The following is a 57336-nucleotide window of genomic DNA, read 5'->3' on the forward strand; positions in this document are numbered from 1 at the left end:
TCTTCTCAATAGTATTTCGAAAAACCTATTAGGCGGTGTGCGACATTGTAAATAACTATGTATAATATTCTTCCTAATATGACAAAGTCAGACTCAAAGCTTTTGAATTTGATACAAATTAGTAAAGATAAAAGAACTTTGGTTTTCATGACTATTATAAAGGTGACAACCCTCCCCACGACCACTGACGGATGCCCAAACATGTCATTATCCGTAGGCCTTGTGTGGGATCAATGAAAACACTTCCTTGTTCATTGTTTTAATGTTAATATGTTTTCAGAGGTCGCAGTGCTTTGTAAGGTTTTCTTTTTTCTTTTGAGGTATGAAACCCCGAAAGAAAGGATTATTTTGACCCTTGGCGGCCTTTTTCTTTTAATTCTCTTAAATATTTTTTTTCTTGTTCTCCTTTTTTATATCAGAAAAATCCATATTGTCAAACTGTGACTGTGCAGTTACTATATTCAAAACTGAAGACTTTTAATGACGTTAGGCATTCAGCACGACAAAGTTTAAAACAAAGTCGCTTTCCGCTGTCTGTCCTTATATTGTATGCTGAGATCTTTAGAATAACGCAACGGATTTTGATGCGGTTTTTTCAAATGTAGAGTGACTCAAGAGGGAGGTTTATAAGTGTAAAACATGCATATTATAAAAGAGAAAAGCCGGGAAATTCCATTGCAATTGCAACCGTGCAAAGCCAGGGTGGGCCGTTAGTATTTCTATATTTTAAACAAACTAACCCTTAGGCGATATCTGTAGACAAGTATTATTTCCTTATACTTCGGAGCTTTCTTGCTTAGTAGCAACGACTTCGCTCCGCTGTCGCCCGAATGTTATCGTGATGTGTGTGGCCCAGGCGTAAATAAATAAACTGTATTTTGACAGCTCATAAAAAGTCTTATCTTCCAGTTTCAAGCATGTACTGTACTGATTCATATTGTATTACAGCAGCCGTAAAACCTTTATACGATACCGAATAGCTTGATACTCCATCATCCGTATAACCTTAAAATGTATAATTTACTAGCGGCCGCCCGCGACTTCGTACGCGTGGATCCCGTTTTACCCCCTTCATCTATCTTACGCAGTTCAGATTTTTCATACAAATGTTTATTCCCGCTTACTCCCGTTCCTGTGGGAATTTAGCTATATCCTCTTGTAACTAAAAGCTTTAAGTTTACTAAGGTACCTGCATGCCAAATTTCTAGCGTTTAACTTAAGCGGTTTAGATTTTTCATACAAAAGTATTTTGCTGCTAATTCCCGTTTCCGTGGGAATATCGGATATTTCTTTCTTAGTGCACCTCTACGGTGCCTAAGCTACGTCCCTTCCAAATTTCATGTGCCTACGTTTAGCCGTTTAGGCTGTGCGTTGATATTTCACTAAGTCAGTCAGTTTCTCCTTTTATACATATATTTAGATATAGATTTACCATATTTATTAGATTACCTTAAAATGTATAAGTTACCAAGTCGTGAAAAAACTAGCTTTTTCAATAAGGAAATATCATCTGTATAAGTATTGCAATTTGTTTGATAATTGTTATAATTTACTGTCGTTTAGATAAAGTAATAACTTGAACAGTTATTATGCGAGAGATTATTATATTTATTTAAATTGTGTCGTGTTTGTATTTAAATAACTTTATTAGGTTCGCGACGCGTTCGACGACTACACGCGTTCTGTTTTATACATTACGGCGATTCTTTTAACCAAAATATTTTTTGGGTAAAATATTTTGTTACCTTAGGCGATATTTAATAAGGCGGAGTTGCATCAGCCTACTTTAAAAGTAAATTTAACAAATACTGGTGTTTTTTGTATGGAATTTAACAGATTTTTGACGTTTGTTAAAGTTAAGGTAAGATGGTGCAACTCAGCCTAAGAAACACTTTACGGACAAATGACATGGTGACATAATTCGTGTGGACCATGATTTGTAGAGCAAAATCGCTTTATATCTCAAAAATAGGTACAATTTTAGCAGGCGCGTGCTCTGTTATTGTAACTCTTGAGATGACATAGTTACTATCTAATAAAATATATGACAGTTTATCTCTTTTAATAGGTTTAGCGTACAGTGTAGAAAGATCACTAAAATGATTCACTACAATTACACCGCAGTAGTCACTTACAGGCAGAACAAAAGTTGACGTGGTAGAGCTTAATCAATTACATAAATTTAATCGAAGAGAAGATCCGCAGGAGAAACAAAGTGACTGACATAGCCCGCAGAATCGCTAAAATCTAGTGGCAGTGGGTGGGGCACGTAGCTCGCAGAGCTTATGACCGCTGGGGCAGAAAAGTTCTCGAGTGGCGACTACAAGCCGGAAGACGTAGTGTAGGCTCCCACTAGGTGTACCGATGATCTGGTGAAGGTCGTGGGAAGCGCCTGGATGCGGGCGACTTAGGACCGATCTTTGTGGGAATGTAATTCGCTTGAATCAAACGAACTAAAATTAATTACTTCAGTCTGAATTATGGCCCGCACATGTGATTGAATCGAGATTTGAGTATCTTCTCGTATAACGGTATTTATGTCAAAGACCTCGTTGTTAAGCCAGCACACGAGCAACTGTACCTACTGGTAAACAAAACATTTGTGAACCTTTGCAGACAGATATATCTTACGTCAAACTTTGTAGACTTTGGATGATAATTTGACTGTTTGATAAACACAATCCGCAACAGATTATTGTGAAATTGTAGCGGGTTTCCAAATATTAACATCATGTGTAAGCTTTGTAGACGCTTCGTATGTCTGTGAGTTAAGGAACTCCGTAACAGGAAATTTATGCAAGTATAATATTCTTTATTAGAATATATTCCCAGGACAGTCACTTATTTATTCATTATCTCGTCTGATTTATTAATAACTAGCTGACCCGGCGAACTTTGTTCCGCCTTAATGGCAATAAATAAGCAGACTTTTTTTATTTCGAACGGGATAAAAAGTATCCTATGTCCTTCTCCTGGCTCTAAACTACCTCCCTGACAATTTTCAGCTAAATCGGTTTAGCCGTTCTTGAGTTATAAGTGGAGTAACTAACACGACTTTCCTTTAATATATATAGATTTCCTTCTCTTTATATCCTCATTTCATATTCATAAGAGTAATGGCAGGTTTCAGTATTTTCAATATTCTATATTTTCTAATATTATTGCCATAGCAACCTAACTGTAACGGTTTACACTTAATAGTAGAATTATCTTTCCATTACCACCGAGACTATGTAAAGCTTTAATATAAAATTAATGAATCCTCGGCTTGCCTTTGATCAAGCTCGATAGGCTTTCTTGTCTCTCACCGATTTGGCCCCAAAACTTTCTAATTAAATATTCAGTTGGTGTAACGTTATGCTATTGAATGATTTTCGTTGGGATTCATAAAGTTCAATTAATTCAGACTAGAAGACTGAATTAAACTTGACATTGCCTCAGGACAATGACTCGTTAATTCGATATCGTTAGAAACGGAAATAAAAGTTGAATGTTCTTTAAATAGAGTGAATTAGCGATAGTAACAGAAATAAAATATAGAAAGAAAGAAAAGAAAATCTCTAAATGTCAAAATAAATGTATTGTTAATCTAAATTAAGTTAATGGCTTATTTACAGTACATCTTAAAACTATATCACAGCGACTCCAGCATCGTGATGATGGAGTAAGCGACCCCAGAGACCATGGCCACGATTGAGAAGAAGACAATGGCAGAGTTCTTGAAGAAGACCCAGTGGCAGGGCCCGACGTCTTTGCCCCATCGCCAGACAGTTTCTGTCACGGCTGGGAGGAGTAGACCCATAATGGAGAGACAGACAGCACCGACTAACTCCATGAAGAGCTCTATCCGGGGTATTGCAGTGGCGAATCCGACTGGAAAAGAAATACTTTATAAGAAAGCTGTGTTAGATTGAGCATTTATTTATACAATGATCATTATAAATGATCTGATCCTTATCTGACAAATGATAAAGATCAATTTGAATGACTACATCACCTACAGGCTTGGATATGTTCTCAATGTGTATAGTTGAGAGTGTTTTAAATTACGGACCCAGAAAAAAGTTGAACAGATAGAACAGAGAATTTGTTTCTGCTTTGGATTCAGAACCCTGTGGACTCTCAGTAGCCCTAAAGCCCCAATATAAAAAGAGAACCTACACAGAAATCCCAAACAGTCATTTTTTCAGCAAATTGCTTACCTGTGAGAAATACTCCAGCCAGTCTGATGCCAGCAACCGAACACCAGTGGAACCTGGCGGGAATCTTGTCTTGGACCCTGCGCCAGACTACATCAACCGGGACGTAGTACACCAACGCGTACGATAGGATCATCACACACGCTACCAGGATCTTGGCTGTTTGGGCAAGGCTGGAAATAAAATAGGCCAGTAGAATTAAACACAAAAATTGATTAAATCGGAAATAATTCCTACAAAAGATTTTTTGCTTTAATGGCTTCATTGGTTGCCCATTAAGACTCTCCTAAGTTTTCGACTTCGACGGAGTTGTGCTTAAGTGGTGGGGGCCCCCGAAAGGGGCATTTTTTCGGTTTTCCGGTTATACCGCGTAAAGGACTTACCCTATCGAAAAGTGGTCTTCATGACGGTTAAAGGGCACTTAATCCTGCATTGAATAAGACCAAATTCATATGTTTTGGACAAACCGTTCTCGCGCTAAAGTTCGGCATAGTAGAAAATATACGTATAATTAATGACCCTCTCCACGTCCAATGGCTTGTTCCCACATGCTTCCAAGTCTTGTAAAGGGTCGCCTTAACCAGTGTAACCCTAACAAGGCTCACGAGTTTGATTCGCTTATCCTTGGTTCGTCCCAGCCGTTCCTTAACTGCGGTTGCTGCACCTCTTCCTGGCACTCTCCTGGACGACTCTGTGTTACCTAATGTGGCTGCCCCTCTTCCTTGTACCCTCCTGTACCATTTCATTGCTTAGCCATATGCCTGGTCCAAGGTTTGACGCCACAAAATCAACTTCGTACGAGTGAAAATAGTTTAAATACTATTTCCCGTGCTTGCAACATTTTTCTTTACTGCTTCGCCTCTATTAGTCGTAGAGGTAAGTGCTAATGATCCGATTAATAGCAATTGGCTAGTAACGGATTAAAAGCAGTTATTAGCCATAAATAGCCAATAATAGCCGATTTCAGATGGTAACCCTGCTATTAATGTTATACTAATGATTAAACATATCCCTTCATAGTTTACAAATTTAGCACTTGAAATTTGGAAGGGACGTAGCTTAGGTACATTAAGAAAGGAATACCNGTAATATAAAATATTAGATTTTCTATAATTTTCTACAAAATTTTGTTGCAAACATTAAAATCAGATTTTTCTAAACTCTCTAGAGGTCGTTTATCCATCAAATTAAAATGAAAAATGTAACTATGATGGTTGATAGAGGAAAAGTCATTTAGAAATAATGTAAATTTTGTGATAGCCTTTGTCCTATTTCCACTAATTTAATCAAATTATAACGATCCCCTTGGGCCGATCGTTTGAGATGACCTTTGATATGAAAATTATGTTTTAAAAATATTTTTGTCCTCGACTAATCTTTTCCTTCCGATATTAATTGGCTATCATCGGGCTATCTACAATTTTCTCGACAAAAATGTATTGAAATTACCTCTCCTTTTACAACGAAATTAATTTCTCCTAAAATTTTAAAGATTATAAAGACTATCATCATAGCCTGATGTTAATGAACTTGAACCATATTTAACTTCTTTATAAAATTCTCTTACATTTCATCTGCCGGCAAATTGAGAGTCAGACTGCCTTTGACATCTTCTCCGTAGCTGAGGTAGCCAACGAAGCCGACGAACCCGTACAGCAGGACCACAGCGCTCATGGCGATGTTCAGAACTCCTGGACAGCCCAGGAACTGCTTCGGTTTCGTCATCTCGTTCTCAATGGGCATCACCACGCCGATGCCTTCCATCGCGAACAGGCATGTGCTGGAAGATACAAAGTGATGCTAATACAGTTTTTGTTTTGTTTCCATGAGGTCTTGTACTAAGGACAGAGAAATGATTAGGAAGTAGTATCTAAAGCGATTGTCAAGAGACTCGGAGAAAATGAACTGCTGCCATCAAGATGATTGGAATTGTCAAACATCAAACAAAACCACCTCACAAATGAAATTTCTTGCACTTCGATAGCTGGTCAAGATATTTTTAANTTTTTTCAAATTCTATGTGTTTTTAGCTCAATACAATTTTTAACAACAATGAGAATAGGTAGCGAAAGCTCTCTCGATGTTTTAGTCTTCGGCGACTACAAACGATAGATACTATTACACAACGGCAGATAGAGCCAAGGTAATATAACTCACTAACCTTATAAATGTAGGTATGCTCGTAATAGAAGTGGCAAGATTCCTATCCGAAGCCTTCGGCGGGTCCCTCAAGCAGTAGTAGATGGATATGCAGATGGATCCTAGCCACACGAAGTTGGCTATCGCTGAGAATGGCACCAGGTACTTCAGCTTGGTGATCTGGGTGAGAGGGATTAGAACTACCAGGCAGAGTGCGCAGTAGATCTTGACTGACCACATCGGGCCGCCGTAGACTTCTGAAATCTGAGAAGACGTGAATTAAATAAACGTCACTTTTAATAAATCTATTAAGATCGTCTTTAGTACAAATGACGGTAGTTTCAAACTTCATTAACCTATGTGCATTGTGTTTATGGCTAGTCAGCTGTCATTTTAAACCGCAGTGCAGTATTAACGTAGTAGGCGACAAGATTAAATTAAACCCACTCGGTGGACCGACAACCAAGTTAGGGTTGTAAGAAGCTGTTTTACGCAAACGACATAGAGTCAGTCTTTAGCATTTCATGGGCGAGAAGAACTGCCAGCTTTTAAAGAGTTGATGATGACGATAGCGATGAAGGCAGAAACTTACTTGTTTGAAAGTCTCGGCCACGACAACCACGTAGACGCAGCACGCCCCCAAATGTGTTAATGCCAGCGCCCAATCAGCCAGCTCTCTGTAATAAAAGGTTTAGCAAATTAAATTTTGCAATTACAGCTGTTTCACATTTCCTACGAGTGCCATTCCTTGGCAGTACTTAGACAAAAGTCTGATTATCATAACAGTCCAGATATTTCATATTTGAGTTATTTTACAATTAATTTTTATCATTGATAATGACGAATTGGAACTCAAAGATTTTTTTATCCATTGATTGTTATTATTTCCCATTCACTGAATACACAGAAATAACATTAATTTCCGATTCGATTCGTCGTGTATACCTACTCGTACAACCTTTAAAGTCTCCGGATGGTTTTCGCGCCAGTAAAAATTGGCAATCTTGCACAAAAATAAGCTCGTGTAAAATTGAAGATAGCAAGGTTGACTATGGCACAGTAAAATTTATGCTTTCGAGGATATTTTTTCATTAAAGGTACTTATAAGATTTACATTAGATACCTACAGTCCATAGGTGCCATAGGTCCATAGGATCCATAGGATAGATTGCAATTTGTTATACTCGTACTTTTACCTACTTCTCTGAAATGTTATCGCAATTCAAATTCTGTCGTGGGTTGGTGCTAGTGATAACACAATTTTGTGACTAAATTGTTTTCCGCAAATTGATCTTGCGATTACTTATTTAGATATCCCATTCAATTTCTCCCATTGAAGTGACTGACCGATTGATACAGCACCGGTGGAGTTATTACGTAGCTGTGAACGCGATTGCTCTTACATTAGTCTCTATGATACTTGCAGATGCTTTGAAATACGGACGAATTTGCTTTGATTTGATCGCAATTACTCGTACAAAGGAACAGACACCTGGCTATTCTCTTTTAAAGGGGAGAATAAATGGAAACTGGAAATTTTCTTAGACGGATATCCCGATGAGGATACTGGGAATTAAGTAAATTGGTTTACAGAGTAATTCTGTTTGGAAATTTGAAACCACTAAGCATATTTAAATGGTAAGCAATGAATTCCCTTAGGAATAATTAGATTATATATTAGTAACTTTTTCAGATTTAGAGTAATTATATTTTACTATGTACCTTGTACTTTGTACTCGTATTAGTAAATGTAATCTAGCTAGAATTGACAATATTAATGGCCTTTCAAAATCCTGGTCTAAACTTAAAAGTCGCTTATCTTTATCTAAATTCTTATAAGAGTACATAATATCTGCAAAAACAGTCATTGTTTTGACATTAAGGTCTCCAGGTCAACATGCTTAGGGTCGGGTTGCTGAGACCGTGGGAAGCGATCATCTATTATGACATCATCCTACTACATAACCATGCGAGTTGAACGCACTTTCAACTTTTTGTTGTTTGCTATTGACTGTCATAATCGAAGTTCGTAATTGTTATTATAGGGGTTTTAGTCTTCTTTTTGCTAAAAATATCTCCTTTGGCTTTTTCCCCTCTATTTTAGGATGAAACAATTGAAAACAAGACTCCAGTGCCCCATTGAGTATTGTGGGTTTGACTTAGCTTTACAATGTGTTACATCGAATCACGGTATCATTACAATTTAGTTACTGATTACTAAATATCTAATAACCCTCACCTACATCATAGAGTACAATACAATAAGTATTAATTCGAAGTTAACCCGCCTATTAGTAAAAAACTCAGTAAAACTCAGTAAAACTCATTTTCAAAGCCTTTTCCAAAATCCAAAATGTCGCCACCAAGTTTTCTAATTTATCTCTTTAAATGAACCTTCCTCCGACCTCAAAGAATATTTATTAGAAACTAGCTTTCCGCCCGCGGCTTCGCCCGCGTGGAATTTTGTCTGTCACAGAAAAACTTTATCGCGCGCGTCCCTGTTTCAAAAACCGGGATAAAAACTATCCTATGTTCTTTCCCGGGACTCAAACTATCTCTATGCCAAATTTCATCAAAATCGGTTGCGAGGTTTAAGCGGGAAAGCGTAACAGACAGACAGACAGACAGAGTTACTTTCGCATTTATAATATTAGTTGGGACTAGTTGGGATAATGTTTGCCGTTCTCGACTTTTCTTTTCGATTCGTTTCGAGCAGGAGCGGTAAAAGAGTTAGCGTAAAGTCTTCTCCACAGAAGATTTTTGTAGGTATTGTATTTTGCAAGATTCCATTTAGTATTAGGCTCTTCTCCACAGAGGATTTTTGCAGGTATTGTATTTTGCAGGATTCCATTTAGTATTAGGCTCTTCTCCACGGAATATTTTTGCAGGTATTGTTTTTTTGCAGGATTCCATTTAGTAATGCACACGAATATCCCGTTTGCAGTGCCCCGTAAGAAACCGATCTGTTCTTCGGAAAAGATCCCTTAAAAAATGGGAATAGGTACATACATACCTTGCAAAAGGGGCGAACTTCCTGACAGGTTTGGGACCATTCTGGAAGACCAGGTCACACGTGTCGGCGTAGCCCAGGGCAGGCTTCTTCATTTCCACGCAAAGTTGTTGGGAGGTTTTTACCTGGAATGGGCAAATTGGTTCTGTGTAGTCACTTTCAAAAACTATCTAGAGAACTCTTGTATGTAAATTTTGAGATATTCTTATGTTATTCAAAATAGATTGGAAACGTTAATATGATGATCTTAAGTTCTTAAATGTTCAAAAGTACCTATATTACTTATTACGAGTATATTGTAATCTCAAAGCTTTGAAAATGAATCATTAATAATAATTGTTAAGAGTAGGCGCACACACGGTTGATTATTAGTTTTTTTTTATGTGACAGGAGGCAAACGAGCAGACGGATCACCTGATGTTAGTTGGCCGATAGTTGTGCCAGATTTTAATTTGTATGAAAAATCGGCCAACTCGAATCGGAATAGTGTGCGCACTCCCATACATGCCCATACTGATCAACTGCCCGATTAAACTATCGGCCGATAAAAAATCAACGGTGAGCGCCTACTCTTAATCTTTACATATTATAAAACAAAGTCGCTTCCGCTGTATGTACGAAACATTTGCTGAAAATGCTTTGCTGAAAAGCAATAGATAGAGTCATCCAAGAGCATAGCACTCGTGCGAAGCTGGGTCAGGTAGCTAGTTGTCAATAAACATTTAATTTAGATTATTTTGTCGTCTACAGACAAAGTATTGCAGATTTGAACTTAACACTAAAAACTGTCACTGCCACCTTTCAAAGCAGCATCTTTCAAAAGTACTCCTATACTCGTAGAACCATGTCTCAACCGTGTTGATATTAATTGCTTATGAAGTGTTTCATAATATTAATCAAAATGGTCGAGCATTTAGGCTAAACCTAAAGGTTCTCAAGTGTTTGTTATACTTGAGCTAACACTGATATTGGCTTAGGATACTCTTTGCCTAAATGCCTTGTTTATTCAAGGCCTGTTAATGTGGGCGAATTATTTTCGCAAATCTAGAAGGATCCTTAACGGGCAGTTTCAATTCCTTTGCACAAAAAGTAAGCCAACCTAATTAAAAGATATTCTGGGTTCATGCTTTGATCTAGATCCCAAATAATTAGGTACTAATCTCTATAGGTTTCTAAGTTCTATCAAATGAAATGGGTAGTACTAATTACAGAAATTGCTATCTAATTTTATTAGAATTCTGCCTGAGTATGCCAGACTTGTGGGTCATCATAAACCTTTAACTATAAATTTTGTCATAGGTTAGTCTAATTAGCTGTTAAATTAGATTTGTACCTACTTGCTATAAATTGTTCTATTTACTTGTAAAATCTCATGAACAGTCATGCCCATTAATTAATCAACTAGTTTTATACCTAAATGTCACCATGATAAATAAATAGATGTACCATTTTAATTTCCACTATATCTTATTTCACACAACCTTTAAGCTTTCTAAGCTTAATTACTCATTTCCATTTTTATTGCAAATTAAGGTTCTGAAACAAACCATTTACATAACAGGCTAGTAATGTTTGTTAAATTGACTAAGCTTATCCTTCTGCAAGTTTAATCACTCACTCTGAAAGTTAGAGCTCAGCATTAGGTTTTGTCGCTGTCAACTGCCAAAAGTTGTAGCTTTAATTATGCGATAGTACGACTAAGTCCCTGTGCGATTAAGTTCATATTCGTGCATTAGAAAACAGTACTATTAACTAACTGTAATTTGACTGTCATTTAGGCTTAACCAGCTAGAGCTTGCTAAGTGCTAGGATATAGATACTAGATGGCAGAATTCATATTACCAACTAACGTAAGTTTTTTAAAGAGGAACTGTAGTCTTTTTCCCACTAAAGAGTATTGAAATGTTTATATTTATTTATGTAATCTTTGCTTCAAAATGCATGCGACTTTATCGAAATCTGTTACCAAATAACATGATATAATAAATCCAGTATATTCCTCGCAAATTATTCTATTGTATTTAGAAGATAACAATAGTTTTCTAGCGATGTTGTGGGAACCATTATGCCTTTTAATTGCTGGAACGACTTTTCACGTTAGGTAATTCTTTTCTCTTAATTGTTTTGTTTTCATTATACAACCAAATAGGATGCGGCTAGGCTTTTTGGAAAGACGGCTTGGAGATTATAACTGTTTTTTTAGTAGTTCATTGCAAGACACCATAAAAACATCCTACTAGAAACGTGCATACTCCACTGTACAGGTAACTAACTTAACTTAAAATAGTCCCTTGATGTAGTCGAATGAGGGCTATCGTTTTAGCGCTTACCAGTTAGCGCCACTGTAGAGTAAGGTCCTGTCACTTGCTAGTAGCGAAGACAGTGGCGCCAACTTGTGAGCGCTAAAGTGGTAGGAGGACTATCGCATTTGCACTCATCAAGATGGCGCCACTGTAGAGTACGGTTCTGTCAATCGCCAGGGGAGCCAACTGTTAAGTATAAAAACGATAGCCCTCATTGCTGCCACGGCGGTGGTGTTGATATTAAAGTTGAAAGACAGCTTCTTGTAATTTAATCATGAAAAGTTTATTTCATAATATATTGGATTTATTGAACAAAATTTAAATGAATATTAACTATACTGCTTTGAGTAATAAAATAAATACTTTAAGAATAATTCACTGTTTTACCTGTGTTAAAGAAAGCAGAGAAACGTTTACAAAAATATTAAGATAAATAATAAACGAAAGCGAATTTCTTAATAATATTATTTCTCATTTTCCAAGTTCCAAAAGCTGTGAAATATTTAATCTTATTTGGACTGTGGAATTCGTGTCTTGTCGTTTCGCGGGCTCATTATGTTAATTTATAAGGGGATAATAAGGTAAGTATGTCCACCGAAAGTGGTATCTGAGAAGCAAGGGGAAAGTTGTCAAGAATTATAATTTATTTTAGTGTCCTTAGGGGCCCCCTGACATGACAATTGGGGCATATCCCGTCCCAAAACATATATGGTTTCATATTCATACAAAACGTACCGGAAGTGGGACCCACACTACAATGGGTAGGCCTCCCACTCGGAGGACCGACAATCTGCTGAAGGTCGTGAAATGGACCTACATGCGGGCAGCGCAGGATCGGTCATGTGGAAATGCTTGGAAGAGGCCTTGATTGTTACTTGGCTAAAATTAACGAACGAAGTACGGTTTTCCCTTGAAAAAATTTACTACCTCAGGTGGGATATAAACATACGATCTCACCCTTGTCACGCGACTGCTCTGACCAGCTGAGCTTTAGAAGTTGGTAAACCTGACCTAATTTTCAAGTTTTACGCTAAAACTAGGTCAACAGATAGTAACTTTCGGGATGGGTATAGAAGCGATTAACTTTACGTAACTTTTCAGCAGTTAGAAAGTTGCCGTTGTGTTATTACCTCCTAGGGCCTACAAAACTAAGAACTTTGCCAAGTAAATATTTTAAGGTCTGCTAAATCGTCTAAGTCGTGATATTATATTTGGAACATAACATTTACTTTTTGTTTATTAGGTCTTTCGAACTGTATAACTTCTTATAAGGGCATGTCAACATACAAGGCTAATTAAGTTGGATTAACGGGTTCCAAATATTGAGAAAACTAATACTGAATCTACTGTTTCTAAATTTATGACGTGAGTAAAAATCATTTAAAATAATCACGTTAATATAAGCGTGTCATAAAGTTACATTAGCGATTATGTGATAAGTAGACATGAAACAAACGGCACTTACTGACGTTCTTTTGTCTACATAACTTCACATAAAGTGTAACAGTTTCATTGCAAAAGTAGGTCTTATTTGTGAGAAATAAGACTTGTATCGAGTTCAATTTGTAACATCTTTATTCTGCTATTACATCATTATTATATTAACATAACAATGGACGTAATTATTATATGCCCACGTGCTGTTTTTGCTAACTTGAAATGTATTAAAGTACAATGCCTTTTTGAGGTGCTTACAGACTAATACAGTCGCATATTTATTTAAGGATTTTCCCTGAGGTCCAGTAGAGCGGATTTCCGACCCGGATGACCCAGGTTCTATTTTCAGTTTTGTAACGAATAACGCGTTTACTCAACCTTTTAAGGCGGGTCCAGCTCCAGACGGGTGTAATGTGTAATGTAATGCACCGTGTAAGTGGACGGCACTAACGAGCATTACATGTAAAGTGCTGCCCTTTTGCTGCCTTTACTATTTCTATTACATTACACGATACATTCCATTACGCGTTACACCCGTCTGGAGCCGGCTTTAAGACTCACGTGCCGAATCAAATGTTTTCGAATTTGAATTCATACCTTTGTCCTGCTATTTTATATTTAATTTTGGGAAATAGTAAAATCACGAAACATCTCTATAATATACCTTATTTATTATATTGCCTAGAATCACAATGTTTTGGTTGCCCATAAAGTATTAAACGCAAAGTTGTGATTTGCGAAAGTTATTAATTCTTGAATGTGTTTTCATTGTGGCCTTGTTTCTTGGGAGGTATCGTTAGTCTTTATCTCGGGTGTATAATTAATTACAGAATAATTAGGCTTTGTGAATATAATAGAAGCGCGTTGAATTCACCATTATTAGTAAAATGGTTTAGCACCTTTATGTTGCTGATCATTCATTTATCATAGATTTTTTTGTAGTAACCGGTTAGGATAGCGTGGATTTTAACTGAATGAATGTTGTAAAACTACTCGTAGAACAGTGTCTTTGTAAGTATGTAAGTTTTCTAAATCATACGTTTTTGTCTTACCTAAATAAATGTTGCTTACTTTGGGGCTAGCTGGCGCTGTGTGAAATTGTCCAAAGATTTATAAAAAAAAAAAATGTTTACCCCAGAACTTCACGTGTATTTATTTATTTAATTACACAATACTTTTTATTTCCTACAATACGCGTATATTGTAGGCCAAATAAACAAATGTATGTTCTGTCGTACAAGTTCTTCATTAAATTTCGATGTCATGACTAATTGGAATTGCCGTTAAAATGCTCAGGCATTGTGTTCACACCTGCTAGCCTTCGACGGCAGGCGGCCCGATCCTTGTCACTTTCCCATGATTTATTTCGCCCTAATTTGGTGGAGTAAATTCTGCGGTATTTATAATCAAATGACTCTACAGAAGGCTCTGAAAGGAACCCTTTTTCCGCCGGGAAATTCAAATTCAAAATTCAAATAGTTTATTCAGTACAGGCATTTTCCAGGGCACTTGTACACGTCCATACTTTGCGCATAACCACTCGCTAATGGGGACTGCCTTTCATCGGTTCTGCGAGGGATATTTTGCTTGCTGTCTCTATTTTCCAATCTATTACTATGGTCTTTTGACGAATTGCCTTATGAATTTTGTGAAACGTCATCATTCCTTCTTCATACCAAAATTTGAAAGAAGTTTACTTGAAAATCGCCTTGAAGTGAATTACTCGAATTATATTAAGAAAAGACTTACTCGTAGTTACTTATGAACACCTTTGTGCAGTTCGTGAACCTTAGAGAATAAAAACTGTATGAAGAAAAAGGGTTTCTATTTCAAGATTTTTTGAACCCTCTGATTCGAACTCTATTACGATAATATTTAATGCAAATGACGTTCGCGTTGCAGATAAATTTTGTCTAGCAAACAAGGCTTTATTATTATGAGGGTTTTTGCCGGCCTTATTTGATTTACTTTGGATCATTCTCGATCTTAATTAGAGTCTGTGTTAATGATGATTTTACTTTTTCACGTTCTACGATGAGACGCCTGAGTTTAAGAAATTAGGCTTTGTAGTTTCAGTATTTTGAAAATGCTAATTTAGTCCTAAGTGAATTACAACAAACTCTGTAACAATTATCAAATTAAACATTTGGAGCTGACAAATTCAGGAATAGCGTTTATTGGATTGTGCTGACTGAAATGTCAGTGACACGTTATCAAAGATCTAATATACTAAAAATGGTATCTACTGTCACATACAGGATGCTCATTTTTAGGAATATTATGCTCTTTATTAAGTGAGCATTCAACTGCTGCTATTTTCATTATGTGGGTCATAATAAATAATCTAAATGTATAAAAGGAGAAACTGACTGACTTAGTGACATATCAACGCACATCCTAAACGGCTATACGTAGGCACTTGAAATTTGAAAGGGACGTAGCTTAGGTACCGTGTTGGTGATGTATCTCTACCGAATATATGCTTGCAGCTTTGTCCTCGTCAATATCGAGTATTTATCACGCACAAGGCGAAACACGGTCCTATAGGACTAGCACATTAGTGGAAATAGCAGCCTATTTTGCAACTTTTACCTGTATAGTAGCGCTTTAGGGGTTCAGATAGTGGTTTTAAGTTCTATTATTGCTTCCGTATCAGCTCATAGCTGTAAATATCACTAGAGGTAGCAGAAACTGAACCAAATGCCACTATAGGCTTTATAAGAGTTCATTTTACAATCCATTTTCAGTCTATACCTTTAAACATGTTATAACATGTTAACTTTTCCGAAACATCTTTTTTTCTCACTCTAAAATTTCATATTTTATACATTTCAGGTCCCTAACCAAATTATTGTTTCCCCATACGAGCTTTCTTCTTCTATTTCATCCCCCTAATGATTATTATTGTTTTTCTCTTGTCTCTACTACATCAAAATAAATTATTCAAAGGTTCAATTGAGGCTTGAAAATGTAATTTTTAACAATCCGAGTCAAAAGAAAACTGCTAAAACCATTACACTTTCATAATAATTCAAGTTCCAATTACTATTTTATCAAACAAATACATTTAGGGTGGATTCGACTAAACAAGAGTAAATATTAATCTCAGAATAAATTGTCAGTTTTGACATATTTCCCATACTGAAACTGTCTTATTTTANAAAAAGTTAATTATAATCAGTAACATTTCCGTACAATGGCAGTCCTGTAGGTCTGTCAATGTGTAAGTTATACCAGGAGTTATTATCGAATAAAATCAGGCCTATAGGCACTTAATTTTCACCGAAATAGATCGATCACAAAAATTCAGTAATCAACCGACTTCAAAAAAGGAGGAGGTTCTCAATTCGACCCGTATGTTTTTTTTTTTCTATGTTTGTTACGCGATAACTCCGCCAATTATGAACCGATTTGAACAAATCTTTTTTCGGCGTATAGGTAATACCTCAAGCGTGGTCCCATTTAAATTTAATAATAGAAAAAACAACCCCCAAGGGTGGAAAATTGGGGATGAACTTTTTTATACGCAATATCTCCGCCGATTATAAATCAATTTGACTGATTATTTTTTTGTTGAATAGGTATTATCAAAAGGGTGGTTTCATGCGAATTTGAAGAAAATATTTCACCCCCAAGGGTGGAAAATTGGGGATGAACTTTTTTATACGCAATATTTTTAATTTTTAGTTTTTTTTTGTGTTCACGCATTTGAAGTCGGTTTTTTTTTTAAAGTTAATTATTTTACCAAACATAGACGTAATTTGGCATCGTCAACTAATATTAAAGTGAAATCGATCCAAAAAATTCTGTAATCTTACCAGTATATGTACGACGTGTGCGCAAATGAAGCCAATGACGATGGTGCCCACGGAGCCCACCACGAGCCCCGCGTTCTTGAAGGCCAGCGGCATGGCCAACACCCCCGAACCCAGGGAGGCTTTTAAGAGATGGGCCAACGCGCCGAAACTCCTGGAAAGCAAAGAAATAACAATTTATTAATACACATCTAAGAAAAAAGCCGCCTCTGTGGTCTAGTGGTAAGACCACCTGCTTCAGACGCAGAGGTCCCGGGTTCGATTCCCAGTGGGGGCAGATTTTTCTGTTCGGTTTGGTTGGTGGTAGGGCTTGTTCTAAGTCCGCCTGGCTAGCTACCACCATCTTACCTAAGTCTGTCGCCATAACAACAATGTTAACAGCATTATTGTGTTCCGGCAGTTAGAGGTAAGATAGCCAGTTCCTCCGTGGTTGAGGATTCCGGGTGAAGCTCGCTTCCACCTTCGGCCTGATCGTCACTTACCATCAGGTGAGATACAGGCCAAGAGCTTCCTCGTAGTGCATAAAAAAAAATCACACACAAGCGCACTAGTCAAAATTATCTTTGACTATCTACAACGAATCTACAAGTAGTCTATTATCATTTTAATACTATTTAAAATTAAGACCCTAAATTATTGAAATTTTCAGATTTTAGTCAGAGCATACAATAAGCATTCGTATATGCTTTCATTAATAATTTCTGAATTAGTACTGTAGTACTTATTATTATTCTGTGGTACTGTGTAAAGTGTTTATTACAAAACAATCTAATACGGCAATAGAAAGCAAAAGTAAAGACTAATCGCATTGTTTAAGTCTCGGAACTATCATTCACTCAAAGATTCATTCAATGTCTTTTTAGGAATCAATGAATTCCACTCTTTCACCACGGGCACAATGGATCCATGGAGCATTGTTAATATATTAAGCCACTTCGACATCCTTTACGGAAGGTTTCGAAGCAGCTTCCAAAAATAATTTATGCAGGTACGATTAATCAATTATGCATTGAAATTGCGTCACTTATAAAGATAAAAGCCTACTCTTAAGATAAAGCCTACTCTTAAGACTAAAATCCTACCCTAAGACTAAAAACCCTACCTAAAGATCAAAAAGCCTACATGTTTATAAGTAACTACCAAGCATTATCGAAAAACCACTACCTCTTATTCTAAGTGACGTTAAAATATGAGGTACTCCAATTCAAGATCCCAAAAAATTCTTCGATATCGCGAGCTAAGTCAGCACAACGCCATCTATCGGTGAATGCGAATTTCACTAGACACCCCTCCGCAACGTGCTTGTAGGGGTTCTCACCCCACAGATACTTCAATGGACGACGCGGCGCCGCACAGTGGTCCCGATTTAATAAAACATGGACATTGATGCTAGAGGCACGAAAATTTTTTTGATGGTTACTGCTATGATAACTAATAAGGCAAAAAAATATTACAATCCTACGACGTCTATTTCGTAGTAAAAAAAAATATATACATATTTTTTGTATGGAAGAAATTACGTTTCTGTCAATTTTTCGAAATTCTTTAACGATGTCAAAATGCCGATCACACATGTTATAAAACAAGTGATTCTGAGTATTTCATGCGAAGATACTTGTCACTTATCTCTGCGTACTTTTGAGTTATCGAGGGTTGAAAAATCGATTTTTTTATATTAAATATTTCCACGAAAAATTGCCAAAATTACAATATGGTGTATAAGGGACACCTTTGATGACACATAACAACGACTCGCACTCGCGCGCGCTCGTATGCATCAGCTTTTAATAAAATAAAATAAAAAATTAAGGGAAATACTTAATACAACGTTGTATGTATAGGTCCGCTGGCCGTCAAAAAGTAGCTTATACGAGAGGTTGCCCAATTTACAATATGTCCATCATTGATAACTCACACAAATATCGTCTCTCTCTGAAGGATAACAAGTTTTTTTTGTTTCCAGAAGCTCTTGATAGGATGGAAGCCCATAAATACTCTCTGAAGCGAGAATGAATCTCAAATTGCGATATTGCCATTTTGACAAATTACATGATGTAACTAGCGCTAACGTTTATCTTCAGGTAGACACAGTTTTAAGTTAAAAGATTGTCTACTATTTCACACTGTTCTTCGTTTTGGAACAGTTCTTTGATTATAGGTAGTCGCTAATTTCGTTTTGTTAGACTCTTTCAGTTTAGCACATAAAGCGTAAACTAATTCCTCCTCAGAATGATCTAAAAGTGTTAGAGAGCGCCTCTTCTTCTGCAGAAGAAGAATTTTGCATAAATCTTCAAAAGGTTTTTTATTTATACCAGAAGTCGATGGTTGCACATCTACTTCCGCAGTCTCATCAACTGGAGCGTCTTCCTCGGTGTTAACGTTGTCTATGCGTTGTGTTAACTCGGTAAAAAACATTTTTTAAATCTATATTTTTACATTTCGGCCAGACCATTTCAGACTAAAATGACGAACGTATTGGCATTGAATTGTCTTCCGAAGATTTGAGTAATTATCAAATCATTAAGTCGTAATTTTACAAGAAATATATCAAAGAAGATATGGTCTGCTTCCAGCAGAGCCCAAAAGACATTTTTGCACCAGAATTCGCATTGGCTAGACTCTGAAATTGTCTGGCCGAATTGTAAAAATATAGATTTAAACAATGTTTTTTACCGAGTTAACACAACGCATAGACAACGTTAACACCGAGGAAGACGCTCCAGTTGATGAGACTGCGGAAGTAGATGTGCAACCATCGACTTCTGGTATAAATAAAAAACCTTTTGAAGATTTATGCAAAATTCTTCTTCTGCAGAAGAAGAGGCGCTCTCTAACACTTTTAGATCATTCTGAGGAGGAATTAGTTTACGCTTTATGTGCTAAACTGAAAGAGTCTAACAAAACGAAATTAGCGACTACCTATAATCAAAGAACTGTTCCAAAACGAAAAACAGTGTGAAATAGTAGACAATCTTTTAACTTAAAACTGTGTCTACCTGAAGATAAACGTTAGCGCTAGTTACATCATGTAATTTGTCAAAATGGCAATATCGCAATTTGAGATTCATTCTCGCTTCAGAGAGTATTTATGGGCTTCCATCCTATCAAAAGCTTCTGGAAACAAAAAAAACTTGTTATCCTTCAGAGAGAGATGATATTTGTGTGAGTTATCAATGATGGACATATTGTAAATTGGGCAACCTCTCGTATAAGCTACTTTTTGACGGCCAGCGGACCTATACATACAACGTTGTATTAAATATTTCCCTTAATGTTTTTTTTTATTTTAGTAAAAGTTGATGCATACGAGCGCGCGCGAGTGCGAGTCGTTGTTATGTGTCATCAAAGGTGTCCCTTATACACCATATTGTAATTCTGGCAATTTTTCGTGGAAATATTTAATATAAAAAAATCGATTTTTCAACCCTCGATAACTCAAAAGTACGCAGAGATAAGTGACAAGTATCTTCGCATGAAATACTCAGAATCACTTATTTTATAACATGTGTGATCGGCATTTTGACATCGTTAAAGAATTTCGAAAAATTGACAGAAACGTAATTTCTTCCATACAAAAAATATGTATATATTTTTTTTTACTACGAAATAGACGTCGTAGGATTGTAATATTTTTTTGCCTTATTAGTTATCATAGCAGTAACCATCAAAAAAAAATTCGTGCTTCTAGCATCAATGTCCATGTTTTATTAAATCGGGACCACCGTGCGCCGTGACTTTAAGGGAACGAACTCGAAGTATATTTAGCTATAGCCTTTCCTTTTACACACTCTGAAATGATCGCATGGACAAATAAAATGATGAAAGTATGTACATAGAACAGATTGTCCACATCCTTTATAAAATGATACGATAGTAAAATATGAAATGAATGTTGCGAGATTGAAGCCCATTATAAAACATACTCTATAAAAATTGTCACAAACAGGAATCAAAATATACCACATAGAGTGAGCATGTGTTACTTGAATTGAAATTATTAATAGACTACACGAGTACACGAGTCATTGTACCGTATACGTAATAAAATTTTCATTGACATGAAATTAATTTTCTGTTCTTAGTAAATTAACAAAATATTAGTAGATAATTTGACAAGGTTAGTTAAGTTTTATGACCCTAAGAATAAGGTCTTTGTGCTTGAACCAAGATTTTGCTGGTGATACCATGTTGATTTTAACTTTATCGAATTCGATTCGGGCAATCACTTTCAAACAATTATTTTCAATCGAGCAATCTTGGATCAATCGAACTCAATTCTACGTTTAGACTTCTGACTTCGTTAAGAACACTTTTTAAACTTTAGGCTGAGTTCCACCACCTAATTTTGACCGTAACTTTAACGATAACCGGTGTTTTGTGTATGAAGTTTGACAGATTTTTGACGTTTGTCAAAGTTAAAGTAAAATGGTGCAACCCAGCCTACGTTTTCTAATTTGTTTTAAAGATCTCTGATGAATCACTGAAAAAGAGTACATTTTTGTATTGTATTTTGTTACTTGTGTGTTAAATCCAATGGGGTCAATTTCAAAATCATTTCGGAAAAGATTTAGCATCCACTTTATTGTCTTGTTTTAATGAATACTTTCATTGGAAGAAAAAATGTACAGACTGTTTTCGCCTGTGTTCAATTTGGCGTAAGGTAATCGGTGTGATAATTACAATAACTGGCTCCACACTTAATTAAGACACATTACGCAGTGTTAATGTAAGTAAATATAATTAATGTTTTATTTATTTATTTAGTCACGGGACTATTCCCACCTCTCGTTCCCATCGCTGCAACTCCTGTGTAGCCAGAATCAACAGCTTGACCGCCAATGAAAACCCTACCAGTGAAGGTCAAGTTTGTCCCGGGGGAGAGTTAAACTGTCATTGGACCCACAAAGAAATTAGAAGAACATAGGAGTACGAAGTTGAAGGATTAAAGAATTAACTTTATCAAGTTTGCATCGATTGAAGTCTGTGATTTGCTTAAAAATTAAATCCTACTGATCTATTCATCTCAATCCAATGAATGTGCTTAAGGTTTCCAATTTTGGGTGCTATTTTTAAATAAAAGTTAAATTGAAACTTACGATGTACTCGAGCTGAGGGGTCTGTGGTCGGAGGGTACATATGGGTCCAAGTCTTCTCTCGATCCATTGTACGCCAATTCTACCCTGAAACGGAATATTCAATTAGTGCGAAAATACATTGTTAAACTTATATCTAGACAAGACAGGCCCGTCGTGTAATCCCGCTAACACGTTACCAGATTCAGATTATGTCAATTTTGTGATAACATGTGCATTAAAATAAAAGGTTTTGGTATCTACAAAGTGGATTTACGTAATATTATCATGTGTCTGAGCTGTATTAAAGAGTGCAAGAAAATGTTTAGTTAAGATCATAAGCAAATCCTGCTTATCACTCAGACTGTCTGTAAAAAGTTTGTTAAATAATTTAGATGGCTAGACGACTGCAGGAAACTAATACTTTGGCCTCTTTTACGTATTTTAAGTATGAATAGAATTTACTGGGCAGACGCTAAGCTTTATCTACACTTATCATCGTTCGTTCGTTCGTTTCAGCCGAAAGACGTCCACTGCTGGACAAAGGCCTCCCCCAAGGATTTCCACAAAGACCTTATCACTTATCATGTCAAGTGTGATTGCGGTCCTATTGTTTGCTATAATACTTTAAACTTATCGTCGCCGTAAATAATCTCTGATTCTGGGCTGTTTTATTAAATTTTAAGGGTAAGGACGACTCTACTTTTCAAAAACTTTACGTCTTTACCTACATAATCGAATGACTGAGCCTCGATTCTGACAGCGAATCTATTTGATGTCTCCTTTAATACGCACCGTTCAAGTGCTTACTATGTTGCTATTGATCACATATAGGTTATACCACTTGTCCTCTCCCGCTGGTCTGAAGTGTCTCCGATTTGACCCCAATCGATCCATGTGATGACATGTGTATTTTTTATTGCATCATTCAATGACACATTGACATGTAAATTGATCGGTAATATGCAGTAAGTAGCTTTGCTGATTTAATTCTGAAGAGTTGCGCGTGAAAATTTGAATAAATCTTGTATTCTAAGCGTGGTGGAATCCATTTAAAGGCTTTAATATAAATAGCAAGAATTCGATACAAAAAGGAGCTTTTTGTAACGAATACTTCTGAACGTGAATTCCAAAGCTCTTTTAGTCAGTATTTATGTAATAAGTCAAAAAATTTTAAATGTTTCATCTCCCACGCAAGCTTTTTTGCAAAGACCTCAAATGGGTTGTGTGTCCAAAATTCGTCCAAATCGCTTAAGTGCTTCAGGCGTGAAAACTAAACAAACAAACAGTTCATTTGGCGTTTATTTGTCATTTCCACCTCGGTTCACCGAAACCTACTACTACTAGGCACTAGGTATGAAACATGATGCGATTGCTTTTCCGCTGTTTTTATAATATTGAAAAGCTGGTTTGAATAAAATTATAATTTTCGTATTTTGAACATCCTTTAGCTTCCGAGTCCAACCTGTTACCTTGTGTTTACACATTTTAATTAAATCATCTCTCTAATTTTAGTTTTCTCTATGAATAAATCTGTAATATAATTTTCACAATGGCGAGTCCGACTATGAGATGTAATATTATAACATTGTAATGAGTTTCTACCGTGTGGAGTTAGACGTTATTATTATTCAATTTGCTTTGTTTTGTTTTATGAGTTTGTTTATGTAAAAGTGAAAAGTAAAGTGATATTTTTACGGGTTAGCTTCATTAGTAATGTTCGTTGTTATTATTTTCACGAAGCTATTTCAGTAAGTATAACAATTTATGATTATGTATTTCTTATGAAGGCATTCGATCATCAGCACGAGAGTGCTGATTTTCCCATTGTTTGTCTGTGTTAAATGTATATTGTTGTAAATAAACTACATTTATAATTGAGCTTCGGACACACAGACGACGCGTTTATTTTATTTATTGCTTGGTTGAATGTTTCAGAATGGCGTGCATCGCATGCCTATCATGGCTGCAACATGCCACCGTGGGTAATGGCCCGGTTGATGGCAGTTTTGTGGTTTTGTTTACGTCCGTTTATCTTGCCGCAATAGAAATGTATAAAGTAGGTATAGGTAGTTCGTATGTTTTATGCTAATGACGTCAACTGCTGGTCAAAGGCCTCCCCTAAGGATTTCCATGACGACTGGTCCTGCGCTGCCTGCATCTAGGTGCTGCCCTTCACCAGATCGTTGGTGTCTAAGTGGGAGGCTTGCATACGCTACGTAGGAGTGTCGACTGGCTCGACTGAGATACTATTTCAAATAACGAGTACACAGGATAGAATGAAGCTTAATAGAGTAAGTAACCCTGCGAGGTTACGTTATGTCAGAATTTTTGGGTTCATACCTCATACATTTGTGCTAAAGTTTCAGCACGAGATAGATTTTCACAACTGTTTTTTGTACCTTTCCTGAAAGTGAACGTACACAATAAAGCCTACTCGATCTCCTTCCATTATGAAGTTCTCTCCATTATTACGATTGTGGAAATTTGCCATCAGATTAACAGTCATGGTAACTGCTCAGATGGGTGTTTATTACCGAGAATGATGACTTCGTTGATCTTACGTAAATAATACTGTGTTACATTACGCTTAAATCTCAATTCAAAGGCAAGCATAGATTCTGTCTATAATTGTATTTTTTTATTACTTGAAGTAATACTAGAGTATTTAGCATTGTTTTGTAATATCCATAAGCCTTAAGAGACATGCTCATGATAGGTATGTTGTAGTAAGCTGCGTTGATTATGGCAAATAAATAATAAATAGACTTGTGAATGAGACGACTTAAATACCTAGACCGTATTTAACAATTTCGCAGACAAAGATAATGAAACTAGTGACCCGCCCCGGCTTCGCACGGGTGCTAAGTATACATATAAACCATCCTCTTGAATCACTCTATCTATTAAAAAAACCGCATCAAAATCCATTGCGTTTTAAAGATCTAAGCACACATAGGGGCATGCAGCGGAAAGCAACTTTGTTTTATACTAGGGTAAACTGCCAGTCATTGGACATTTAAGAAAGTTATTGGACAGTTCTTTACTAAATTAAAAATAGCATTTCTATTTCAACAACAGAGATTCCGACTGATGGAGATAAAAGGGTGTTTTTTGAAGGAATATTCATTGTATTTGAAGGAATATTCATTTTAAGAAAATTTAAGGGTTGTTTTGTCCAATGACTGGCAGCGTCCAATGACTGTCGGTTTACCCTATGTAGTGATGTATATTTTGAGCCTCATCTCATTTGGAATTCTATGACTCGTATGCAAAAACCGCAGAAACTACTTACTGCACTAACTAACCACATCAGCTGGAATCGACTCGAAAACTAGTGCAGTTTATACAGGGTATCGATCGCAAGTTCCTCACTTAATATTCAAATGGAGTAGGACACTTGGAGCTAATCAGCACATTATAGTAAGTGGACGTAAAAAAATATTCATAATCAGCAATTAAAAGTGAAACCCCATCCTGACTGTTGTAATTTCCAAGCATAAAATGGAGAGAAACTGGTATAATTAAAACAGATCGAGACATAGATATGGTGTGTTAGCCGCGTATACGCAAATGATATTCGCTTACGACATTATCCCGAGAACATTTTGTTTGAGTGTCGATATCTTTTACATAACTTGGAAATAAAAACCTGGCCAAGTGGAAGTCGCACTACTATTTGCCATTATTGAAATGGAAACAACATCATAGGTACAGCCGAGTATATATTAGAGTATAAATATATTGGCAGTGCCAATATTTTGAAACGTGTTTATGAATAGTTGAATATTTTGAATAATTAACGCTAACAATATTTTGAAACATTGGCAATGGCAATATATTTATGAAGTCGACTGTACAAGCGTACAAAATAACGGTTTGGGTCTTTATTTTTCAAACGTTTGAAAGGCCACAAAAGCGCTTCTGATTTGTTTCTATCCAGATTCAAACGATGCGAACCCGAGTAAACTTAATAAAACCCAATATTCTATTATTACATTTCCTTTAACATATCCTTTTAACCCTAAAATATGATGTTATGGTGTCGAAAAAGCATTGACCTCACGCACAACACCCACGACTTGGTAACAAGCTTAACATACCTATACGATAAATTCAATAAAAAAGGTTAACAACCTCTTGTAATCTCCACCTTAGTATCTCACTACATCACAAACAATCGCAAAACAAAGATTCCTTTCCTCTATCCTAACGAGACGGATTCATTTGATTAATTAATGATTTCATTTTTATTTTTGTAATTAATTATTGTAAACCCCTGCATAAAATGCACCCACTGAAAATCAGTCTCTTGCCAGTTACACTGTCAAGATGGTACTGAGTGGGTGAGCCTTTTTGGCAACTACATATATCATTTAATTTCTTTTCTAAATTAATTATGTGTATGTCTTTTGTTACCGAATCAAATTATTTTCTTTCTTTCTAATAATTAAAAAAAGGCATACAAACAGGAGACAACTTTAATGGAAACTTTTCTCTAGAATCGACTATTAGAAAATGGTTGCTAACTATTAAAATAAAACAATAACTTACATTGTTTTAAATTAACGTTGTAAAGCACGAACGCATTTAGAGAAATGAAGTTAAATTAAAAGGGCGAAAGCTATTTATTGTTCTGAAATAGGCATTATCCAAGGAATAATTGCCAATTTGTTGCTTGAAAATTTATGATTGTTAATTATTGCGGTAAAGAAAGCTTAATTTTAATAAAAACAATGATATCTAACGATGGAAAATAACGATATTATTTATTATAAATCTTTTGACATACAGTAAAGCTTTTTTCGTAGTTACATTTTGTGTAGTTTTAATATGTGCTGTTTCGCAACAAAAATATTCAAATCAAGTCAAATATATTTAATTTGCGAACATGGGTATTAAAACTGGGTGTTATAGGTATTTTAGTATCTCAATCTTCCACATTTTGGCATGCAAAATTATAAATTAAACTTATCAATATTAATTTAGTTAAAAATAATTATTTACTTAAATAATGTCAGAGAAATCGCAGAAAAAAAATTTACATTACATTTAAATATAATAGATTAGTCAAAAAAATATTTCATTAATGTCATAGAGGTAGATATAAGTGTTACGGTTAATGTGATAAATTGCAAAATTATGAATAATTACCTCATGATTTGGTGAATGTGATTAACACAATATACAAAGTCAATATTATATTATAATTATTTCTGATATGCTGTCGGCAGAGCATGTAAGTTCTTGTCTTATCTCAAAGCGGTTCTATAAGTGCTTCCAAAGTACTTACTTGGAACTGTAGGCGTCCACATCTCTGAGTGGCGGGGCTGTGGGCTTTTCCTTTTCCATTTCTTAATATTTTCCTGTCCCGCTTTGCTTTCTAATAAGTGTTATTTTGTGTTTTTGTGTTGACTTCATCCGTACATGACCACCAACTGGATTGGTTTTACCTGTAAAAATATTTCATTTACATAAACATTGAAGGATAGAGCTCCGTGTGTGGTTAAAAACAGTGTAATATAGGACCCGTTGGCCAAATGCAGATAGGGAAAACCGATGGAGAAACTTCTACCCTAGAGATAAATTACATGTTAAAACTAATGGGAGAGTAGGTACTTGTGGCTAGAATTTTAAGTGTTATATGCCCGTTTTCACCATCATTCCCTAATTTTTAAGTGACCCCTAACAGGAATTTTGTTTTCATTGGAGACACTTAAAAATAAGGCGTTTATAGTAAAAACGCGAATTACTCTATTATAATTAGATTTTGCTTAGTTCAACTTTAGACGGTACGTTGCCGCTAGGTAAATGTCCAAGGATATATTAAAATATACTTATAAATCTTGCACCGCTGCACCGTAGAGACGTAGCGCAGCGATCAGGAAATTAAATCTGCCACAAATGCCACTCTACAACCCCAAACCTTACTGTCAGGTGTTATCAAGACGCCAATCTTCTGGCGCCTTTCCAAGCTAAAGGAATTATACCAACTTATATTTGTGACCAGCATTTACTGCCACCCGAAACACGGAGATTGCAATAAATGCCACTTATTATGGTCGGAACGATATCTCATTACGAAATACGAGTAACTCTTACACGGCTATCAAGCCGTGAGAATACACTGAATCATGGATATTACGTGTTAAATGTAAGAAGGCACGTGTAAATAATAAACATGCCATTTTGTAATCGAGATCGGACCTCAATAAGCGCAATACCCGCTGTTGGACTTTTAAATTTATGACAGTCTTCCGATGATGTATTAAACCCTGCAGAGTACGGTTGATTACGACACGATGGAATGGAATTACATAAAAGTTTAAATGATTTATCGAGGCACAACTTCCCTGTATCAACTCATTTCACACAAATTTATAAGAGCAAGTAAAGTACTTTGATAACTTTAAAAAAAAGATATAACCGACTTCAAATGCATGAACACAAAAAAAACTAAAAATTAAAAAAAATTGATAATACCTATTCAACAAAAAAATAATCGTTCAAATTGGTTCATAAATCGGCGGAGATATTGCGTATAAAAAGTTCATCCCCAATTTTCCACCCTTGGGGGTGAAATGTTTTCTTCAAATTCGCATGAAACCACCCTTTTGATAATACCTATTCAACATAAAAATTATCGTTCAAATTGGAGATATTGCGTATAAAAAAGTTCATCCCCAATTTTCCACCCTTGAGGGTTGTGTTTTTTATTATTAAATTTAAATGGGACCACCCTTGAGGTATTACCTATACGCCGAAAAAAGATTTGTTCAAATCGGTTCATAATTGACGGAGTTATCGCGTAACAAACAGAAAAAAAAACATACGGGTCGAATTGAGAACCTCCTCCTTTTTTTGAAGTCGGTTGAAAACTAGTAAACCTTAACGAAGCTGTACGAGTGGATCCACCTTCAGCTTTTACTTTTATAAGAATCTTCTTCGTGGAAATCGAGAAAGAAACAAAAAACTATTTAAATAAGTACTTTTAAAGAGCAAAGTAGCCGCACTTTTCTCTTTGAGCTAAGCCCTTGATAGCAATTAGCATGCTTTAACAGATTTGTTTTTGTTTTTCAGTACTTTGCATTCCAAAAACATTTCCCAACAGTTTTTCTTTAGCTTTTTTCATTCATATTATTCTAAGATACTTTTCCCACTTTCAATGCAGCTGTCTAGACTGTTTTGGGACTAGTTTAAAACGTCGATCTTTTTTATTGGCATCATAAATTTGCGTCAAACACAATTGCAAACCATTGACGAACGATTGCCCCGAGTACCAACACGTATTGTTCTCCGAAGACAAATCGACTCATTGATTAATTTAGAGACACACGCACGTAACTGAATGGTGTAAATAGAAAAATTGAGACTATTATCCTTTCAAAGGCACGCCAATTTCATTCAATGTCAAATACTTTAGTTGTTTGTAATAAAATCACATGTTAATACGTATTTGCTTCATATTACCTACACGTCATAGGTATGCGTTTGATTTTGAACAAATGATTCATCATCATCATTTCACTGCTGAACATAGGCCTCCCCCAATGCTTTCCACGTTGATTGATTGGTAGCGGCCTGCGTCCAGCGCTTCCCTGGACCGCAATACCGTACCTGAAAACGCAGCGTGTGACGTCTAACTACAAGGTGGACCGACGACATCGTAACAAATGATTAATGTTAACTATTACTGATTTATCAAAATATTTTTGTAAAAATCAATACAAATTAGAACGTATTTTATCAGTTATAAATAAAAAGTTACACTTGAGAGAATTATAGTTCTGTACTTTTAGTGATAAGTCACTCTCATAGCACGTGACGTTGCACTTGATTATCCTTACAAAGGATCATTTAATTGTTTGCGCTATTTAAATAGATTGTAACTTTCACTGGATTATAAAGATTTTATTTTTAAGGCCAATTTACTTTGTTGCAAATTGCAAACATATTTTCATTGTCATTTCATCTTTTAATCCGTCGGATAAATAATTGTATGTACCTATAGCATATCTCGTGATCCGCAAGGAAGGTTGTCTATAATTAAGTTTATTAAAGCTGAGTTGCACCACCTAACTTTAACGGTAACTTTGACGATAACCGGTGCTTTTTGTATGGAGTTTGACAGATTTTTGACGTTTGTCAAAGTTAAAATAAGATGGTGCAACCCAGCCTAAGTCTTTCACGACCATATCCTGTATAGTGTAAAGTATAAACTTGTTTGTGTAAGCTACATATTGAGCTACACACTGACTTGGATATGAGAGGGGCGGTTTGTGGGTAGTTTGTAACTGAAGTGTGAGTAAATGTTTGCGAGCGGGATGCTACAGAACTTCAACTTCTCGAGGAGTGCTTTGGCTAATAGCATACTGTTGTGTTCATAATATAGTATATCTATACATCTATACATATAAATAAAAATGAATTGATGTTCGTTAGCACAGAATAAGTAATAGTATCGTTAGTCTGATTAAAACTCGAGAACGGCTGGGCTGATTTTGGTTTTAAAATGTTTTTCGTAGGGTTGGTCTAAACGGCGAAATATTGTTTTTCTGTGACAGACAAAATTCCACGCGGGCGAAGCCGCGGGCGGAAAGCTAGTTGGTAATAAAATTATTAAGGAAGTGCATGTACTGATTAATTTAGCGCTTTAGAATTTCTGTAAGCTTCACTATATTATAAACAAAGTCGCTTTCCTATCTGTCTCTCTCTATGTATGGTTAGATCTTTAAAACTACGCAACGGTTTTTGATGCGGTCTTTTTTGTAGATAGAGTATTCAAGACGAAGGTTTAAATTGTACCTGTACGAAGCAGGGGCGGGTCGCTAGTTTTATAAATAAATAAATCGGTTGTTGATCTTGTATAATCAAAAATTAGAAGATCAGTGACTATGACAGTCATACACTATGAATTTGATGAAGAGACTTGTGGCGTGTTCGCTATTGGGGCAATAATGTAACTGTAAAGACTTATTTAAAAAAATAAGCAATGAAAGAAGCCTAGACCATTTATCAGTCCAACTATCAGTCTAGTCTAAGTTATTGTATGTTGTTTTAAAGACGTTGTTAAAAAACCGTCCCGAAAAAAAATCCTTGACTAATATTCTGTCGGACTGTAAATGCAGACTAGGAAATTAATTGTGAAATATTTTGAAAATAATCTGCTGCAGAAATTTCCCTTTAAAATACGAGATTTTAACCCCTTGCTATATTATTCTTAAGGGCAAGTAATAAGTTGGCGAAAATATGTAATACCTATTCCTGCTTTTACTCCATCCTGGATTCTTTAATATCGGAAATTTTTTTTTCAAAGTCGATATTGAGAAAAGCGATTGCGTCAAAAGAACTTTGTTTTCCAAGTGGACTACTTATCAATAATCTTAATTGAGAGTCCTTTAATATAGCTTTGTGTTCACAAATAAAAATAACTTTTCTCAAAAGTAAATTTTAACTTTTGATTTGATTTCGCACGAAATGTACGGATGACGGCTCATGAAAATGATCACCGGCATTTCATGAAGTTGTCAGTGGGATTTTGCAGCAAAAATCAATGAAGGTGTTTGTTACCTACTGTATTGACTTATTGCTTATAAGATTTCATTTGTGATATAATACTTAATTTTGTCTATTTCGATCCCCTTTAATGTTAATACATAATTCTTATTAAAACCTTTTAACTATATAAATAAATAAATAAATAAATAAATAAATAAATAAATAAATCTTTGGACAATTTCACACAGCGCCAGCTAGCCCCAAAGTAAGCAACTTAATGCTTGTGTTATGGGTGCTAGCTTAACGGATATACTACTTATATACTTTTATTTTTTTAAATACATAAATATTATACATAGTCACACCCAGACCCGTGACAGAAATTAAAATTCATCATTTCAATTTCTGCCCGGCCGGGAATCGAACCCGGGACCTCTCGGCATAGTAGTCCGTTCTGAACCACTACACCAAACGGCCGACTTTTATATGTATAAACCTGCAATTTTTATGAAAAACTATGTTGTTTTTTTATTTATTTTTTACTTTAGAAACTGCATGTAAATCCCATAGTTACTTACGTTTTCATTTATATCTACCTTTATAGTGACATGGTAAAAACAATGTAAATAGAGGCTTAGAGCAGCCATAAACTTAGGTCGTAAAATGCGTGGATTTAAAAGATCTCTACATAAGGTCGACGTAACAAAAATAGTGAAAACGTGAATACTTCTACAAGGTGTATGAAAACCGAAGGCTAAAAATACATTTAGACTGATATAATGAGATTACTTTTGTTTAAATTTTCGTAAAACAAAAGAAGAAAGTTTCTTATCTTACATCGTTTTGCGGTGGATAAAAATAATGTACGCAGGCATCTAAGGCACATTGTTGTAGGCATAGAGCTCCTACAGTACTTTTCTAAGAGTTCCAGGTTTTTATGACTTTACTGGAAGTGTTTTCCCAGTGATTACAGGGAATAGTCTGTGCACAGACGACGTATCAGACTATACATGTTTGCTTGCTGCAAACTCGCTCTTAAACAACTGTATAACGTGCCGCAGTGTTTAATAACATTTTGCCAATTTGTCCTTTACACCCTGTATACATAATGCAGTAGAATTAAGTGCTCTAAGTACAGACATCGGATTAGTGGAGATTAAAGTATGTTATTTATACTAGCGACATTTAAATGTGCTCAATTTTATGAAACGGTAAATATTGTTGAGGTATTTGAGTTTTATGTGAAGCCAAGGCCGTTGAATATGTGTGGTTTAATTTTCAGGCTTTTAATTTATGAAAAGATAAGATAATTAGCAAGGTAGAGTAGTTAACTAGTTGCTAATTTGCTCCAATAGATATGTATTTTTACTGGTAATTCAACACAGTAAAATTCTTTTTCGTTTCAGCCAAATGACGTCCACTGCTGGACAAAGGCCTCCCCCAAGGTTTGCGAAATTCTTTTAAAAATATACAATGGTATCATGGCCGATAGATATTGACTCTAACAAAATGTGAAACGGATCTCTGAATGGAAAAATTAAATTTCAGTTGGAATTTTCCTAAGAGTTAAATTTTCAAATCTGCCGGCACGGCAGTGCCCCCACCAAGTCGAGCAAAAAAGCGGCACGGCCGTACCATCCTTTTCTCGAAGCAATTCAGGCCATTTTCGACCGCCTGTAACTTCGTTGTGGATAAAACTAGAAGGCTGAATTTTCATTAGCTATGCAGGCATTGTAAAGACACGGTATATTTAAAATTTCATTCAATTTGAACCAGTAGTTTAAGAATTATAACGGGTCAAAGTTACTTAATTTTGTCACTCACTGACTCACTGACTGACTGACTGACTCACCGATCATCAAAATTCTAAGGCACTTCTAGCAGACCTAGAAGCTTCAAATTTGGAATATAAGTAGTGTTTGGTGTATGAATCAAGGAAAAACTAAAATATTTGGGGGCACGGTAGTGCAACCGCCAAGTCGAGTAAAATTTTTCAATTTCGGTCCAGTTTTCTAGATACATAACTGCTGTCTACAAAATACAAAAAGAAATGAGATCCCATCAAAAACAATACTTGTCAAAAAAACCAAGTCTCGCAACTCAGTTGTTCTACGGTAAAAAGTTGTGAGATCCATGTAATACCAAGTCCAGGCCAGGAAATCTTTAACGTTTTACATAAATATATTGACTTGGCCATCGCATGAAAACACGTGTAAATAAAATTATTAAGTGCGATGGCCAAGTCAATAATTTATGTAAAACGTTAAAGATTTCCTGGCCTGGACTTGGTATTACATGGATCTCAAAACTTTTTACCGTAGAACAACTGAGTTGCGAGACTTGGTTTTTTTGACAAGTATTGTTTTTGATGGGATTCAATCTTACACGCACCTTATCATAACAATTAGAATTTATGACACTTCTTATCTAACACGTATTTTATTATTTCTTCTTTTGTTTGCTGAACACATTCATTGAAATATGAAGTGGACTATTGTCGTTGTGAATGGTTCGTCAAATAAGAATAAAGGTTTAGATATAAAATCATTTAGTATTTTATAACAAGTACTTAGGTATCGCATGATACGTTTTGAAAATGTATTCATGGTTCAAGTATGTATTAGTTGGGGAATTCTTTGATTTCTAAATGATATTCGAATTTTTAACAATTAATCTACGACCATGTTAACCTAATAACTCAATCATTATGCGCCCCAAACTTATATGATTAGGAATAGTTAGCGTATAAACATAATTATGACATATTTTATGCATAGCACGTATCATTATAAATTATAATGGTGGTCTCATTATATTAAACTTGCACTTAGAGGGATTTGAACCAGTCTCTTATATTAAAATTTCCTCTTTAGTCCGGTATGCAAACCACCATGCCACGTGTCCGTCAGTTTAATATACAGATCATTGTCTCTATTAAACATCGCCATTCCAATAATAATTAAAGCAAATCTTTTGTAACAGATTTGACAGTCCATTTGTTTCAAAAAACTTAATAGAATTCAGTCAGTTGAAATCTAGCTTATAATTCAGATAACAAATTAACTATATCAGTAGTTAAGTATGTCAAACTATGTTTAATTCAGGGACTTACACGAAAACAACAGTTTCTCGTTACAAACTAATACGTCGAAATCCACATAGGAAATTAATTAACAACACAAATTAATTACTACACGGTTAACTAGGCACACCACTCACTGTAGCACGTTAGTGTTATCTGTGAGATGCATCCGTTATCTGTTATCAGTAATCGACTCGTGCGCATCAGCAGTGATATTGGGATTCAACAAAGAGCGTCTGAGTGAACAAGATGCCTATATTTTTGGATCTGGCCGTCTCTATCGCTCAAGCGGAAAAGCAGGGAAAGCTGGATTTTAAAAAGAAATGTTAGATTAAAATAGCTTTTGTACTGTTACCAAGTGTTAGGGTAGTTCATATTTAATACATAATTAAAGCGATAGCTCATCGGGGTCGGTTTCGGACTGACCGATTCCAGATTCGAGAAACACTAGTTCAAACCTGTCGTGCACTGGAATATTGTGGTAAATCCACTCCTAACAAGCAATTAGAATCATGCCGGAGCGACGAAAATTGCACCTTGTAGATTACAAAGAATTGGTGTCCACTTTTGGGTCCAAAAGTAATTTAAAACAATTTCAGGCCCCTAAAAATAAGTTTCCCCTGATGTAAATTATTAATACTTTATTGATTTTCCTTTATTGTTCTGCACAGAAGCAATGTATTATCCCATAACAATAAGCCTTTCCTGTTCTTTCGACATCCTCTTTTTGCTTACGGTTGGAAACCGTTCGTTGTGAAATTTTGTACTCAAGATAAGCCGACAAGTTAATCTTTTCCTTAATTAAGGCCTGCGTTTAATCCTTAAACAAAAAACCTCTTATTTTTATTAAATAAAAATAAATAAAAAAGCTTACCGCATCAGCGTTATTATGTTCGAAATACTATTCTAAAATACACTATTTTCCACAGAATCCTTGATGTCACTGACTTAAATTCACGTTAAAAGTCACTCAATTTTATTTATGTCCGCTACAATGTTTTTCTTCACTCAAAACTATTATTTTCTATCTTCTACATCGACTCGTGCGCACCTCTTGGTTGCGGATCGCCGAGTAGCGAGCGCTCAATGAAATACTTTACAGGATGATGCCGAATACTTCGATCCGTATTCATATACCGAGACTGGGAATTTAGTTTTCCTTTTCTACCTATTTCCCCTGGACGCAGTGAATCAGAAATAGTCTTCACAACGTCATTGTGAGAAACCCACATTATTATTATTGAAATATTGAAGACAGTTAAATATTTCAAAGCACTTTAAATATTTCTGTGATGTGTCCATTTAAAATTATATGCCTATTTCGACTGGGTGAAATCACAGTATAAAATATATATTAGTTACTAATGTACTTTATCCAAAGTAGGTAAAACCTTATTAAACAGCACGACTAAATTGTATGTTCCATGAATAATAATAGTAGGTATGCTTTTATCTCTGTCTCTTGACGTATATTTCTAATCTAGTCATCATTTTGTAATTATAAGAATAGTGTAATTAAAGAAAAAAGAATGGAGGAATACTCGTATATCGGATTCCAACACTCGAACAATAAATGTGTATCTTTCCTAACATTTCGTTATCTCACATCATCGTAAACATCTGGAAAATTGCATTGCTGTTGTTAGTACGGGTCCGTTTTATTTGTTTGTTGTCTTTCTAAAACAAACACTTTAAGGAAAGTGGTAACCGAATCCGAGGGAAGTACCAAAACCAGTTGAAGTTAAATTGAAATTGCTTCAACACCTTAGTTATCGTAGTATCGGTCATGAATAGGGTTTCTGATTTCTCGACTTATTTTTTTTCTCGAGTTTCGAGAATTCTCGAGGCCAAAGTCTCGAGTTTTCTCGAGTTTCGAGTCTTTTAATGAAAACTGCTGAAATCGGTTGAAATTTAATAAAACACAGGTTTTTTTAAATCTAATATACCTACTTTTATGCACAACAATCAATATTAGAATTTAGTACCACTTATTTGGTAAGGAAAGAAACAAAAAATAAAATCTTCTTTCATAATTAATATTTACTAATAATCATAACAAAAGTCATAAAGTCTCGTGTACTTTAAGGATAAATAACAATAAAAATCTGAAGCTACAATTGAATCACTTGTTTTCTAAAGAACACAAGTCCAAATAGCAAAATTACGATAAACAGTTTTTTTTATGAACAAAAAAAACTTTTGAAGAAATTTTTAAATTTCTTACAGATAACGACTTGAATAAACTTTACGAGGAGGCACGAGTACCTAACCTAACGTCTGTTAGGTAAGGTAACTATCTAGTTAACAAGTTTTTCAGTCTTTTTATCAGGCAGAGTTAAAAATACATAATAATATATCATACTCGTTGGTGAACATTATTATTACTTAGTTTCGATTAAGATCATTACTTGCAAATCAAATCAGTTAAAAAAGGAAAGACTAGGCCAGTCTTAAAGCAACGTTGACCTATTAAATAATTAAAAACTTACTTTTGTCTAAGAAAATAGGCTTTCAAGAATATTAAAGCTTCAAAATCGAAACTCGAGAATTCTCGAGCTCCGGTAATTTTTTTCTCGTCTCGAATGAAGCCAAATTTCTCGAGTTTTCTCGAGTTCGAGAAAGCTCGAGCAGAAACCCTAGTCATGAACTAGATCTGTAAAACCTTGTCAAGTACCTTAGAGACATTGGAGAAAGCCCGGTGTACCTTATTTTAATGGCGGCTGTAATGGATGGCAATTCGACATAATACGAGTACGACATAGTAAGACCAATTTAATGTTGCCTTGGAAATGAATATAAAAAAACATTAAATATACCTATAATGTTTTATTTAAAATCGACAGCACATCAAAAATTATGATTACTACTACACTCAAATCTAAATATATAAAAGGAGAAACTGACTCACTGACATATCAACAAACGCACAGCCTAAACGGCTAAACGTAGGCACTTGAAATTTGGAAGGGACGTAGCTTAGGTACCGTAGAGGTGCACTAAGAAAGGAATTCCCGAAATTCCCACGGGAACGGGAATTAGCGGGAAAATCCTTTTGTATGAAAAATCTAAAACGCTTAAGTTACACGCTTGAAATTTGCCATGCAAGTACCTTAATAAACTTAAAGCTTAGTTACAACAGGATATTGCAAAATTCCCACGGGAACGGAAGTTAGTGGGAAAAAACATTTGTATGAAAAATCTAAACCGCGTAAGATAGATGAAGGGGGTAAAACGTGATCCACGCGTACGAAGTCGCGGGCGGCCGCTAGTTCTTCCTAAAGCTGGTTTGAGGGCATTGAGGGAGACGGACAGAGTCAATTTTTCAATTCTGTTTTGCAAAGTATGATCAAAGATATTGCAAAAAATCCTCAAAATGGCAGGTCGTTAATCTCAGAGCAAATTGATGGGAATGGATCAATAGAGTGCCTTCAAAATTTACGGACGGCAGCAAATCAAGCTAAACACAATACAGTTTTTATCTCGTAGTAATACAGGGTATTTTACAACGAAAATGTAGAGTCTGATGTGCTGGCGACTGTACACCTGTAGAAGGTATTGTGAGAGGTTTGTAACTATTATGAAGGAATTCTGTTATAGTTCAAAGCTACAAAACTAGTAGCCTAAGTACGTAATGATTTATGGAAGTGGTTGTGGAATAGTTAAACTGAGAATAATCTAGGTTGTTGGTAAGAGATTTAGTCTATGTATTATTGCACGAATTACAATAAACTGGTGTTTCTTAAAACATTGTCTATTACATCGGTAATTTATGCATGTTGTTGATGTTTCAACTAAAATAGAGACGGGACATTTTTTATATGAGCTACATAATGTACTCACGGCTTGATGTTTCGGCTGCTATGCTAGCAGTTGAGACCAGAGTTTCTCTATTTTGCTGATTTTTAGGGTTTAGTTTAGTATTTTCAGTCAATAAATAGTTGTTATGAATTTTGAACTTTGGGGCTTGACTGTAATTGGATTTAATTGAATCTGAAAATCATCCATTTACACGTTTAGCTGATAAATCTTAGTTAAGTTACTTAGAAGGTGAGGTAATTTCACTCGGTAGCTCATTCATTACATAGCCCGGAATTGAACTAAACATAATAAAAGTACCTAGTGATCTGTGTGTGTGTCATGTCTACTTCAGTAAACACGGTTAATTTATTTTCGACAAGAGCATACCTTATATATTTACCTAAAATTATTCACCGCGCTCTTAGCGAATTGGGAAGTCCAGTCCCTCGTGAGGCCTTGAAAGCCAAAGTAATTAAAATTGGAGCTGGGTAATGCCAGTATCGAAAACAATTGTAATTAAATAGAGATGTAGGCTCAAGCCTGTTGATCCACGTTTTATGAGCTGTCATTTAAATAATTTCTCGGAATATTGGGATTACCGGTCTATGACATACCTAATTACCTATAGTTAATGTTATTAGGTATGGCAAATTTTCGATTTGTAGGTAAGGATATGTGGATATGTGTCAGTAGGCCTAGTATCTTAGCAGTCGAAATATGTTTTGAAAGGAAATGTGATAGACATTTTATCAGTAGTAATTTTGTGTGCAAGTGTCTATTACCATAATATCTAATGGAATGAAATGAACTCAAATAACTGAAGGTTGAAATTTAAAAAAGGTTTCATGCAGTATAAGTGTTGTGCTCTCCCAATAATTCATCATCATCATCAAGTCTTGCAGTCTTAATATACCAAGGTCGACCAGAAGATTATGGTCCCCACGCTGTATGCTTGCTGGCCAACAAGGAACATAATTACTGGGAGCTGGCCAGACGGGTTGGGGAGGAATTCAATATCACAGTGCCACAGGGCGTTGTAATTACTAGCCGGCGTTAATTTCGGTCTAATGTCTTTATCCATCCATATTCTCCTATGTTCGTCAAGGATGATGTAGAATTGTAATCGTAAAATATTTTTTCAAATCACTACTTACAGCCTAGACCACTGACTTTTAGTTGGCCGATAGTTGGGCCCGATTTTAATTTGTATGAAGAATCGGCCGATACTAAATCGGTGTAATGTGCGCACTTTCATACATCTCCATACTGATTAACAGTCCGACCCTACTATCGGCCAACTAAAAGTCGGTGGTCTGCGCCTAGGCTTACACAAACAAACTAATCTTTCTTCTTTATAATATTAGCGTAGATTAAGTAACTAATTGGTGGCGTGCACATATGTATACATATACATACTTATACATGTTACCCCTAAAGCCGTTTCCTTTCAGAATAATCCATTCCTTCCTCGTTGTCTTATTTAAGTGCCTGCATGAGTGACAGTGACAGATTACGGTGTTCGGAGTAAACACTTAACCCTACAGTGCACGATTTTTCCAAATTGAACAAAAAAAAAATATATTACTTTTAAATGTTATCTATGTTTCGGGAAAAATAAAAAAAAAATCTATTTTCAATATTTTCGGAAATATTTTGAGTTTTTCAGTATGTACCAGATGTGTCCCAAAATGCATTAAGGGCGCCTAAAGTTTTATGTATGGTCTGACATACTGTCGGTGACAATGAAATAAAACAGCAAGTTTTATTATGATATATTTCAATTAAAAATTAAATTAACATTATAATAAAATGTTTTATGTATAATATAGTAAGTAACGACACCATAATATAATAGAAAATAGGAATTTAATGAGATCAGTAACCATTATGCAGTCTTTTTCCTCTTGAACGAAATTTTACGGTTTAATAACTATTGAATTATAAAATTTACATTTTGAAATGACAAAAGACAATTTTTACTTTTATTTAGGCACACTGTCACTTTTCATTTTTCACAAACTATGAAACATTTCAGCGAAATGATGTCCAGTACTAGACAAAAGCCTCCTCCGAGAATTTCCTTAACGACTGATCCCGCCCTGCCCGCATCCAGGTACTGACGTGACCTGCACCAGATCATCGGTCCACCTAGTGAGGGTCCTGCCCACACTACATCTTCCAGACCATGGACTGAAACGATTAAAGAATTCCCCTTACAACCTGGAAACGTACAACGTGTTCTCGTAGTTAACCATAACGGGGTGTTGTCGATGCCATCAGTCCTGCTGGCGTCTTTGGCTTTTGGCTTTTTTTCATCCTTTACTCCAGCATATCAGAAACGAATGACAATCATCATCATCATCATCATCATCATTTCAGCCACAGGACGTCCACTATTTAACATAAGCCTCCCCCAAAGATATCCACATCGCCCGGTTGGTAGCGGCCTGCATCCAGCGCTTTATTCCTGCTACCTTTATGAGGTCGTCGGTCCACCTTGTGGGTAGACGTCCCACGTTACGTTTACATGACCTCCACTCCAGAACTTCCATCCCTTCCCTGACCCATCGGCTGTCAGTTCTGCGTACTATGTCCTCTGCCCATTGCAACTTCAGCTCGCTAATCCGTCGGGCTATGTCAGCAGCTTTAGTTCATTTATTGATCTCTTCATTTCTGATTCGAAATATGCCCAATTTCAGTTTCTGTAACTCTTTTTGCGTGTCATCATCTGAAATCAATCAAGTAATATATTTACCCTTATTGCACAGTGACCCATATCAGGCACATACAAAGAACACCCAAAATATGCGTTGATAGTAAATGATATCAAAAAATACTTATTTAACAATAAACTAGAAACAACAACTTACCCCTTTTATATTTTTTCGAAAGAAAACATTGTAATTTTCACTTTTTTTCCCAAGAGTAAAACTTTACTAATAAACTTTTTCACAAACTGACCGACTTTTTCGACTGCAAAACAGTTTACTGAGTGCAGCGCTTCCGTGGCGACAAATGTGAGCTATTTTGTTATGTGCTATAGTGTGTAGTTAAGGTACTTTCTAATAGATGGCATTAAATAGCATCGTGTTACGAAATATAGGCAATAATTTGGTATGTACCATATGTGTCCCACTATGCGCTGTAGGGTTAAGCCAAACGTTTCATTACGAGACAAACGTTGAATCCAAACGCTTCATTACGAGACAACAGTCAGTTGTAGAGAGTATGAAATCTCAACTAAAATATTTTATTATGAAACGTTGCTAATATGGTTTGAACCGTGAAAAAGTTATCAGATCTAACCTTTATTAGCGACTAGCTTTTGCCCGCGGCTTCACCCGCGTGAAATTTAGTTTGTTACATATCGTCATAAATTATAGCCTATATGTTAATTTGGGTTATAAACAATAATACTGTAAGGTTTCATCAAAATCCGTTCAGTAGTTTTTGTGTGAAAGAGTAACAAACATCTACTCAAAATTTCGCATTTATAATATTAGTAGGATCGATGGATCTAACTCTTCTCGCCCTAACTTCACAAACTCTATAACCTTAGTCAAAATAAATGTGGCGTGGCCGTATCGTCACATTGTGTAAGGTGAAATAATTCAAATTCAAATTAAGTTTTATTGCATATTAAGTGTTTACAATTGGGTCTTAATTTAACTAAGATATAAGTTCTTGTAAGTTATTGTAACTAAGATATAACGCTGAATACAATACAACTGTTAAAAACATAAAGATCATAATTACGATACTCTATTTTACCTGATGCCGGCCGTTAGAGACGGTTGGAACTAACAATACATTAACGAAGGCCTATAGCAAAAAGTTATCGCAAAATCTGAACCAGTTTTTATTCGGTTCGCCGTTGATAGAATAATTAAATATAATTTAATGATTCCGAGTGGTTGCTATGTTGATATCGCTGAGAATATCAAAGTTGTTTAGATTGTTGTAGGTGGTGAGATAACTGGGTATTTTTTAGTTTTGTACTCAACAAAACTAAAATACCTAGTTATCTCACCTCACCTTTGAAATCGGTGTTTATTGTGTTGTTAGGTGTATTAATTATACGTAAATGATGCTCAAATAAATTAACCGTGATATTTTATGTACAAATGAGGATTAAGGCAGTATCATACTTTTTCATTAAATATGAATGAATATTGTATTAGCGTAGGTGCTCATAACACTAAAATTTATTACTTAAAACCGCAGCTCGATCTGCATATACACAGGCACAGGTTGATATTGCTTTTGCATGGTATTATGACTGTAATTGTCATATACGTTTCAATATTACAATCGCAAGGTAAATTACTAAACCGCAAACAGTCACATGTTTGCCTGTAATTTGTCTATTGCAACCGCACGTCAAATAATTGTAACACATTTAAGGAAAATGTAAATATTTGTTTAAATTATTAACGGAGGTTATTGGCATATACGTCATTCATTGTCGCGTGATTACAACATGAGTGTGTGTCATTATTTGAGAATGGTTTAAATTGTAGCGTGATTTTTGCATGCCATTGCCCCTTTTATTTAATTAACCATTGGCGTTGTGGTTGTTCAAAAGCTTCCATGATGCATAGTTATTTAAAAAAATCTGGCGTATGGAGTCGCTGGCTTGTATTACACTTGAAAATGTCAACGGGTTCATCCAGTGTCAGTAGCTCAGATGGAAGAGCAGTCCCGGCAAACGAAAGGTCGTGGGTTAGATTCTCACCTTAGGCAGTTCGATTTTTTTCAAGTTACGTTAAAAAAATACACGATGCACTTTGTGTCTATGAACAATCAATTTACAAGATTTACACGATTGAATTTTGTGGCTATGAACATTAATGGAAGAAATGAAAACGTAAACGGACTAATAAAATGTACGTGCTGGTGAAAACACTTCACTGGATGCTATAAATTGACTGGCAGAAAGTTAAGGATTTCATGTTATGAGCAAGCTATTATCTCGGCCATTATCCTGAAAATAATAAAATTTACTGATGTCTCCAATGTTGACCGAAGCGGAGGATCGCACTTCTTTAGGGGAGATTTATATCCAGCTGTAGATTGGCTGAACTAATGATTTGACTATGATTTTAAATAAACTTAGAGTGGAATTCTAAAGTAGTATGCAAAGATGCGCATGCAAACTATGAGTATATTATCATGACTTCTTCTTTTCGTATCGACAACAAACCTACACAGTGTCAGCCCAAAACTCCGCCACAAGAGTGACGTTGTCAGTAGCACTCATCAAATCCTAATACCATGACAATTAAAATCAGAAAACAATATGACAGTTCGTTATACTTATGATGTAGATACGTATAATGTCTTGCCAAGTCCAAACACTTCTGAATTACTTACTTTTATTTTGCATTGCATACATTTAAAAATAATGTAAAGAATAGAATGCCCATGTATTATTCTTCTCTTGATACATTGGGTTTAACTATTAACGTGTTAATACAAATTACTGAAAAATAACGTTAAAAGAAAATTATTAAGTTACATTTTAAATTAAGTGCTCATTTATAATACTGTTTTAGTTGACAATGTCTACTGCCGTTACGAATTTTCACAGCTGCTACAAATTACGTGCCTTCACTAAATATTATTCCTTCATATTGAGTTGTAACGTCTTTTAATTTTGGTAAATGGTGGTTATATCACGGGTATTATGTTCAATTCCAAAACATTATGTAATCAATATTACTAACTAACAATACAATTTATACTTTGCAAGCTGACATTGGAAACAGGAAACAGAGCCGCGTCACAATCGGGTGCAGAATTTCCCGAATATCGTCAATTTTCCGAGCATATTGATAGTGTTATTGATATACCTTCCTTTCGTTTCAACATACATACGTCTACTGCACAAAGGCCTTCCCTAAGGATTTCCACAACTTCCGGTAAGTACTGCATTTCTTTACATCCTGGGGTTTTTTGCAATGTTTACCAGTTTAAAGCTATCGAAAGTATCGACAAAACCTTATGCCAAACAGTTTTCTTTGTTTTTATTACATTTTTAATTCGATTTTTTAATAATTACAAACATCGTTTTTTATGGTTTCACGTGGATCTCGGCCTATTAGGTTAATATAAATTACTTAATTTCTACCAAGAGCCAAAATAATTGTTTATTAAAAGATCATCATCATGTCAAATGTCAATCTAAAGTGTAACAGTCGGCTAATAAATACATTGTGAATCGTACTTACACAGGTGTCTTGATCAACCTCGCTCGTGAATAAGTTCAATTGACGACACTCTTCAATGCCAGTGTTGCATCTGTTTGGTCTTCAAGGTGGGCAACATACGGGCTGTCGTACAAACGATATGCTAGACATTACTGCCAGTGCCGGCATTAAGACTACTTGTAGGCTAGTATCGGTCTTTGAAAAAGAATTTACTTATTACAAATTGTAATGCGACGTTACGGGTCTTAAATTCGCGACGGAAAATAAGTGTTTTGGTGCCCCCAAGACGTGATACCCTAAACTAAACAATTGCTTAATTTGCTTATGGGGTATTTCGGCACTGATTTCTGCACCTCACTAGTTGTAGTTGGTCCCTACAAGTTGACGAAAGCGACCGTACTTAGTCAAGGATTCGTCGCTATCTCAGATCNTCGCTATTCAATGCGGTTTTGAATCTGACAGATTATTTCATGAAGTGCTAGATCTGGGATCTTTAACAGTAGATCTCAACATAGTATTTCATTTAGTGCCATATCTACTATAAGGTTGTAGATGTAGCTATCGTGTTAATTTAGGCTTTTGCTTTTCCAAGTAGGGTAAGGTGGTGTAAGAGTGCGCGGGCGATAAGAGTGGGCATCGTACGTCACGTCGATCCTGGGAGGGGTATGCGGCTAGCTTTAGTTGTGTTTTGATCTGTTGGTGATAAAGGTTACGCTGCCGAAAAAAAAACGAAATTGGTTAAGAACAGGAGATACTACGTAAGTCGAAACTTTTTTACTCGTTTTGATCTAATTTTATTGCGATTGGCAAAGATTTCTGTTCGTAGACTTTCAGTTTAACATAATAATTATTTTTTTATGCAAATAGCTTCCCTACTTAGCTAACCGATTCATTAGAAAAACTTGCCCGAAAACTCAATAGATGGCGGCAGTGGTTCAATTTGTTTGAAAAGGGTCAAAAGTATAAGAGTGCGCACGGTGTGTGCGTATAAGATTGCGCGAGCACTCTTATACGACGTTTATTTACCGAAGTATTGTGGGTAATACAACATTTAATATTATATGCTTTTATTTTATTTTGTGTATTTACAGCATGTCTCGGAGAAAGAAAAAAAAAAAAAAAGAGAACTTCTTCGCGACAAAACAATACGAAGAATGAAGTTAAAAAAGAGTTCAGATACCATATAAAAACATGTATTTCGGATTAACAGCAAAGGAATTGCGTGGGCTAGCTTTTGAGTTTATGATATACCAAACAAGTTTAATGCAGAATCTAAATTAGCTGGAAAAGAATAGTTGATGTGTTTTTTGAAGAGACATCCTAATATATCATTGAGACAACCAACTGCTACAAACGTTGCTAGAGCTATGGGATTCAACCAGGCACAAGTCGAGAACCTATCACGGAAGATTGGATCGAGTGCTCAGTGTGCCGGCAATGGTGGCATGAAAACAGTACTGGCTACTTATGCATGCGACTTGTGCATTGAGAATTAATCCGCGCACTCTTATACGACTCAACGCGCACTCTTATACACCTGGGTGTATAAGAGTGCGCAATTTTGATTTTTTATATTTCTTCAGTTCCTACCTTAACTAATAAATATAAGCAATTTGTTCTTCTATAATTTGTTGACAGATAAATAGAGCTTATAAATAAATAATATTGATTTTTCTAAATGTGGTATTTTATTTTTTATGGGGTCTCAAAATTAATGTGCGCACTCTTACACCACCTTACCCTATGTAGTAGTATGTTTAATAGGCCATCTTTCTCCTTATTGAATTACCGATTACCTACATCAATGTACCCATAATAAAGTTAATCGTATTTTGCGTAATAATATGTTCCTTCCGATTCTGAGAATTTCCTCAGTAGGTATTAGTTACTATGCCTAAGCGATTTGGTATCCATGGAAAAAATTGAAAGACTTTGTAACATTAACAGATTAGAAATAATTAAAATTAACCTGTTATGTAGCCTTAATATTAATAGCCATAAAACTCGTTTGCCATAAAAAATACATAAATTGGCAACCGGTTGAATTGTTCGGTTTCTTCAATAGTTTTGTTCAATGGTATAAAGATAGGTGTTGGTGATATGAGCACTGACAACATCAGGTAATTTCCTTCGAGGTGGTTAAGGCCATGGGGTTCAATGGTAATACCACAGAATAATAATAAGTACTACGTACAGAATGTATGTTCAATGTCATTAACAATATGGTGTAATTTAGCCTGTCTCAAGAGTCAAGCACCATTTTGTTGACAAACGTCAGTGATCGGCACTGCGCCGAAGCTATAGGGCTGACTTCGGTAAAATGATGTGACGTGAGGTGCCAAACTGCGGAATATGGCGGAGGAAATACATGATTTATGATTTATCATGAATTATCATGAATAATATTAACTACTTATTTACCTCTCAGTGTCTTGAGGCAACTTAAAAAAGTACATTCTGTGTTTTTATTATTATTTAGGCTGTTAAATACTGCAGAGTATTTAGTACACCATTTGCTTTATTTTCTTCCATCATACACAAGAATACGTGTGCGTGAGTCAATGTTCGCTCGTAAATGTGAGGCCTTGTCGAATAGTATCCTGTAGGTGAGCCACCGTGCGTGTTTTGTTTTCGATGTAAACTCGCGGAGATGAACAGGCCTGGTTATACGCAGTGAACTGTAATAGGTACGTTCTGAATGCTAAATAACAAGTTTTTTCTTTTCCTTCATTCCAATTAGGCAAAGGCATAAACATCTTTAGAGTGTTTTGTATCTTCACAAAACTTTTTCGTTTTTCTTTCAGTGCTCCAGACTTTCATATTTTCTTCCAGCCATTAGTCTTTTCAAAAATGAAAAGAAGGAAAATGTCGTCTAACAACATCTAATTAAGTCTCAAAATAATAAATTACTCTAAACATTGGTTTCAGATATTGTCTCGGAGATTGAGGTCGATGACCGAACACGTTTTGTAAAGTATTAAAGTTTCGCATTTGCATTTTGTAGTCTCGACTCTCGAGTCCCTCTCTTAACGAAGTTATTCGCCCGCTCTGTTGGCGAATTCTTAAACTGTAACCTTTTAAGTTGGAATGTTAGTAGTACCTTTAGGTTACATTCCAACCTTTTGAGATACTTCCACCTCAGGTAAAGTTATAAAATGTAAGCCAAATATTCTCTTGTCTACTTCTACTTCTACTAGTACTAAGTAGTACTATAAAGAGGAAAGATTTAATTTTAGGTATTGAATAGACTTCGAAACTTTAGCACCGAGTTGGAAAATTATTTCACTTTTAGAATCCTACATTATTTATGATGAACATAAGAGGTACGAAGATCGCCGGGTCAGCTATAAGGTAAAATGTTCGTTATTACAACCATTATGTGATATATCTTATTAAACATCCGTATTATGGCATTTATCCTTAAGGCTGTCCCCAATGACATCGGAAGACGATCATACATATTCAGGTTGGAGGTTTGGTATTGACCTTTTATTGTAAGGTCATGACACATGACCAAAGATGGCTGAACTTAATTTTTGGGACCGAATGCTTGTTCCTGTCATCTGTTATTTCTTGTGAGGAGTAGAGTCCCTTGTCAGCCTTGTGTTGGATGTCATGGCTTATCCCGGTTTATCTAGCTAAATACTGCGATGTCTTATAATAGTATTTTTAAAAGCGTTTTTGCAACTAAGTCTGGTGTAATGTAATATACGTACGCGACCAGTTCAGGCCAGCGCCGAAATATTTTTTTTGGTTGGTACAAGGGGTCGTTCACTTTATCTTCAAAGGCATAATAAAACATCTTACGAAGTATTCGACTGCATAAAATAAAAACAAATTGCCTCAAGGTGCATTATAGGTACCTCGTTGGTTCACTAATAATATACCAAGAATAAAAAATAAAACTTGTGTCAATAATTCCATATCCACGAATTCTTGTACTATAGACCTAAACTTGATATACCTACATAGAAATGTTCTACAAAGCACAAATAATGTAACAAACAAGTGTAACGAACATGCGACGTCTTTGTTATTCGAAACAATAATAACAAGGGTGCTGGGTGCACTTCGAAGTAATGTGAAACTTAAGACGGTGTTTAGTTTATTTATCAACCTAAGCCAATACAGCCAGTTCATCAGCCTCTTATGAAAAGATCCGGATAGACTCATTTTGTAGGTTAATATTACACTCGGCGTCAAATAAATCGCACCTCTGCGACAAACACTTTCAAGCGTCTACCACCAATATTGGTATCATTTGAAAGCCTACTTCTAAGCTTTATTTAATTAAAGGAAAGGTTGGTACCCCAAAAATGTGTCTTTAGAAGGATCCAGTGACTCTTCTTAAAGCGACAGGTATGGTTATAAAACAGTTAAATTGGGATTAATTACTATCCATCTATTAAAGAGGACACGTGAGATAATTATTTGGTTTTATGACCACAAAAATTGGTCTAGATAGTCCCAGAGGTAAAGCACAACATTCTCTTTTTTCAAGTCACATAGAATTAAAATGTGTTTTTGTTTAAGTTTATTTTTTGGGCTTTCTAATGGTACCGATATTGATGGTGAACCATGTTTGGGTTAGAAGAAAATCTTGAAGTAATTGTCGCGGGAGGTGCGATTTATTTGACGCCGAGTGTAGTTCCTTATTGAAATATTGGTCTCTCAATTTCGCGTGGATTTCGACCGCCTGTGGGCTTTGGTTGGTATCAGCTTGGATATTGTTAGAGGTCGACGACTGATCCGGTCTTTAACAAGTTTTTTCAGGGTGTAAAGGAAAAATGATAAAAACAGGGAGGTCAGATTACGGTCCCTAATATTGTTTGTTATTTGTCCTGGAAAAGGACAACCAAACGTTTTTATCCATTTCTATTAGACCCTATGCAGGTAGGTACTGTTTATGTTCATAGAATTTCATGCGAATTTCCGTACATTATTTCTTCCGTATATTATTCCTGAGCGACATAATAATATTTCACTAAGGAATAGTATAAAGCTTTTTACTGATAAACTAATTCTAGTTCCGGAGATCTTTCAAAGAAACTTACAAACTCTTTGTAAGAGTTGTGTAGATTTCTTTAGTTGATAAATAATGTAAAATAGTTTGCGCATCTATCTCTACGTATCGTCCAGATCAACGTTAAAGTCTGATTATACTACAGACAACCATATGTCAACGGACTATAAGACTTAATTTGCATTGCACTGTGTTGCCATCTTATCGTACACGCAGCCTAACTACGGTTTTTCCGCCGAGAATGCGCGAGCGCCGTGAGCCTTGTACCATATCCGGAGGTCGCTGCATTTAGGCGTGACCGGGATATTTAATTATTGCCTATTACGAAAACAAATATCGTCATTTTGAGATGTTTTAATCGTTTTCTGAATGTTAATTTTCCCAAATAAATGTGACGGTACAACTCCGTGTTCCGTTTAAAAGAGACTAGCAAATATTGCAGCTTTTGGGGCTTTTTAAAAGAACAAGCTTCTGGCATGTTAGATGTCGTCTTAACGTAATTAAATCTCGTTTTAAGGTCGTGATTCCTTTGTTTCTTATCTCTTGTTTCTGTTTGTTTTGGAATAAAAATCGCGAGAATTTAATCAAATCATAATTATATACTAGGCATACAAACGTAGTAACTAGGTACAGCGTCACGTAACGACGGCGTGACGTTTCCATAGACAATGTTGACGTCTGACATAAGATTACGGCGTTTATTTGTGTAGTGTTCTTGAGCCGCAATATCACGCCATTTTACACAGATAGAAACTTATCTTACTCTAACGAGATTTGAGGTTTATTTATAACTAGCGGCCGCCCGCGACTTCGTACGCGTGGATCCCATTTTACCCCCTTAGGGGATGAATTTTGCAAAATCCCGTGCTAGTGAGCACCTACGTTCTAAAAGGAACCCCCATGCAAAATTTGAGACTCCTATCACTTGTAGTTTTTGAGATTTCGTTATGAGTGAGTGAGTCAGTGATCTTTCGCTTTTATAGATGTAGATAAATAAATAGATAAGGAGACCACTGTATACGAGTACGGCAATATTAGTGTAGTTACGTACAGGAGTAATTTTCACATGATGATTTTCCAAATTACGATGATGAAGAAACAAAAGAAAATCAACCATACTTAAGTCATCATACTTCACAATAGTCAGTTAAGTCTTCCAATACTTGGAATCATTATTCGTAAGACAATGTGTGGTTTATGTCGTGATCATAGATTTTCATCACAGATCTATATCACTGAACGTGTAAAGACATTATTTTGAATTAGTTAGGATTTTCCTTATACAAATAATGAGGGTATTTTGTTTGTTTTGATTGTATAAAACAAAAAGATAGGTTTTTAATGTACAGTCGCAGTCACAGTATATTGGAAAATTGCGATAATTTAAAAGACTTAAGATGGATAAAAGCGTTAAGATATGTCCAATTTTAGGCTTCGTTTCAATGGCCCTGGAGGACACCGTCACAGGTTTTAGTGGGTAGGCCCCGCCCTCCCGGCGGTAAAAGTCCCACATAACGCACGGACTGTCTCTATCGGCCAGTATGCGCAAAACATTTCCCGACGCAAAAGAGGATATGTCGATGTCCTTACTTAGGTAATATGACCTTTATGTAGGACAATCAAAATAACTAACGTGTTTGATTTCTATCATACTCGACACCAAAAAATAATTGACATTATTTTAATGGATTCTTTTTTGGAAATGTTTTTATTTGCATAAGAGTGACCTCAAGGCTATCGAAATTATTTAACGATCTACCTACGTTTTTCTATTAAGATCAAGGTCAAGCGACTCTACTTTTCGCATTCTGTAATATTAGTCTAAGTTGGACTTGTGTTCTTCTAAAGTTATTTAAATGACAATGAGAAATGAGAATACAAAAGCAGTTTAAAGCATTTACTTTAAAATTCAATCTTTGAACGATTTTAACAGTCTTCAATATTATTTAATCGTATTTTTTTCATCATTATCTGAGATAAAGTATAATTGAAATAACATATATAACTTTTTTATTTGTACTTTTAAAAATGATCATGTAACTCTTTCAAAATTGTGATTTTGAAGTTCTATAGTTGCAATAAAATATACTTAAATGATGCAGCAAATCTAGCAGCAGCAAGTCACCAGTGGCAGATAAAGTTAACTACCTTAAACGATATTTAATGCAGAAACACGTGCATCTACAATGTTTGTCTGATAAAATGCTATATTTAGGCTTTTTAAACGTCACATAAGATGAATAATGAATTAAATAAAGTTTGTGCCAAATATTGTCACATGAACCGAATAGCAACGCAAGTTTTGATTGGTTACAAACAATAAACATAAAATTCTAATGTATTTTCATCCTCGACGCGTTAAGAGTGAGTGGTTGTTTGTTCAAACGAATGTTTCCATTTATCGGTAAAATGTTTTGATCGATCTAATAAAAAGGTTTTCTGTAGAGTTTGCAACTCATCGGCAGTGTTTCTTAACGTTCTGTGGGCTGAGTGTGAGTGAAAATTCTGGTTTTTGAAAGTTTCCCGCTAGGGGCGCTGTACAATCCGTCATACATTTAATGTAATTTTTTGACGCGCTCACTAGTGAGCGCGTTTAATAAAATCTCACACTAGGCCCTCTGTTAAGATTACTCTACGATATATGGTTTTTGGAAAATATTACAATAATTTTACATAAGTTTTACGCTATTCTTAGAAAGGCCAAAGATCTTACTGCAAGTCATAGCGTTTTCCGAATAAGGATCGTAGGAGGTATGGTGGGTTGATGTTATGTTATGAAGCAGTTATTTCTATAAATTCACGTAAAGTTATTTGTTAAATTCCAGTATTCTGTGTGAACCTTTAAATTACAATACAGTAATGTTCACTAAGCGTGATAACAACGTAATCATAAGCCACCTTGACATTTTCCAGCTATGAATAGAAGGTAATAGGTGTTGTGATTCAGTCTCGCTGGTACTATATTATGTACTTTATCGGAGAAATATTTTTGAAGTGCTTTTTGAACTCAAAACATGGTGTCACTTTTAAGTATCGGTTAGACAAAACATTAATTCTACTGCTCTGATGCAACACGCCTTTAAATCTTACAAAAAACCTACCCATACAGATTTTCATCTGTAATCAAATCAGCTAATTAGTACGGGGACGTCAATTTCTTTTTTTGGGGGTCTGGATATCGTTTCTCTGTAGCGTTCCGTTTACTTTGAACAGTAGAATCAATTCTTTACTTTGACCCATTCTTAAAGCGACACTGTATACGAAATAATCCTATACAATTTGCACAGAGGCGTAATATACGAAAGGAATTCGAATGCTTCAAAAATCCGTCTCCCATATTGTTTATTTACGAAAATCTATTAACAATAGAGAGTTTTGCTTATGTTTATGGACTCCGAAGATGATATTGACCTATTGTTTCGAGATGAGCCGATTGTTCGCTGACCTTCGATCGATTATTTTGGCATAGTTGCTTGACTCATGCTAGTTTTGGTTCGAAGGTAATTAATGATTAATGTTGGTTCGTTGTACCCGAGGTTGTAACATTTGTGGCATATTTGGTCCCACGTACCCTTGTAAGTGACAATAGATAGTTGGGGTCAGATAGATTAATTTAGGTTTCTTGGATCTAGGTTAGGAACTAGTATTCGTCGTCGTTGAATGGTTTTGGGCATGATTATTATAACAGTGTGACTGGTGTTATAGTAAGTATGTGTTAAATATTAGGCTGTCGTTAAATTGATACTACCAGATAATCAACTGTAGACATTAGTGAAACTTTTATTGAGTAGTTTAGTAGAAATAGGTTGTAAGTTAGTACTTCCTTCGTGCAATAAAATAAGTAGAAATAAATTAAATGGGAACATAATATTAGTTTTATGTAATAAGAAATTGATTTTAAATTTAAATAATGAAGGAAATAGTTAAAACGATTGCACATGTGCTAGATATTCAGATCTTAAATGCACATAACGCTAGTCGGGAAAGTTCATTTTTGTTACGTAGGTAATCGCCTTGTCATTGTATCGATAGCTAATGTGTTCCTTATGTAACTGGAAATTACATGTGTTATGAAACGGCGTTCAAAACGGAATTCAAACTCAAGCACTTGGATTGGGTGAATTGAATTGGATAGAATAGGGTCATCTCCACTCTCCCTGTCGTAGTCGCAAAAGACGAATATGAGTCAAATATTTGTTCTCATCATCATCATCATTACAGCCATAGGACGGCCACTGCTGAACATAGGCCTCCCCCAATGCTTTCCACGTTGATTGATTGGTAGCGGCCTGCAGATATTTGTTCTCACGTGTGATTTATAAAAAGATTTTAATAGTGCTCTTACATACTGATAAAGGTAGGAATATACAGCAGCAAGGAGCTGGATGCAGGCCGCTACCAACCGGCCATTGTGGAAATCATTGGGAGAGGCATATGTTCAACAGTGGACGTCCTATGGCTGAAACGATGATAATGATGATGATGAGTGCACTGATATTAAAAAGGTAGGACCATTAGTTTTATTAATGCGAAAAGTTTCCACGTCTCAAATGCTCAACCAATTTTGTTAATATACTCCCATATATCTAAGAGGAGGATATAAATAAAGCTACCTTTTGTCGCTAGAATAAATCTCAAATGAAGTAAATTGGGGATAAAAGTTTGTGCGGGCAACCCATCCTTCCCTCTCATCCATCCTCATCATCATTGCGATATAAAAACACATTTCTGACCCTACAAGGTCGGCCAGAAGGTGCGGTTTTTTGTAAGTTGTATCTCGTAAGATATCCTACAAAAAACTTGTGACCTTCGATTAAAAAGCAAAAAAGTTTTAGTTTGGCCTTCAATTGTTTTTTCTGATGGCTTCAAGTCTACAACCTGTCAGATATTACGATAAATCAAGGACAAAATTAAATGTGTATTATTGGAATATCTTCAATTAGAGAAGCGTTTTTGTTGAACCTTACACACGACTCACCGGTGACCTTCGTGGCCTGAATGGTTCAATAGGGGTAGGCTCACCAGTGAGCCCTGTGGCCTATATGGAAACACTAATTTTTTAAACTGGCGTTCAACGTGTTAATAAATGTAAAGTTCCGTAATACAATACGGAATGCCTGTCAGACTCGGAAGCCCTTGAGTAAGCGCTCGTGTTGAATACGGACTTGCATTTTACAATATTACTCACTCACTGCAGCCTTGCTGCAATATTTTAAAATTAATCATCGGTCCACCCACTGCCGTTAAAATACGAGGATTCATTATTCAATCTTAATACAAGCTTTAAAGAACCTGCCTAAACTGAAGACGGTTCATGCTTAAATAAAATAAGTTTTTGTAAGGGACCGACATCGATAACTCAATGAAAATTGTTGCAATTTTCTATTTTATTTACTGCCTTATTTATACTCGTAGTTGTCCGTCAGTGTATATATCCTATCAGCCTTTGGCATTTTTTAAAATGGAACTATTTATTTTATTTCTGTAATAAGATGACGATCGTTTTAGTGAATTCTTGTCTTAATTAAGTTCAACAACGGAATTCAAACCCGCAACGGTAGCTTACATGGTTAAGTGCGTTAACCGCTAGGCTGCAGACGACAAAGTTGTGTCAAACAACACAAAATGACCAAAGATAATATGTACAGTAAACGTTTTTCGTAAAACCCTTTACAATGCCTTTAATTGCATGCGGGTTAAAGCGGCTATTAAATCTTAATTAAGAATTTTAACTGTCGAGTGAATTTCGCACTAATTGACTTCACTGATAACGCGTGATTAACCCTCGATGGATCGGTGGCGTAAAGGCCACGGTAGAGTCGCGTGGTCGATCACCGGGCAATTAGAAATCGATTAAAAATAAACCAGGTAAGTTTTCTTTATAAACTGAGAGACTAAAAATATATTTTTATTGATAAAATCATCAATGAGATCTCATCTCGTAAAATAAAAATTACGTGAGTCAAAATTAGTAACTTCACAGGAAAATTAAACTTTCTTAGGTTATTGTATTAGTACTTACTATGCATACCTACTAAGTTTACTTAATTTGAGAATTTTAATGAACTCTTATTTAAGCAGTGATTTAATTCAATTTCGTTTGTCGAATTTAAAATACGTGTGAAATATTTAAAAAACATTATTTTTGTACAAATACTAATTTTGAGGTTTAAAATCCACAATCATGCCCGAAAAAATAAACAAACAAAATATTTTTATGCCAGAATATTATGAGAATTTTTCATTAGCAAATAATCTGCGGTGCACTTAACTAAAAAACAACTGAAGATAAAATTACCCGTATACAGTATCAAAACACATAAATATTATTGATAGCCCAATTAATTTAGAACTTTTCTATTTTCCCTCTTTATACTTTATTTCACGGTTAATGACACAACTTAATGCTTATTTTATTCGCGCACCCAAAACAAAACAAAACAAAACTTATTCAAATATTCTACCCACAAAACAAGCTTAAACGATAAATCACTCACTTTCCTCTTCCTTTATTATGCACGAAATCTGAATCCCTTGCTTTTTTTGTCAGAAAAAATACAAAAATTCGCGGCGCGGAAGATTTTTTAACGGACGCGTGCGCTCGCGCCGTCGCGCTTATAAACATTGAGACGAAAGGCAATCGTAAATATTCGATTTTTGGATTGGATGCTGGCTGGTTAATGTTGGGCTATTCATCAAAATGTTTTCGTTGAAGTTTAGAATGCTTTTTCGAAAACAAAGTCAACTTTCTTTTCAAAATTACGTAATTTTGTTTTTGGGTATGTGAAAGGGAGAGTTTTAGAGATAGCTATGCTACAGAAGCCTACACGTAGAAAGATATTTCTTCAATTAAGATACAGGCAGGATTCTGCCTAGTTTAGACACCAGTCTCCCACAGACAAATGTACCAAACTAAATTTAAGACTAGTTTTAAGAATCTGTTTGTGGAGAGAAAATAAATATATTTATTATATTTATTATTATTATAATTCCCTCATGGTTAAGGTGTCATGACTCTATGAGACATCTTAGATGTCGCACGTAGTTCAAAACACTTGACGGCTTAACATTCACCTTATTTATTTACTTTAATCAATCAATTTTCAAAAAATACACAGTGAAGTGTTTTCACTAAGTTGTCTCTCCTAGGAGCAGTCCAGTTATTTTGAAATATTTATTAGTACATAAAGCCACGAACTACGAGAACGAAATAACTTTTACTTGCTTCTCGTAGTACGGGAGTTGTCCAATGGAATATTTTTTCCAGTTGCTTTGCTTTTTTACCACAGAAGAAGGCAAACAACTGTAAGATCCACTTCTAGTAAAGGTTGTCGCAGTCTATTTGCCCGCTGGCCTTGGTACACGCGTAGATTATAGTCAGTGGATAAAAACTATGTTTGCTATGCGTTAATAGTCTTTGGCAATCCTGTACATCAATGAATTCGATTAATATTGAAACCGCGCTTTTAAATTCCCTAGTAATTTGATAGCAAATCCTTAATTGCGAAGTTCAACAACTGCGACAGTCTCTTTTTAGAGATGTCTTTTTCTCAGGAACAAGCTGAAATTCTTGTCAAATACTCAGGTAAAGGACAGTAGGTCCTTTGGAGCTGTGAAAAAAATCTAACTTCTAAGCCAATGCAATCAAAAGATATCTGTAACAGCGGACTATAGGCAGATACCATATGAATCGTTGGAGGATTTAGTTGCTAGCATTCCAGTGTGGCCTGTTGTAACTTTATTCCAGATCC

At 35.5% G+C, this 57336-nt stretch overlaps 1 protein-coding gene across 2 annotated transcripts; it reads right to left on the minus strand.

Annotated features, from left to right (window-relative positions):
- Positions 1-3561: 3561 nt before the first annotated feature.
- On the minus strand, positions 3562-56194 carry LOC114364477 (proton-coupled amino acid transporter-like protein CG1139). 2 transcript variants are annotated; one of them, XM_028320648.1, is made up of 10 exons: positions 56083-56194; positions 27269-27428; positions 22000-22083; positions 16907-17057; positions 9352-9473; positions 6931-7015; positions 6361-6602; positions 5767-5979; positions 4203-4372; positions 3562-3873 (listed from the first exon to the last, which is right to left on the minus strand). In XM_028320648.1, exons 2-10 carry the CDS (start codon positions 27325-27327, stop codon positions 3635-3637), a joined length of 1365 nt encoding a protein of 454 aa, XP_028176449.1. In that variant the 5' UTR covers positions 27328-27428; positions 56083-56194; the 3' UTR covers positions 3562-3634. The 2 variants fall into 2 exon arrangements, with proteins under 2 accessions (XP_028176449.1, XP_028176450.1); XM_028320649.1 differs by lacking the exon at positions 56083-56194 and adding an exon at positions 34586-34684.
- Between the last annotated feature and the right edge of the window lie 1142 nt (positions 56195-57336).

The sequence above is a fragment of the Ostrinia furnacalis genome, unplaced genomic scaffold (genome assembly GCF_004193835.3).
Source record: "Ostrinia furnacalis isolate ACB-3 unplaced genomic scaffold, ASM419383v2 OfSCF7437, whole genome shotgun sequence".
In the NCBI taxonomy this organism is placed as follows: domain Eukaryota; kingdom Metazoa; phylum Arthropoda; class Insecta; order Lepidoptera; family Crambidae; genus Ostrinia; species Ostrinia furnacalis.

Coding starts and splice junctions, on each gene's coding strand:
- LOC114364477 (XM_028320648.1), bottom strand. CDS start 27,327: ATGGAAAAGGAAAAGCCCACAGCCCCGCCACTCAGAGATGTGGACGCC. Junction 7,016..9,351: donor AAGTTCGCCCCTTTTGCAAG/GTATGTATGTAC, acceptor CTTTTATTACAG/AGAGCTGGCTGATTGGGCGC. Junction 6,603..6,930: donor TGGCCGAGACTTTCAAACAA/GTAAGTTTCTGC, acceptor ACGTCTTCTCAG/ATTTCAGAAGTCTACGGCGG.